Source organism: Stegostoma tigrinum, unplaced genomic scaffold (genome assembly GCF_030684315.1).
Source record: "Stegostoma tigrinum isolate sSteTig4 unplaced genomic scaffold, sSteTig4.hap1 scaffold_70, whole genome shotgun sequence".
In the NCBI taxonomy this organism is placed as follows: Eukaryota; Metazoa; Chordata; class Chondrichthyes; order Orectolobiformes; family Stegostomatidae; genus Stegostoma; species Stegostoma tigrinum.
The window spans coordinates 2006852-2078940 of NW_026728643.1; the positions used below are offsets into that span (position 1 = coordinate 2006852).

The window sequence follows — 72089 nt, forward strand, 5'->3', positions numbered from 1 at the left end:
TTCAAAGACGGGAAAACTGGAAAAATGATGTGAATTTGGGGTAACCCGATTGAATTAATGTGTGTATGTTGTGGGTCGCAATGGTTCCAGTACTTGCCAAAACCAAAATTATATTGGCCACATTTTTGTGTCCGCTCTTTGATGGAGCAAAATGTTTCTTCTGGTCTTTGCTGAAGGTGATATTAGCAGGAAAAATGTTCATCTCGATGACCACAAGATCCCATTATCACAACAATTCGCAAAAAAAAACAAGAATGGAATTCTCCCGTATAAATCATCTACTACTTATCCCTCAGTGAATGTTGTTTCAATGGAAAAGCTAATCATTACCAATTGTTATTGATGAAAACGTGCTTTCTGCACATTAACCAGTGCCTTTCCGACATTACAGCAGCCAAAAAATAGTATTTAGATGAAAAAGGCCCTTTGGGAAATCATTCCAGATGTTCAAGGTGTTGGATTAGAGCAAAGCTTTGTTGAGTTTCATTTTGAACTGAAGTATCTGAAGGGTGATGTCCTGGCTGCTCAGCAGACAAGTTAAAATGTTAAATTGTTGAAGGAAGACCAAGTAGACAGTGAAGGCGCAAATGAATATTTGACATATGTAATGAGGCTGAAGTCAGCATATTTTTTGGTCTAGTATTTAAGTGTGATCGTACTCTTTCTCTTTTCATGTTGAATTTGGTTTTTACTTTTATGGTGTTTTCATTTGTCTTTTAGGTTTGACGATACTTCACCTTTCTCATTCCTCAGACTCCAACCCACTTTGATTCTGAAAGGTATGAGTTATCATTAATTTTTCACAAAGCACAAGCTTCAATCCAGTTCCTTGTCTCCCTGTGTTCAGTCAGGCATCGACTCACTTATTCCAGACCTCACATGGAAATTTGCCTTTCGAGACAATGGGAACTGCAGATGCTGGAGAATCCAAGATAACAAAGTGTGGAGCTGGATGAACACAGCAGGGAACTGCAGCTGCTTGGCCTGCTGTGTTCATCCAGCCCCACACTTTGTTTTCTTGGAAATATTCCTGCTCCTTTGTTCCATTTTCTCATACTCATCTGTGACATATTAAATTAGATTAGATTCCCTGCGGTGTGGAAACAGGCCCTTCAGCCCAACAAGTCCAAACCGCCCCTTGAAGCATCCCACCCAGACCCATCTTCCTTTCACCCACACACCCCTCAACACTACGGGCAAATTAGCATGGCCAATCCACCTAGCCGACACATCTTTGGACTGTGGGAGCACCCAGGGGAAACCCATGCAGACACGGGGAGAATATGCAAACTCCACACAGTCAGCCTGAGCCTGGAATCGAGCCCGGGTTCCTGGCACTGTGAGGCTGCAGTGCTAATCACTGAGCCACCGTGCCTCCCGTATCCGACGAGATTAAAACAGCAGCGGTCCATGACACCTGTGAAAAGTAGTAGTTGTCAGCCTTGCATCAATGACAGCAGCCTGACCCTGGAGTCAGACAGTTCTCAGTGTAATATCACTGAGCACAATGAGGACTGATGTGGCAGCCCCCTTTTGCGACCTTGACAGACTGAGCAATAGGTGACCCGACATCTAACTGATGTCTCTACAGTTTCCCAGCTGTTTTCTCCCCACTCCCCACACCGGGTTCGGTCTCCCACTGGGCTGACTGTGTCCCACTCACTGGACTGCAGAAGTGTGGACTCTGAGAAGCTGACTGCCTTGGGTGTCCATCTGGCAGAGCCCATTACCCTGTATTAATGCCAGAGACTGCTCTTGGTGAACCTATCCTGCATGAAGGCAGCCTCCCTTGCTTTGACTCTGGGTTACTCCCTTTAGATTCTGAGACAGTGCTTCCAGGGTGTGTAGAGTGATTTTTATTCATATATTGATGTGAAAGCTTTGTTGATTTTTATTTTGAGTGGCCGAAAAAGTCTGAATCCTGACGTCCATGTTGGCTCAGTTAGGATTTTAAAGTTGTGTTTTCTGAGCAAGAGCAACATGATATCAGAAGATCAAACAGATCATGGACACATGTAACTACACTGAAGTCAGCATTTTATCTTTTTTGGTCCAGTATTTAATTTTTTTATGGCAGTCTTTCTCTTTACATGTTGAATTTGGTTTTGTCTCTCATGATGTTTTCATTTATCTTATAGATTTGATTGTTGTTTCCGGTCAGTCAGCTTGCCGAAGCAGTCAGATTTCCGTCATACTACTCAGAATAAAAATGGTATGTACTGCCCTTGCTTTTTCACACACAACAAATTCCAATCCCCTGATTACTTATTCTTCATATTCCTATATACCATCCAACACTCACTCACTCGCACATTCTTCCACGATGTGCAAGATGTTTTATATATTTGGTCACAGATTTGTCCCGTTTCATTTTGAGGGAGCTGAAATGTTTGAAGGCTGATGCTCTCATCTGCTCACTTGGCCTTTTAAAGTTTCAGTTGTTCTAAGGAAGAGCAAGGTGATATTGAAAGAGTAAATAAACATTTGTGTTCACCATGAGGGTTTGCCCTTATCAACTTCTCCCCGTGCCTGACATGCTGGTTAAACAATCACCAGCTGTCTGTCTCTCTCTTGCTCATGTGAGCACAGCCCAATGATGTGGTGTGGTAATGGTGACTTTTTTTTCGAAGGTGGGTCACTTTGGAACAGACAAGCTGGGTTTTTTTGTGATAATCACTGACTGTTTATGTCAGGAAATATCTATTGCTGCACTTTTCAAATCCGAGCTACGTCCGATGGGTGTGAAATCTGGCGACAGACGTTTTTCCAAAAAATGTTGTCCATTGGAGGTTCTGAAGTTGGAGTCTGTTGGGTTCATTCAGAACTTCAAGACTGCCATTTATGTTATGCTAGTGTATTCACAGTAAATGGATAAATGGAGTTAAGAGAGAAATACATCATGATGTGATACAATGGAGCAAGCTCAAGAGACCTTATTCCTATGAATTCAAAAAATATAGTTTAAGTTCTGAGATATTCAGCAAGCAAACTGTAAGACAAATGGAGTAACAAAAGTCCGCTATGTACTAGGATAGAGATCTGTTCAAACTTTTCTAATTGGCATTAATTAAGTAAGCGACATGTGCAAATTCTTCTTTTCAATTTTAGACTGAGATAGAATAGTCACCCAATTTACATTCATGATGAACATAGAGCAACGATATAATCATGAAGAGGAATTGTGTCCCTTGATGTAGTGTAGTGGGGGTGGTGAAAATAACTGTCATGTTTTTCATAAATTTTTGACAATCATCATGACTAGAACTAACTTAAGCCACAAACTGGAGTGTGTTAATAGGGGTTAAGAGTGGGCATTAGATGGTGTTTCAATCACTGGCCACTTTCCACTGCTCTGCCACATGCTGTGCCTGGCAACCTTCAGTGAACAAAGTCCAAATTTGAACCAGATTTGCAAACCAATTCCTGAATTCGAAACAAGAAAAGAACATGTCATCTGTCAGGCAAGCTAGTGTGTTGTGGCATTTTGACTACGAGAGGAAAATAAAACAATGTTCATGTGGAACTCCACTTAATATTTGAAACCTGAATGTGCACATTTCAGTTGATTCTCTCCGCTGCATAATTAACTTCAACTCTTCCATCCTGCTTTTATTGACATATTAATATCTGCTTGAGAGATTTCCTCCATGCCTGTTGATTGCTTGCTGACTGCATGTGTACAATATACTGAGAAAACACACCAGTTTTGATTTATCGCCGCAAAAACTGTGCGTTGAGGGACCGTGATTTACTGCGCTCGATAGTATTTTTGTTTCCTTTTTGCTGGCATTGTGAAAACTTAGAACACTGGAGGGCACATCCTTCCATAGATATCCTGCCCTTTCTTCTGTTACACCGTGCAATGAATGGGAAGGAAAGGAGCGGGATGAATGATTATGAAGTAAATTTGAGTAGGGGAGCTGATAGCCTCTTACCACAACAGCAGAACAGATGGAAGGAATGAGTAGTCGGGTGAGAGAAAGGAACAGAAATTTCACCATTAAAAATGTTGAAGGCAATGTATTGACAGCTGGTAGCCTTTATTTTAGTAATGTATTGCAAACATTCAATAGTTTTGCTCTTTTAATATTTAAAGATGGACATTACATAATTTCTCTTACTGAGATTGTCATCATGGTCATAAAACATCAATTTATTTTTAATGTTATTTGTCTAACTGGATCAAAATATGATGACACATAAACAATTTGAGCTTCAAAATCTCCCCTTCCCCTACCGCATATCAATACCAGCCCACCTGGTCCCCGCCTCCCTAACCTGTTCTTCCTCTCACCTATCCCCTCCTCCCACCCCAAGCAACACACCCATTTTCTTCTGTCTAACCTCATCCCACCCCCTTGACCTATTCGACCTCCCCAGCCTGACCTATCCCCTCCCTACCTCCCCACCTACAATCACCTCTACTGGCTCCATTCCTGCCTCGAAACTTGTCTGTCTCCTCTCCACCTATATTCTCCTCTACCCATCTTCGATCCGCCTCCCCCTCTCTCCCCATTTATTTCAGAACCCTCTCCCCCTCCCCCTTTTCTGATGGAGGGTCTAGGCCCGAAACGTCGGCTTTTGTGCTCCAAAGATGCTGCCTGGCCTGCTGTGTTCATCCAGCTCCACACTTTGTTATCTTTGTTTGAAGGTTATGCTTTTCTGCAGTCATGCATTTTTATACTTGTGTGGGGTAAAGTTCTTAAAACGGCAACTTCATTTAATTGAAACACATTTTGTACAATTTTCTATGACTTGGAACAAGTCTTGGAAATACATTTCCTGTGAATACAGACGATTCATAATTCTGACAGAACCGGCCAGCTACTCTGGCAAAGTTGAGAGGTTCACATTGGATTTCAAATTTCAAATCAGGCTTCTTCAAGAGTGCTCCAATTCCCTCCTTTGCTGACATGCTCCACCCTGACCCCTGCCCAATCCCAAAGGTATATTCATCTGCTGACATGAAGGAAACTGAATTTGATATAGGGGTGCTTGATGTGATTTGAACTATGAAGTTCTTTGTGAGAGTTCTTAATTTCTTTTGCACACTCCACAGCATCAAGTATGATAACCCTTAGGCAGCACATTGGAAGAAACCTTGCATGGCATGAGTTGTGGAACAAAAAAAAACAGAGGTTTCCTTTTTCTTCAGTTTCTCCCTCCTTCTATTTTCCGCCAAGTCAGCAAACATTTTACGCCTCTCTGCTTTCCTTCCAGTTATGTAAGCTTGCTTTCAAGAGTAATTAGATTCCTCAAAACAATATTGTTCAGAAATGTGAAGTCAGTGATATTGTTAGCAGAGAATTCAAACAGGATTGAAGCCAGACTGTCATGTTTCCTGTTGCTTGCTGTGGCCTCGAGCTGTAGACAGAAGTTGCTGCACATAATTCCACATTTTCTCTGTTGTGGAAACTTTCTGGCCCGTCTGATGACTGGATTAAAGTAGAAATTGAGAAATAGTGGGTAGTCAGCTGGAGGGATTTAATATTAAATGTTTATTTACTTAAAATGATGGTTTAATATTCTTGAGATCGATACAAAATAACTCCAAGGCTCAAATTTCTGTTTTGCATGAATCTAGCTGGCCATGTTTCTGTGATGTTTTGACTTTAACTTTGTGTTTTTTTTGAATGGTTCAAGCAATACATGAAGTGACCAGCTGCTTTATCATTGGATTGAACATATTGTATCTCCTCATCAATGGTATTCCCCTCCAACCCTTCAATGCTCATATCTTTGCACTTCTAATTCCGGCCACTTTGATCTTGCCTGCATGCTTGATCTTCTTTATTCTGTCATTGGTGTGTTCAGCTACCCAGTTCTGGGACACTGTTCCAAAACATCTCCTCTTTGTCCTCAAAACCAATCTTTCTGACCAAGCTTTTGGTGACCTGCCCTAGTTTTAGCTTCATGAATCTTGGAGCGATTTTTAAATGATTATGTAAATGTGAAGCATTTTGAAATATTTCTACCATGTCAGAGATCTATACAAATAAACATTGTTCCTGCATCACATTTACTTTTTAAATTTGTATTCTCTGTAGGCATCAGGAGATGAGCTTCCATCCCATCTCACTGTCGATACCCCCAACGTTCAAATTCTTAACTCTGAGACCTCAAAAAGACTCGTCGAAAATTTTGTAATCGCTCTCATGAACAAGGAGCGTTTCTACATCCGCACATTCTTTTCGACATACAAAGCATATACCACTGCTGAAAGTGTGTTGTACATCCTCCTGGACAAGTGAGCATAAATCTTATGAGCATCTCCTTTGTTTAATGGTAATGATAGAAAAGTATGTTCTGTCGAGTAATTTTTGTTATTAATCCTTCTGGCAATGAATCGCTGAAACTAGCCGGATGGAAACAAACTCTCAGTAAACTGAGAATCTCCATCCAACCCTCAGTAAGGGAGACGATTTTTTGTTCATTGAAGACACGAACTTACCTGCACCCCAATCCCTTGGACGTTAAGCTCTGCAAATTTGGGCTTTAACTTTCATCCAGTTTCATCAGAAAAGTCCACATTTTTTAAAGTATTCTGGAGGATTTTATCCTCCACACAGATGGTTTTATCCTCCACCTTCTGCCTAAAAGGTCCAGATTCAAATTCTATCTCCTATGTCATGTGTCATAATAAGTTTGAATAACTTGATTAAAAGTAATTAGACTTGAAGTCCTTCATAAAGAGAGACTGCAGTGGGACTGATGAGCTTGTTTGTTTGCAACAAGGCAAAGCAGTCCTTCAGCTCTCCTGTTTTGTGCCCCCATCGCTTTCCAATATCCCTGATCCCAAATGGTGGCACAAATCATGTTTAAGCAACCCGCTAGTGATTTGGGACAGAAGTGAATAAAACATACTCACAAAACATAATGCTGAGACAGGTGGCAATGTATTTTTGATTATTTTTTCGCAATAATGAAGCGATCGAGAACCAGTACAATACAACGATTAAAAAGTGTGGTGAATGTATTAGGACAATGTCTAGACCTTGGTATTAAAGATAAACAGTGACGTTGACTTCCTTCAATGCTTTTTATGTAGTTTGGAGCTTCCTACAACTATGTTTGGAATGTTTAAGTTTCTGCATGTAGTGAATGGAAAAATGTTATTTTAATTGAAAGAAGCCTATCAATTGTCTGTAGTAACAAAGTGTGGAGCTGGATGAACACAGCAGGCTAAGCAGCATCTTAGGAGCACACACACTGACGTGTCAGGCCTAGACCCAGCTTTTGTGCTCTGACGATGCTGCTTGGCCTGCTGTGTTCATCCAGCTCCACACTTTGTTAATTCGATTCTCCAGCATCTGCAGTTCCCATTATCTCTGATCAATTGTCTGTAAGTCTGTGTTGGGCATAACAATCAAAGTTTGGAAGCTGAGTTCAGGGTGAGGAACCTTCATTGCAAAACTGAAATGTTGGTCAAATGAATGTCTGCTTCCAACTGAAATATGCAGGAATACCACAATTTTGTAATAATGGGTGAAATGTTTTTCAAATGACATCAGTGATGGTTTCTCTTGTCACCTCAGTTTTTATACATTAGTTTTTTGCATGTTGGGTGAGGATTGAACAGTTTATGTACTTCACAAATGATGTTTTGGGGTAATTTATCAAAACTCAGTTCGGGAACAAAGCGATTCTCACCACTGCTGACCTTCAATTGATGTATCTCTGACATTAGAGGGATATCCCTGGGTAGGAAAATTTTCCCAAATGTGCTATGGTTATAAAATTTGAGAAAATCAGCAAATAACCAGAGATGATTAGATTTTTCTTCAAAGCAGTAAGCTGATGAGCTGGCTTTCATGAACCCAATGGGTTGCAGAAATCGATCCAGCTGGACCTTTCAAAAGTGAATTTGGGTTTTTCTTTATGCCTGTTGCCAAAATATTCTCTTTCTTTGCCCAACTAAATAAATGTTCCAGCAGAATAATTCCAGCAATAAGCTTCTGAGTTTTTAAAAAAAGATGACCCATACTTGCCGTAGAATTTGAAACATCACAGCTCACTCATGTGTCTCATGTTATCTCTCAGAGGTGAGATAGTGGACAACGATTCTTCGCAGGTTATTACTTTCTTATTTGCTTTTGTGTTAGGCTGGTGGTCATCTTAGATGATGGTATTCTTTTAAAGGTAAAGCGAAAATTTCGTAAAACCAAGGAATCTCAGCAAACTGTGGTTTGTTGAAATTTGAGGAGTTTGGTTCTCATTAAACTCTAAGGTAGCTATGGTTAAGACAATCATCTGTTATATTTACTGTCTCCTCCTTTCACAATGTAGCTGTTTATTACTTTGGCTGCTTAGATCTCTAACTTGTCCATTGTCTTTTGGTGAAAGTCTCCATCTGCAGGGAGATTCTTGGAGTTTTTAAAAAGTCACCAACAAAATGGCTTCCATGCCATTCAAAAGTTCAAACCCATTTTACCAATTGGACAGATTTTGTGTTTAAGATTAGTGTTTGAGCCAACCATTTTAATTCGGCTAAAAGATCATCATAATTCAACGGATGTTTATAGCATCCGTTCACCTTACACGCACCCTACATTTCAAAATTTTCCTTTATCCGTGGTGAAAGGGAGAAACCGTCTGACTAGATGCTACAGTTATTTTGGTGTTCTGTAATTAGATCCAGGGAATTCATCTCTTTTTACTTGAGTGTTCTCATTTACTGAGGTTTTTATTTGAGACAGAGAATTAACTTGAGTTCAAAATGGTTAGGATCGTATAGTATGAGTATAATTTTAAAAATCTGTTCCTGCCCAAGTTTTCCAAGTGTTGACGATCAGTCCATGACTTCTGAAGGAATGAATTTATGACTGACAGATTTGGTGACGTGACAAAGATGCGCTCAAAAATTAACCTTAGAGGACTTCAGAATACTGCAGAGAAATATAGGTTTAGCAAGTCGTCAATGATCTGACAAATAGAGTTGTATATGGTAAATTTGAAGTCCATTTTGGCAGAAAGAATAGCAGTTTTGTTTTTATTGAGGGAGATTGCATTGCTCTGAGATACAGTGGAATCTGGGTATCCTCGTGCATGAATCACAAAATGATCGTGTACAGACATGTTAAGTAATTTGGAAAGCAATTAAATGCAGAGCAGAGCTCTGGAATATTGTAAATGCAAAGATAAACAGATACTTGTTGAGGGAGAGGAGGTGAAAGGTCATTAGGAGAGGCAGGAATGTAGATTTGAAGTTACGATCAGATGAGACAGAACCACATTGAATGCTTTACTCTTCCCTCCTTGTATGGGAAGTGGCAGGTATGCTGTAAAATGCCAAATTGGAGTTTCAATGCAAAGTATTAACAAACTCGGTAATCAAGGCTTCAAATGCCGAAATCCTGAACCTTCAGATGTTTTTCAGTGGCTGAATGCAAATTGTAGATTCAAGCTTGTTTAAAATCACTTAGTTTGTGCTGTCTGACCAATTGCAGATATGGAAGCTTTGACACCTCAGAGGCAGAAGAGATTCCAGTAATCGATTCAGTGAGCACAAAGTAAGCTTCAGTCTAATGTGTGACTTAATTAAGTTTCATCCAAAATACAACAATGTTAAAAAACCTGCTGGCACTTCCTGTAAGATCTATGGAGGGCCTTCCTCCCACAGCAATGCAGCAAACACTGGACAGCAGCAGTCACATTAACAAAGTTGCTTGATTGTATCAAAAATCTACACAGATTTTGTTTGTTTAAAAAGAAAAGTTGTATCAACAGAAAAGATCCAAAAGTGTTCAGTGAAAAATTGCTCATCCATTCACTATTCAGATCTCCATTTGTCACCAAACATTTAGATAGCTGAGCTCTGAATTAAGGATACAACATGTTGAAGAATTGAGGTTCCTACCTTCTCCCCTCCCCTCAGTCTGCCTGTGGTGTCTTTCAAATCTCCTGTGAAGGTTTTGAAGAAAAACCTACTCGCAGTACATCTGGAGGGTGATCTATTTTATAAAAACAGTTGACCAAGAATGAAATCGAGGCAGAGCTGCAATCTTTTCTTTGCTGTCATTACGGTTGGTATTGCTGAGCTGAGACAAAAGAGATCTGCAGGCCAATGTCCACTGTAGGAGTTGAGGAGCTCCAATATTTGCCAGAGAGACAGACATGTGCAGCTCTGAGCTGGTGACTTAATTCATGCCCAGTGCGTCGTTAAGCCGGCTACTTTGCCCACCGCTGACAATACAGTATAATGGTGCAGAAGAGAGTTCAGCTTTCCTCCTGAACTCCCCTCCACTTTACCAGGAATGTCATGTCTCAGGCCAAGGCCAGTTGACTTGGGACATTCAGCCCTGTATGTACAGACAGTATCTGAAGTTCTTCATTGGAAAGTTGGTTGCCCTTCTATATTTGGGCCAGGAGCTCTTTGTTTGAGATATTTTTAGACTTTACAACAAATATAAAATGTTGAAGATATGAATCTGTTACATCCTTCTGTCCCTCTCTCTGTCTTTACAACCACACTCCAGTCTCACGGTCTTATCCTGTAAACTATCGTTCAGGGTTTTGGGGAGACCAATGACCATATTCTGTAGTTGCGTCTTGACCCGTTGTTAGAAAATTAGCTCTCAATGGCATGAAATGCCGACTCAATGTCTTTCAGGTGTATGGAGATAATTTTCTTGTGGATGTGGATGTTTCCTCAAATTTACTTGATAACACTTTTAGGACCATTTGCAGATCACCTGACGGTGCAAACTACAAGGTAGATGGGAAACCATGCTCTCTAAAATCTGTCATGAAAGAGTAAATTTGAATACAATATGTGGTTAAGGTTTGCTTTATTCAGAGCACAAGGAATACAAAGGAAACTACCGATGAGCTAAGAATTACTGGGTACAAGTGTTTGTTTAAAATGACATTCTTCACAACTAATTTCAGCAGCGGAAACAATGCTAACATTCCGAGCTGTGAGGAGCTTGAAAATCCAATTCCTCTAGAGACAGTTGCTGAGATCAGAAAGTAAGTATTGATCCAATGCGTGAGGAAATGATGCTTGAATCAGAATACAACTATGTGAAGGGCAAACTCTGGAGGCCGCCATTTTCAGGAACATTATTTAGAGACTTTCTCCTGAAACTTAGCAGCATCTGTGGTGAGAAAGCAGAGTGGGCATTTTGAGTTGAGGTTCCCATGTTCAGAACTTCGCATCTCTGAAGACGTGTCGCTTGGCTCAACTTGAACTCTGTTTTCTGTCTGTAGATGCTGCAAAACCTGTTGAGTTTCTCCAGCAATGTCTGCTTTTCTTTCAGCTTGTCGGCTTCTGTAGTTTGTTCTTTTACATTAAAGAAACAGTTGGCTGTTGTTCTAATATTTGCTCTGTTCTTAGTGTTGTAAAAAGAAATTTTAGATGGAAGATTGTGGTTCATGCTGCAGGCCTCCTGCTGGAACTGCAACCTGGAGGCCTTGGCCGATTCCAGCGGTGACCAACAAAGAGATCATTGCCGGGTTACTCACCAGTTGACGGTTTGGCTCAGTTTTGACAGCTGCTAGTCCAGTGAAAGGGATGGCAGATCAGCACCTTTCTCAGCCCTACTGTTAATGCTGATTGTCACTGAGGTTGTGTAAGTGGGCGCCATCAGGAAAGTGAGGGAGGCAGTCCTTAGATGTCAGGGAGAGCCCAGGTGAAAAAGAGAACTGGCCCATGTCACATAGCTTTGCAATGTGTAGGTGGTAAACTCCCTCCCTGCCATTTTCCTAATACTCCAACCTCCAATTTAATTGTCAGCGAATGATTGGCCATGCATTAACACACAGTCTTTAATGGAATATTTCTTTTCCAAACATTGGACTGTGCACTGCCGGTAAATATATTGAAAAACTTGACTCTCTAACTCTGTTTGCAGTGTTATTGCATGTCCCACCTCCCCGCATCGCCCAAAAAAATCCAGACCATTGTGCTTTGAGAACTTGTGTGAAAGTTGAAATCCCTTCTTCCTTGCAACTCCCCCAGCTCCTCTTCCAGACTCAACTCCTGTCACTTGCAAACCACCTGTTAGAGCTTGGAAGGGAAAAACAAATCTCGATCTATTGTAGTTACATACATCAGAAATGTTGCCTGTTTAACAAATCCAGTTGAATAGGACTTGAAAACTTGAGAGGGCTTGTCATCTGAAGAGTGGTTGAGGGTTTTGGTTCAGTTTAGGATGGAGTTTAGAAGGATGGGAGGGAATTTTATTGGCACTTACAGAATACTGAGAGGCCTGGAAGGATTGTACATGGAACAGAGAAGATGTTTCCACTAGGAGGAGAGATTAGGACATGCGGGCACAGTCGCGGAGTGAAGAGGCCAACCTTTAGAACTAAGGTAAGAAAGAATTTCTTCAGACAGGGAGTGGTTAATCTGAGGAAAACATTGCAGGAAGCCGACGTCATTCGGACTATTTAAGATAGAGAGAGAAATGGGTTCTTGATTAATAAGGGGATCAAGGGTTTCAGAAGAAGGCTGGCGATTGGGCTTCAGAAACATCACAGCCAGAATTGAATGGCAAAGCAGACTGAGGAGGTCGAATGAGCTAATTCTGCCCCTATATCTTATGGTCTTATGGATTTGACACTAAATATTTCAATGGTCCTTTTGTGATGAAGCCACTTCTGGGTGCAAGTGCTTGTTTGAAATGTCTTTAATTTTTGCCTTATATAGTCAGGAAGGCAAATGCAATGTTGGCATTTATTGTGAAAAGATATGAATCTAAAAACAGGGCTGTACCTCTGAGGCTTTATAAGGCTCTGGTCTGGCCGTACTTGGAGTACTGCGTGCAGACTTGGGCCCATATCTCAGGAAGGATGTCCTGTCCCTGGAACATGTTCAGAGGAGGTTCACGAGAATGGTCCAGGGAATGGAAACCTTAAAATATGAGGAACGGTTGATGACTCTGAGACTATACTCATTTGGAGTTTAGAAGGATGAGGGGTGATCGAATTGAAACTTTCAGAACACTGAATGGCCTCGACAGAATGGTTGTTGGGAAGATGCTTCCATTGGTAGGAGAGACGAGGCCCCGAGGGCACAGCCTTAGAATGAAGACAAGACCTTTTAAATTGGAGATTTGCAGAAACTTCTTCAGCCAGAGAGTTTTAAATCTGTGAAATTCACTGCCACAGAATGCTGTGGAGGCCAGGAAATTTAAAACTGAGACAGATAGGTGCCTGATTATCAAGGGGATCAAGGGCTATGGGGAGAAAGCAGGAGAATGGGGTTGAGGAACTTATCAGCCATGACTAAATGGCAGAACAGACTCAATGGGCCGAATAGCCTAATTTCTGCACCTATGTCTTACGGTTTTGTGGTCTTAAATAATTGCAGGTCTAAAACCTTTGACAGCCCAAACTCTGAGAAAGATGAAGAACCAGGTTCACCAAAAGAGACAGCAACAATTTCAAAGTAAGTTTCATCCTTCTGTGCTTCATTCATAATACATACCATGAAAAGAAATTGCTGTGAATATAGTAGCTCTTGAAAGATTATATCGCCATTCGAGACAATAAAAATCACATTAAAGAAACAGCTTTAATCCCTCCGAGGCCATTGCCAGTAATTAAATCAATGACACATTTCAGCCTTTGATCGATAGAAAACATTCAAAAATGTTCAGTGAAAATTTGATTGGCCCTCAACATCCAGACCTTGTGATCTAACTTGCAACAATGCTAAACTGCGAAACCTCCCACCCCCCCTCAAATGCACCAGCCGATGTAACTGGAGTGTCCTACATATTTTCTCTGAAAATTTGGAAAGCAAACCATCTAGTGTAGTCATTCATCTGGACTTTGACCAAATGAGGACTTGAAATACAGAGCATTTTGGGATTCAAAATTTATTTTCAATGTTTACAAGTCATTTGTAGATGCAAATCCTTTCCTTAATTTGTGCTTCATGAGCACTTGCAGCTGCAGATATTTTGGCCGGAGAGATTGTCGGGTGGGTGGGAATCAAAGTTTGCCAGGCATCTGTGTAACCATGAGGAAGCAAGTTTGATCAGAAGTACTTTTGATGTGTTTTAATTCTGCAATTTGGAATGCAGCAGTGTGAAAAGGGAATGATGGAGTATCATTGATTTCAAAACTTTTTGTGCAATGTAATGAATGCCACTCCAGACTATGGCAGTCACATTAAAGTGTCTGCTGGACTGCTTTCCTAGAAAATTCATGGTAGAGATATTTACCTTAAATGATAGCATCACCATTGAAGCATCCAAAACACTGAGATGGGAAATTGTTTTCAGATCAATATTGAGGTTATATTTCTGGACAATGTGGCTCTGGTAAAAATACTAAAGCAATGGGTTAATCTCCTCTACCCCACCTCAGCACTTCTCTGTGTTCCTCCTTCCTACTTCAGCTGCACCCTCCCCACAAACTTCCTCCAAGTTCATTGAAGTGTCCTCCAAACGTCTGTGACATTTGAAGAAATATGTTATCAATTAAGAATGTGACCTGCTCCCCGTGTCCGAGCCTTGGTATTTCTCCCATACAATATTGCCATTGAATAATTTGCATTTTGAATTATCTAAATTGGCCATTTGCCATGTGTATCCATGGAGTCAGGCAGAGACCTGGAATTAATCCTGAGCTTATTCTGTCCAGGTCTTTAAGGAAACTCAGAACTGTTAAAAGAGCAGGAAAGAAAAATGATTTTTTTTCAGCAAAACAGCCACTGGTGACTAATCTGACCTTAAGCTTCAGTGAATTTGAGCAATGACAAATTCCTACATCAGTGCTCCGAATCAAACTTTGAGTTACAAGCTGTGCTTGTGAGGGTTGAATTGTCAATAGTCTGTAAAGAGCTTGAGTTTCTTTGCCAGAGATGAGGAAGTTAAACTTAAATCCTCTCTTTTGGGATGTTTGTTGTCTGTCCCAGTGTAGAGGTTCTTTATTTGACCTCTTTACTCCTCATCTACCCACTGGCTCCCCCTCACAGCCAAAATAAGATAAGAGTGCCAGAAATTAAAAATGTGATCATGTGCACAAGTAAAATGATTTATTTGGTGTTTTGTGACCAGTTGCAGCTGTGAAAATGTTGACATGTCACACTGTGTAGTGGGTGGAAACCTAAGTTTGTCAGAAACTGAAGGAGTAATTGACAAGTAAATTTGATGTGACGACAGATTAAACCTGTTGTATGGTATTTGGGATCTAATACTGTGAAAGGAAACTGTTGGGATTTGCTGTAGGATTATGTCAGGGTTGCCTCAGGAAGATACCCCAATTGGCAGTGCAGTGAGCACCAATCCAGACAACAGCAATCACATGAAGCAACTGCTTCACTGCTTCTGCAATGTTTGGCTTATTTTAAGAGATGGAATAATGTTGAATTAGCATAAAGCATTCAAAGCTTTTCAATGGTAGACTGAAATTTGCTTGTCTTTCAGTATCAAGTTCTTGCACAGCGCAGGAACGGCTTTCAACAAGGGTGAAATACTGAAGAAATGGTTTTCTCTCCTTATTGCCCTGCTCTGTCTCTTCCAACCCACACCCCAGCACTGCCTCAGTATGAAGGCCTGTGGGCATCCTGTGGAAGTCAAAAGGACCCCTCTCTCAACACTGTGATTTTTTGTTGTTGAATTGGGTTGGATTTAATTCTGGACGTGTTTGCCTGTTCTAAATGACTTAATTTGTTCTCTTCGATCAATTGCAGTTCTGGAAATGTTGACAGTGCAAATGGTGAGGAAAATGGAAGTTGTGTTTCTTCAGGATCCAGCGAAATAATTGCTGAGTCAGTTTAATTGCATGCATGACAAAGTGAATCATTATTCAGAATATGACAAAGCGGTAGGAAATAGCTGGGGAGCTAGCAGTTTGTGCAATGTTATACAGCCATCAAATGGTAATAGCCCAGAGACAATGATTTGATGTTTGTACCAGCTCTCAAAGAGGGACTTGCCTACGTTCGCTCCTAAGTCCTTTTACTGTGTAATACTGCGAAACCTCTCCTTTCGAAAATTGTAGTTCACTTTTGAAGACCGCAATTGAAGCTGCATCCACCACACTATTCGGCAGAGCTTTCCAGTTCCTGAATAGGCTATTGAAAAAAAAAATTCCTTGTCACCATTGGTTCTTTTTGCTGATCATCTCAAATCAGTGTCCTTTTCTCCTTAAGCCTTCTGTCACAAGGCACCGATTGTTCTTATCCATTCTAACCAAATCCCTTATGATTTTGAACACTTTTAAAATCACTTCTTAGTTTTCTCCAAGAGCAGCCTGAGCTTCTTCAGGCTCTCCACAGGGCTGTCTAGTTTGTCATCTCTGGTAATATTTTTTGGGAATGTTTTGTGCACCCTCTCAAATCCCTTCCTGAAGTGTGGTTGGTAAATACCAGAGTTGAGGGCATATCAGGAGTTTTTTTTTATAATGATTTGTCAGAACATATTTGTTTTTCATACAATGCTCCAATTTTTAAAGTTCAGAATCCTGATGATATCTTCAACCTGCACTACCACTTCTATAATTATTGTGCACACACACACACACACACTATATATCGAATATCAGACATGGATCATTTCAGGAAGCACCATATCATAAGATATTTATTTTGGCTCCAGAAGAGAAGAAGGAACAATCCAGAATAATTTTGATTTGGAGGAGGTCCAACTTCAAAAGGAGCAAGAAGGCGTTTGCAGCAAGTAAATTTCAACACAAGTTTAGGCAAAACTGCAATGAAACAGCAGTCTGTCTTACAGCAGGAGGTTGTTTAGTGACAATCTCAGAGTGTTCCCACAAGCAGGAGAGAGTGGCACATGGTACAAATGATGAGGATTATTGATGACCCCAATATGTACAGAGTGAAATATAGGTACTTCAGAAGGGAAGTGTAGAAGGAAAGGAGACTGGCAAACATTTTCAGGTGCCTTGCAGCATTCAGTAATCTCTTGCTAAATGTGGATTTGCATGCACAAGAGATTTAAAGGACCCACAAAATATTGTGCCATATTAATGCAGTCAGAATGATTTCACGGGCAATACACACATGTTCTAATTTTCAAAATGAAAAGAAAAGAGATGTGGAAATCCAGTGTGTGACGTTCATTCTGCTTCCCCGACATTTACATTAGATTTTCTTTTCTCAAAGATGAACTTGTAACTATTTTGGGCTCTCCTATTTCCTGCAGGAATCCTTGACAACATCCTGTGATGAACTTGTTTGTTTACAACAAGGCAAAGCAGTCCTTCAGTTCTCCTGTTCTGTGCCCCTATCCCCTTCCAATATCCCTGATCCCAAATGGTGGCACAAATCATGATTAAGCACCCCGCTAGTGGTTTGGGACAAAAGTGAATAAAACATACTCACAAAACATAATACAGAGACAGGTGGCAAAGTATTTTTGATTAATTTTTCGCAATAATGAAGTGATTTTGACCCAGTACAACACAAAGTTTAATAAGTGCGGTGAATGTGTTAGGACAATGACTAGACCTTGAGATTAAGGATAAAATGTAACATTGACTTCCTTCAATGCTTTTTATGTAGTTTGGAGCTTCCTGAAACAATGTTTGGGATGTCTAAGTTTCTGCATGTAGTGAATGGAAGAGTGCTATTTTAATTGAACAAAATCTATCAATTTCTGTAAGTCTGTGTTGGGCATAACAATAAAAGTTTGGAAGCTGAATGCAGTATGAGGAGCCTTTTTGCAAAACTGAAATGTTGGTCAAATGAATGTCTGTTTACCACTGAAATATGCAGGAGTACCGCAATTCTGTCATAATGGGTTGCATATTTTTCAAATGACATCAGTGATGGTTTCTCTTGTCACCTCAGTTTTTTTTAATACATTAGTTTTCTGAATGTCGGTGAGTATTTAACAGTTTATGCAATTCACAAATGGTTTTTTGGGGTAACTGATCAAAACTCAGTTCAGAGACAAAGCGATTCTCACCACTGCTGACCTTCAATTGATGTGCCTCTGACATTATAGGGACACCCCGGGGATGAAAAGTTTCACAAATGTGCTATGCTTATAAAATTTGAGAAGATCAGCAAATAACCAGAGGTGATTAGATTTTTCTTCAAAGCAGTAAGCTAATGAGCTGGCTTTCATGAACCCAATGGATTGCAGAAATGATCCAGCTGGTCCTTTCAAAAGGGAATTTGGGTTTCTCTTTTTTCCTGTGGCCAAAATATTCTCTTTCTTTGCCCAAGTAAATAAATGTTCCAGCAGAATAATTCCAGCAATAAGCTTTTGAGTTTTAAAGAAAAAGATGACCTATACTTGCCCTCGAATTTTAAACATGACAGCTCACTCATGTGTCTCACATTATCTCTCAGAGGTTCAATAGTGCATAAAGATTCTTCGCAGGTTATTACTTTCTTATTTGCTTTTGTATTGTGCCTGTAGTCATCTTAGATGACGGTATTCTTTTAAAGGTCAAGCGAAAAATTTGTAAAACGAAGGAATCTCAGCAAAATGTGGTTTGTTGAAATTTGAGGAGGTTGGTTCTCATTAAGCTCTGAGATCGTTCTGGTTAAGACAATCATCTGTTATATTTACTATCTCCTCCTTTCACAGTGTAACTGTTTATTACATTGGCTGCTTAGATCACTGACTTGTCTAATGTCTTTTGGTGAATGTTTCCATTTGCAGGGAGATCCTTGCGAGATTTTAAAAAGTCAACAACAAAATGGCTTCCATGCCATTCGAAAGTTCAAATCCATTTTACTAATTGGACAGATGTTGTGTTTAAGATTCGTGTTTGAGTCAACCATTTGAATTCAGCTAAAAGATCATCATAATTCAATGGATGCTAATAGTATCCATTCACCTTACACACATCCTACATTTCAAGATTTTCCTATATCCATAGTGAAAGGGAGAAACAGGCTGACTAGATGCTACAGTTATTTTGGTCTTCTGTAATTAGATCCAAGGAATTCATCCCTTTTTGCATGAGTGTTCTCATTTACTTAGGTGTTTATTTGAGACAGAGAATTAACTGGAGCTCAAAATTGTTTGGATCACATAATTCCAATATAATTTTAATAATCTGTTTCTGGCCAAGTTTTCGAAGTATTGACGAACAGTCGATGACTTACGAAGGAATGAATTTATGGCTGACAGATGTGCTGAAGAGACAAAAATGCATTAAAAATTAACCTCAGAGGACATTGGAATACTGCAGAGAAAGAGAGGTTGAGCAAGTCGTCAAAGATCTGACAAAGACAGTTGAACATGGGTAAATTTGAAGTCCATTTTGGCAGGAAGCATAGCAGTTTTTTTTGTTGAAGGAGATTGCATAGCTCTGAGATACAGTGGATTCTGGGTATCCTCGTGCATGAATCACAAATTGCTTATGTACAGATACATTAAGTAATTAGGAAAGCAAATAAATGTTTTCATTTTATCATGAAGGAACTTAAACACAAAATTAGGGATCACTGGTGAGCCCATATCTTGAATGTTTTTCTTTGTGGTGGTCAGCCTTATTTAAAGATGGAAGTAAATATATGAGAGGCAGTTCAGAACAGGTTTACCAGAATAATACCGAGCCTAAGTGACTTGCCTCACAAGGAAAATTTGTACAGACAAGGCTTGCATCAGTCGGTGTTTAGGGCGGAAGGCGCAATGTGATTGAAAGAAAAAAACCTGAGCATTTGTACAGGGTAGATATGCAGACGGTGTTTCCTCTTACAGAAGAGACTAGAATGAAGGGCGAGTGTCTAAAATTCAGTGGTTGTCAACTTAAAACAGTGGTTTTTTAAATATCTCAAAATGTGGGTATTCTTTTAAGTTTTCTTCCTGAAAAGATGGTAAAAGCAGAGCACTGGAATACTGTAAATGGAAAGATAAATAGATACTTGTTGAGAGCAAGGGAGTGAAAGGTCACTCAGATAGGCAGGAATGTAGATTTGAAGTTACGATCAGATGAGACAGAACCACATTGAATGTTTTACTCTTCTCTGTTGTATGGGATGTGGCAGGTATGCTGTAAAATGCCAAATTGGAGTTTCAATGCAAAGTATTAACAAACTCGATAATCAAGGCTTCAAATGCCGAAATCCCGAACCTTCAGATGTTTTTCAGTGGCTGAATGCAAATTGTAGATTCAAGCTTGTTTAAAATCACTTAGTTTGTGCTGTCTGACCAATTGCAGATATGGAAGCTTTGACACCTCAGAGGCAGAAGAGATTCCAGTAATCGATTCAGTGAACACAAAGTAAGCTTCAGTCTAATGTGTGACTTAATTAAGTTTCATCCAAAATACAACAATGTTAAAAAACCTGCTGGCACTTCCTGTAAGATCTGTGGAGGGCCTTCCTCCCACAGCAATGCAGCAAACACTAGACAGCAGCAGTCACATTAACGAAGTTGCTTGATTGTATCAAAAATCTACACAGATTTTGTTTGTTTAAAAAGAAAAGCTGTATTAACAGAAAAGATCCAAAAGTGTTCAGTGAAAAAAATTGCTCATCCATTCACTATGCAGATCTTCATTTGTCGCCAAACATTTAGATAGCTGAGCTCTGAATTAAGGATACCACATGTCGAAGAATTGAGGTTCCTACCTCATCCCCTACCCTCAGTCTGCCTGTGGTGTCTTTCAAATCTCCTGTGAAGGTTTTGAAGAAAAACCTGCTGCTGTCCATGAACACACTAAATCTGGAGGGTGATCTTTTTTCATAAAAACAGTTGACAAAAGGATGAAATAGGGGCAGAGCTGCAATCTTTACAATTGTCATTGCCGAGCTTATAGAAAAGAGATTTGCAGGCCAATGTCCACTGCGGGAGTTGAGGAACTCTAATATTTACCAGAGAGACAGACAGACACAAGTGGCTGTCAGCTGGTGACGTGATTCATGCCCAGTGAGTCATTAAACCACCTACTTTGCCCACCTCTGACAATACAGTATAATGGTGCAGAAGAGAGTTCAGCTTTCCTCCTGAACTCCCCTCTACTTTGCCAAGAATGTCATGTCTCAGGCCAAGGCCAGTTGACTTGGGACATTCAGCCCTGAATGTAGAGACGCTATCTGAAGTTCTTCACTGGAAAGTTGGTTGCCTTTCTATATTTGGGCCTGGAGCTCTTTGTTTGAGATATTTTTAGACTCTGCAACAAATATAAAATGTTGAAGAAATGGATTTGTTGCATCCTTCTCCCTCTCTCTCTCTCTCTCTCTCTCTTTACTTCCACACTCCAGTCTCATGGTCTTATCTTGCAAACTACCGTTGGGGGTTTCGGGGAGACCAATGACCATATTCTGTAGTTGCGTCTTGACCCGTTGTTAGAAAATTAGCTGTCAATGGCACAAAATGCCGACTCAATGTCTTTCAGGTGTATGGAGATAATTTTCTTGTGGATGTGGATGTTTGCTCAAATTTACTTGATAACACTTTTAGGACCATTTGCAGATCACCTGAAAGTGCAAACTACAAGGTAGATGGGAAACCTTGCACTCTAAAATCTGTCATGAAAGAGTAAGTTTGAATACAATAAGTGGTTAAGGTTTTGCTTTATTCAGAGTACAAGGAATACAAAGGAAACTGCCGATGAGCTAAGAATTACTGGGTGCAAGTATTTGTTTAAAATGACATTCTTCACAACTAATTTCAGCATCGGGAACAATGATAACATTCTGAGCTGTGAGGAGCTTGAAAATCCAATTCCTCCAAAGACAGTTGCTGAGATCAGAAAGTAAGTATTGATCCAATATGTGAGGAAATGATGCTTTAATCGGAATACAAAAATATGAAGGGCAGCTGCTGGAGGTCTGGCATTTTCAGGAGCATTACATAGAGGCTATCTCCCGAAACTTAGCAGCATCTGTGGAGAGAAAGCAGAGTGGGCGCTTTGAGTTAAGGTTCCCCTGTTTAGAACTTCACACCTCTGAAGAAATGTCACCTGGCTTCACTTGAACTCTGTTTTCTGTCTGCAGATGCTGCAAAACCTGTAGAGTTTCTCCAGAAACATCTGCCTTTCTTTCAGATTGCCGGTGTCCATAGTTTGTTTGTTTTCACATTAAAGAAACAGTTGGCTGTTGTTCTAATATTTGCTCTGTTCTTAGTGTTGTAAAAAGAAATTTTAGATGGAAGCTTGTGGTTCATGCTGCAGGCCTTCTGCTGGATCTGAAACCTGGAGGCCTTGGCCGATTCCAGCGGTGACCAATACAGAGATTGCTGCCGGCGTTACTCACCAGCTGACGGTTTGGATCAGTTTTGACAGCTGCTGGTCCAGTGAAAGGGATGGCAGATCAGCATCCTTCTCAGCCCAACTGTTAATGCTGATTGTCACTGAGGTTGTGTATGCACTGTCCCTGGAACGGGTTCAGAGGAGGTTCATGAGAATGGTCCAGGGAATGGAAAGCTTAAAATATGAGGAACGTTTGAGGACTCTGAGACTATACTCATTGGAGATTAGATGGATGAGGGGTGATCTAATTGAAACTTTTAGAATACTGAATGGCCTGGACAGAGTGGATGTTGGGAAGATGCTTTCATTGGTAGGAGAGACTAGGACCCGAGGGCCCACTTTTAGAATAAAGAGGAGATCTTTTCAATTGGAGATTTGGAGAAACCTCTTCAGCCAGAGAGTGTTGAATCTGTGAAATTCACTGCCACAGAAGGCTGTAGGGGCCAGGTCATTGAGTACATTTAAAACTGAGACAGATTATCAAGGGGATTAAGGGTTATGGGGAGAAAGCAGGAGAATGGTGTTGAGGAACTTATCATCCTGACTGAATGGCAGAACTGACTCAATGGGCCGAATGGCCTAATTTCTGCTCCTCTGTCTTATGGTCTTATGGTCTGAATGAATTGCAGGTCTAAAACCTTTGACAGCCCAAACTCTGAGAAAGATGAAGAACGAAGTTCACCAAAAGCGACTGCAGACATTTCAAAGTAAGTTTCATCCTTCTGTGCTTCATTCATAATACATAACATGAAAAGAAATTGCTGTGAATATAGTAGCTCTTGAAAGATTATGTCACCATTCGAGACGATAAAAATCACATTAAAGAAACAGCTTTACTCCCTCCGAGGCCATTGCCCGTAATTAAATCAATGACACATTTCAGCCTTTGATCCATAGAAAACATTTTAAAATGTTCAGTGAAAATTTGATTGGCCCTCAACATCCAGACCTTGGTGGTCTAACTTGCAACAATGCTAAACTGCGAAACCTCCCACCTCCCCTCAAATGCACCAGCCAATGTAACTGGAGTGTCCTACATATTTTCTCTGAAAATTTGGAAAGCAAACCATCTAGTGTAGTCATTCATGTGGACTTTGACCTAATGGGGACTTGAAATACAGAGCATTTTGGGATTCAGTATTTATTTTCAATGTTTACAAGTCAGTTGTAGATGCAAATCCTTTTCTTAATTTGTGCTTCATGTGCACTTACAGCTGCAGATATTTTGGCTGTATAGATTGTCGGGTGGGTAGGAATCAAAGTTTGCCAGGCATCTGTGTAACCATGAGGAAGCAAGGTTGATCGGAAATAATTTTGATATGTTTTAATTCTGCTTCATTTGGAATGCAGCATTGTGAAAAGGGAATGATGGGGAACCATTGATTTCTTCAAAATTTTTGTTGCAATGTAATGAATGCCACTCCAGACTATAGCAGTCACATTAAAGTGTCTGCTGGGCTGCCTCCCTCAAAAATTTATAACAGAGACAGTTGTCTGAAATAATAGCATCACCATTGAAGCATCCAAAACACTTAGATGGGAAATTGTTCTCAGATCAATATTGAGGTTATATTTCTGGACAATGTGGCTCTGGTAAAATTGCTAAAGAAATGAGTTAATCTCCTCTACCCCACCTCAGCACTTCTCTGTGTTCCTCCTTCCTGCTCAGCTGCACCCTCCCTACAAACTTACTCCAAGTTCATTGAAGTGTCCTCCAAATGTCCGTAACATTTGAAGAAATATGTCTTCAATTAAGAATGTGACCTGCTCCCCATGTCCGAGCCTTGGTATTTCTCCCATACAATATTGCCATTGAATAATTTGCATTTTGAATTATCTAATTTGGTCATTTGCCATGTGTATTCATGGAGTCAGGCACTTTCACAAGTCAGAGACCTTGAATTAATCCTGAGCTTATTCTGTCCAGATCTTTAACGAAACTCAGAACTGTTAAAGGAGCAGGATAGAAAAATGATTTTTTTTCAGCAAAACAGCCAATGGTGACTAATCTGACCTTAAGCTTCAGTGAATTTGAGCAAAGACAAATTCCTACATCAGTGCTCTGAATCAAACTTTGAGTTACAAGCTGTGCTTGTGAGGGTTGAATTGTCAATAGTCTGTAAAGAGCTTGAGTTTCTTTTTCAGATATGAGGAAGTTAAACTTAAATCCTCTCTTTTGGGATGTTTGTTGTCTGTCCCAGTGCAGAGGTTCTTTATTTGACATCTTTACACCTCATCTACCCACTGGCTCCCCCTCACAGCCACAAATCCCAAGTTGATAAGAGTGCCAGAAATTAAAAATGTGATCATATGCACAAGTAAAATGATTTATTTGGTGTTTTGTGACCAGTTGCAGCTGTGAAAATATTGACATGTCACACTGTGTGGTGGGTGGAAACCTAAGTTTGTCAGAAACTGAAGGAGTAATTGACAAGTAAATTTGATGTGACGACAGATTAAACCTGTTGTATGGTATTTGGGATCTAATACTGTGAAAGGAAACTGTTGGGATTTGCTGTAGGATTATGTCAGGGTTGCCTCAGGAAGATACCCCAATTGGCAGTGCAGTGAGCACCAATCCAGACAATAGCAATCACATGAAGCAACTGCTTCACTGCTTCTGCAATGTTTGGCTTATTTTGAGAGATGGGATAATGTTGAATTAGCATAAAGCTTTCAAAGCTTTTCAGTGGTAGATTAAATTTTGCTTGTCTTTCAGTATCAAGTTCTTGCATAGCCCAGAAACGGCTTTCAACAAGGGTGAAATACTGAAGAAATGGTTTTCTCTCCTTATTGCCCTGCTCTGTCTCTTCCAACCCACACCCCAGCACTGCCTCAATATGAAGGCCTGTGGGCATCCTGTGGAAGTCAAAACAATCCATCTCTCAAGGCTGTGATTTTTTGTTGTTGAATTGGGTTGGATTTAATTCTGGACGAGTTTGCCTGTTCTAAATGACTTAATTTGTCCTCTTTGATCAATTGCAGTTCTGGAAATGTTGACAGTGCAAATGGTGAGGAAAATGGAAGTTGTGTTTCTTCAGGATCCAGCGAAATAATTGCTGAGTAAGTTTAATTGCATGCATGACAAAATGAATCATTATTCAGAATATGACAAAGCGGTAGGATATAGCTGGGGAGCTAGCAGTTTGTGCAATGTTGTATAGCCATCGAATGGTAATAGCCCAGAGACAATGATTTAATAATGTTTGTACCAGCTCTCAAAGAGGGACTTGCCTACGTTCACTCCGAAGTCCTTTTACTGTGTAATACTGCGAAACCTCTCCTTTAGAAAATTGTAGCTCACTTTTGAAGACCTCAATTGAAGCTGCATCCACCACACAATGAGGCAGAGCTTTCCAGTTTCCAATGATGCTATTTAAAAAAAAAATCCTTGTCACCATTGGTTCTTTTTGCTGATCATCTTAAATCAGTGTCCTTTTCTTCTTAAGCCTTCTGTCACAAGGAACCGATTGTTCTTATCCATTCCAACCAAATCCCTTATAATTTTGAACACTTTTAAAATCACTTCTTAGTCTTCTCCAAGAGCAGCCCAAGCTCCTTCAGCCTCTCCACAGGGCTGTCTAGTTTGTCATCTCTGGTAATATTTTTTGTGAATGTTTTGTGCACCCTCTCAAATCCCTTCCTGAAGTGTGGTTGGTAAATACCAGAGTTGAGGGGAAATCAGGAGGTTTTTGTTTAATCATGATTAGTCAGAACATATTTGTTTTTCATACAATGCTCCAATTTTTAAAGTTCAGAATCCTGATGATATCTTCAACCTGCACTACCACTTCTATAATTATTGTGCACACACATACACACACACTATCGATCAAATATCAGACATGGATCATTTCAGGAAGCACCATATCATAAGATATTTATTTTGGCTACAGAAAAGAGGAAGGAACAATCCAGAATAATTTTGATTTGGAGGAGGTCCAACTTCAAAAGGAGCAAGAAGGCGTTTGCAGCAAGTAAGTTTGAACACAAGTTCAGGCAAAACTGTCATGAAACAATAGTCTGTCTTACAGCAGGAGGTTGTTTAGTGACAGTCTCAGAGTGTTCCCACAAGCAGGAAAGTGTGGCAAATGGTACAAATGATGAGGATTATTGATGACCCCAGTGTGTACCGAGTTAATTATGAGTAGTTCAGAAGGGAAGTGTTGAACTAAATGATGCTGGCAGCTAATGTTAAAAGGGAATCCGAATGTCATCCTCCTTTGTGAGCAGTGAAAGGGTAGCGAAAGTGGGGCTAATGGTCATAAATCACTGTTTAATCTTCACAGAGGTAAGGGCCTGGCTGCGATACTATTCAGAAGAAGTTGATGTCCAATTCACGATGAAAAGTAAATAGTTGAGACAAGGATGAGCTGAGGTTGGACAGCATTTTAGAAATGTGAACATTAAACAACTGCAGATGCTGGAAAACTGAAACGAAAATGGAAATTGCTGGAAAAGCTAAGCAGGCCTGGCAGCATCTGTGGCGAGAAAGCAGAGTTAATATTTTTGAGTAATTTGAGCCACTGAGCTTTTACAGCAATTTCTGCTTTGATTAGAACGGCTGGTTGTCCCTGGTGTTGGTAACTCAGAAGGAAGTGAATTGTAGACAACTGAGGATACTGAGAAAGAAAAAAATAGCTTGAGGCTGCAGTGGCACTTTGCACAACAACCTAATGCTGTTTGAATACAGGGGGTGGTATCAGAGGACTGGAGGATTACAACATGTACTATGTTTATGTTCAAAAGTGTGTGGATAAATCCAGCAACTAGATTCATCTTATTGGCGGGACAGCATCACAGGAACTGTAATCCCAGTCTCAAGCAAGAATACTTGGGGAGCATATGGGCTCACATTTTATGCTGACTCAGAAATCTTCACCATCTGGTGTGTAACCTGTTTAATAAAACCATCTGATGGAGGCTTGTCATTCTGAATCTTCAATTTTCATGGGTATTTTAATGGATTTAACTGAAGATGAAAGGGTTTGCTTGAGGTGTTTTAAATTGTTCTTGATGTTCAATTGCAGCTGTGAAAGTGTTAAGTCCAAACACTGTCCGAATTCTGATGAAATTCAGAATTTAAGTTCACCGGAGAAGGGAGCGACAGTCAAGAAGTGAGTTTGATCCAAAATGTGACCATATTATGCTTCATTTGCAATACAGTAGTGTGTAAAGGGAATGGCTGGAGAGCTGGTGGCCATAGGTTGGATAATCAGAAATCTCTTCATGAAGGCAGAGATGTTTCCATGCTGTATGACTCTGTCAGACATACCACAGAAACAAAAACACGGATATCATTCCAGATCATGGCACATTGATGAAGAAACAGCTTCTGAGTTCTTTGCATATTCTCTCCCTAATTCTGAGGAACAAGCAATACAAAGCACAAGCAGCAGTTGCATGTGAAGGTGTTGAGTTTATCTCAGACTAAAATTTCTGGACTAATAGCAAATGTAAGCTATTGAAGAAGTGGCTTCACTCCTTGCACCTGCTCCTTTCCCCTGTTACCACCAGCCGCCACCACTGCTGGTGAGCTGCTTTGGCCCTCAAGGGCATTTCTGGTAAACTTCCTGAGGAAATTTAAAGAACGTATTCACTATTTTATGCAGTTTTACATTTAGAGTGTGACCTTGTTTCATAAAGTTAGCTGATCACGGCTTAGGATGCTGAATTTTGAGACTTCATTTCTTATTTTACGGCTGGCAAGCAATTGTAGACCCAAACACCATTTTAATTTGCTTTTTCTTTTGTGGTTTATGATCAATTGCAGAAGCATAGACTTCAACAGATCAAGCTTTCTAGAAGAATATAATTTCAGTCCTGCAGAAAAGGAAACACTAATGAAAATGTAAGTTTGATTTGACATGCAGTGAAATTGTATTTTCAATGTGAAATTTAAGAATGTGAGAAGAATTGCTGGAGAGCCAGAAAGACCTGTAAAATAATGTAGAGCCTTTGTCATGAATATATAAGGCACCCAAAACAGGATGGCAAACAGCACTCCAACCCATAACAATCACATTCAAGAAGCTAAATAATAACTGAAAGAATCACGGACACTGCAATTCAGGGACAAAAATAAAGTTGTTGGAAAAGCTCAGCATTTCTGGCAACATCTGTGAAGGTCAGAATGGAGTTAATGTTTCAGGTCCGGGTGACCCTTCCAGTTCTGAGGGAGGGTCGCTGGACCCAAAATGTTAACTCTGTTTTTGCATTAAAGAAGCTGCTTGCCTTGCATGTCCAATGATTGCATTATTCCTAGAGATTGGCTTGTTTATATTTTTCAGTGTAAATCATCCAAAATTCTTTGTCTTTTGGAATTGTTTGTCCTACATTATCACGCTTTTGGGGTTGTTTATCTCAGATTGTCATTAGTCTAGTTTGTGATAATGATGCATTATTGCAGGAATGGTTTTCCTCTTCACACCACTTTATTAGAAGTTATCCTGCAAACTTCCTGTGAATAGTTGAAACCGAATGATACCGCTATCTAGAGCAGTCAGATACTTGGCAAGCGGTTTGTTTGTGGTGTCCTGACTTTGGTAGCCCTCCCACTCCGTGCTGCTGTTGTACATTTTGCACATAATCGATCTTGAATTAATACTTCCTGAATCTATGAAATCCAAATGATCTTGTGAAATGATTTTTCATGTTTGAAGTTTGTAAACTAAGTGCTTTCAAAGATATTTGACTGTAGAAAGCATCGCACAAATGCATCTCTAGCTGGAATTCTAGTTATTTTTGAGCTGTACCAGATTGCTGAGGTTGTTTTACTGCTCTGAATAAGATTAGATTACCTACAGTGTGTAAACAGGCCCTTCGGCCCAACAGGTCCACACTGTCCCTTGAAGCATCCCACTCAGATCCATTCCCCGAACACGAAGGGCAATTTAGCACACGGCTGATCCGCCCAGCCTGCACATCTTTGGACTGTGGGAGGAAACTGGATCACTTGGAGGAAACTCACTCAGACATGGGGAGAATGTGCAAACTCCTCACAGACAGTCACCCAAGGCTGGAATCAAACCTGGGACCCTGGAGCTGTGAGGTGGCAGTGCTAACCGCTGAGCCACCATGCTGCCCTGCATGACACTTTGGCTGCATGGGGTTAAAGATGGGATTATTCTTCTTTGTCTGGCCATTCGATTAAACTCTGTGCTTTTTGATTAAGACAAAAGAACATTTATCCAATAGATTTGAGTGCTGGACTGGACTTGGGGACTTTAAAATTTGAGATTCTTGCCTTTATATATACAGTGATTTATTTTCTTTTGTACATGGTTTGCTTACTCATTTATTTTGTTTTCTTGAGTTGATATTGTTTGTCGTTTTTACAATCAAGAAAGCCAATGCCTGAAGGGCCAAGCACAGAAAAATTACTTGTGAGCAAATACAAAGGCAAATTTTTGCAGTATTGCATTGAGAAAAATGGTCAATTTGAGGGAGTGAGGATTTTCATGGAATATTTTTACTTCAGATGCAATAGCAAGCGTTCACAACTGGGCTGCACTGAAGTTCGAAATAAAGCTCAAACAATTTATGAAAAATGCAGCAAAGGAAAAATCCCTCTCGTTAATCAAACAAATAGGACACAGTTGGCCAGGCAGCATCAGAGGAGCAGAAAAACTGATATTTCGGGTCTGGGCCCTCCACCAGAAATTTTCTGAAGATCGGTCCAGACCTGAAATGCCAGCTTTCCTGAGCCCCTAGTCTGCTAGCCTGCTGTGTTCATCCAGTTCCACACCTTGTTATCTCAGACTCCAGCATCAGCAGTACCTACTAACTCAGAACACAGTTGGGATGCCTTGTGCATTGCTATTCACTCTAACCCACCCAGTTGTCTTTTTGGGTAAATGAAACAAAGTTTTAGAAATCTAAGCCACAGGGCATGGTGGTTATCTGGAAATTTTTCTCCAACACCTAGCTATTCATGTCTGGATGAACACAGCTAATTGTGGATACCAAATTGGTCCTGATTAATTTCACAATATTCCTGTACTAATGTCTCAAGAGACATATAGGGATGAAGTGTATAAAGGAACCTAAATTATCCTGATTCCCGATTGAGGACAGTGTAATCCTCATGAAAGTAATGTGCTCGTTTGGTATGTTTTTTGGTATGTTAATCTCCTTTTAAATTCAAGTTTTTTGGGTTGAGTTCTTTTTCTACAGAATAGTAGCTTACAACCTGTCAGTTTGACATTGAAGAAAACACAGATATTTAGGGGTTGAGTAAAAGCATGGTTTTAAAGGAACAGCTTGAGTGAGGGCAGAAGAGGCAGGAATCTATCCAGTGAAGTTGTCATCGGTGAAACAATTAATCTCAGATGCGCAAGTGGCCAGAATTGAAAAGAAAGACAAAAGTGCACCCGTACATAATTATTTCAATTCTGGAACGCTCTAATACTTTAAGAATACGCTTCTCTCCAGTGCCATTGCAATCTAAGATTATGTTGTGCTCGCTTTAGGAAATGATCCTTTTAGATGGTGGAAGGATGATAATGAGTAATTAAATGAAATGATGTTGTACACTGCAGCTGATTAAAGGTTTCAGATTACTCGGTGGGGATGTAGTAACTTGTTAATGAATCTATTGGAAACAGAGACTTTAATTCTAGTGGGACGACAGAAAAGTGTTTTGGGTCAAATTTTGGACTCAGCACAGTACTAATTAAGTTCTACCATATTGTCAGCAGGGTAGAGGCTCTTTAGCTCAGCAACTTATTTCCCAGCCATGAAGGCTTTCAGTAGGAAATGGAATTTTTTGGTTTTGTGATCTTTTGAATTGATTTTTCTTTATATATATTTTTGGAGGGTTACTGTTCGAGTGTTTGTAATGTGACCTAGGCATTTCTGAATGATTCAGGACCAAATGAGCCCAGGCAACTTCCTTAGGTCATGTTTCCAGTGTGTTTCAGTTAGTCACTGTTTCCGAGAGGTAACATAACAAATAACATTTCCACAGCCTTGTCCCTCCATCTCTGCAATTTCCTTGTGTCCACTTCGGACGTTTCTCTTTTTTCCTGTCCAGTTTCACTTTTTTGCCTATCCCAGATTATGTTTGTCCTGTTGTTACCAGCCATGGTTTCAGCTGTTGAGACTCGAAAATCTGAAATGCACAGTATGCTTTTCTCCATTTTGTAAAAAGCTGATTAAAAACTTCACCTTTTATCAAGCTTTTCATGATTCTTCTGACCTCACTGAAAAACAATCTCTTGACATTTCCAAAATGAGTCACTTCATTTCATAATTTGCCATGTTCACTAGTTAATATCATACAGCACCTTACCAGTATGGGCCAGCTGTGTTTTTGAATCATTGCAAAAGAGTACAACCTATGCCAACTGATCTGAAAGCAGATGAAGTCAAAATAGCCCCTCCAGTGTGAACTATTTCTAAGTCGTATATCTTTCTCAAACAACAAGAGGCTATTGCTGCATATGGCACTGTGGCTGCCTAGCACTTCCTACACCAACCACTGTTTAACAGGAATGGAGCTGATGAAGTCTGAATCAAGCCCCAATGTCTGTGTGTAATGTTTCACACCATGTAATTTCTGTGCTGTCATGATCTATTATGAACGGGCTCAAATAGGTGATCATCGGTTTCAGTGTAGGGCTGCAGATAAAGAAATTCCAAATTAAAAACTAGAACAGCACTTTCAGCGTAAAATGTTCCATGTAAATTGGCGATGCTAATCAAACAAATGTTTACTTTTTGGAGTCTTTGGAAAGTCAAAGGTTTCTCCGACCTACTGCATCATAGACCATAGCTGCAACTCAGTCCATCTCCCAATTCACAACAAGACTCATCATTCTGATGTTTGCTGGCCCACGTTGTCTCTTGGTTGACCAATGTCTGAACTTTAGATTTTTTTTCGAAAAAACTTTCAATTCTTGTGTTCACATCCTTTCATGTTCTTATTTTGCTTTAGTCTGGAATTATTTTAGGTCCCAAACTTTGCCTGGAACTTTTCTGTTCTGCCACGTCCAGTGTGGTGTGTACTACTTGATTTTTTTCATCAGCCCACCACCGTTAGTGCTACTTCCTGCAGATGTGTAGTTCCTTCCTCGAGACATCACCATCTCTCGCCTTTAAGAAACTCATGAAGAGTCACTATGACCAAATGTTTGGACATCTGTTTGAATATCTCCTCCTTTGTCAGTTTTTGAATGGTTAATCTGCTGTGAAGTGCCCTGGGGAGTTTTTCTGTGCAAAGCGTTCGATTTCAGTGGTGTGATGACTTCTCTGTGCAGCTGATGTCTTGTTGCAAAAAAGTAACCATTGATTTACCTGTGAAATAATGCTACGTGGCCTCTCAGTATTAGCCAGGCAGTTAAAATAAGTGAATTGAAAGCTGACTATGTTGGAGTATTTCATTATTCACCTGCAACTAGACCCAATTTATCCATGTTACCGAGGTATCCAAGTACTGGCAATGCAACTCCCAGAACAAACGCAAACAAATCATCATTATCCTTGTGTTTTTCTTTGTTCATCTGATTTGTCCCATTTGACTTTTATAAAGAAGATTTTTTGTTAAAGCTCACTTTCTCTTTACTAGTAAACTCTAAACACGAAGAGGTCCTGCTGGTGTAATAAGTAACCTCAGACACATGTGAAATCACTTTATACGTGAGCCTTAAGCTTACCTGTGCAATCTACAAAGAAGAAAACTTGGAAACATGGCCAACTTGCAGTTTCCATCCATGGCCAGCGTAATTCTAACTTGGACAGTCATTTCTTCATCATTGGGTCAAAGTGCCACACAGCCCCCCTCTGATGGCACAGCAGGATCACCATTGCCATGTACACTGCAGCAGTTCAAGATGGCAGCTCATCTCCTGTGTGAGCACGATGACCCCATATTCCAACTTTAATCTATTGCATTGACATTTGTAGAATTAGAAGCTTTTTTTTCCCCACATGTTTTGCTTCCCCGATGAACAGTTGTTAACTCTGACTTTATTTCCAGTGCTATTCCTGAAATTCTCGAAATCTGGCTGGAGGAGTCTGCCGAAGACTTTCGTCAAGTTCCAACTTACTCTTGTCTCCGGAAGGTACTTTCCTACTTGAACCAAACAGTGCCAGGGTCAGATGCTGAACATCGGGCCCAGAAACTCCTGAGTCGGTTTTTGGCGGAGGAAACAGCGGAGAAAGAGATGTTCAGTAAGATTTACAATTATGTTGCAAAAATGTGGTTTTAATTCAGGGTGCCTCCCTACAAGTTTGTGTGCGGCTTGCCCCTCTGTCTCAGGATTTAGTTCATTTTGGTTTCCTTTGACAAGCTTCAAAATTACTTCCAAATTTTTGGATAAACGAAGTTAATTAAAATTATTGCTGAGTGCTTACCCCTGTACTAATTGCATGATGTACAAGACCAAATTCTGCATAGAATTGATACTCTCATATGGTCCGATAAGACCCAGCAGCATGTAATGCGACTTTCTGGACAATTTCCTTTTGAAATGTTTTCATCAATGACATTTTATTTTATAATCTGATGTAATAATTTTGCAAGGTATTGTGAAACAATAGATTGTGATTCAGAATATTTCCTAAAGCCAGAAATTGGGATGGGAATCTGTCATTAAATACAAGTTCTTTTGCAATTGAGATGCTCCCAACAAGAGGATTTCAGTGCAATATCATATTACTTTCACCAAATCTAGATTTAGAAGTATGAATATTAGATAACTATTGGAAACCAATGCACAATTTCTAGTCACAAGTTCGTGAGATATTTTAGAGCAATGTGAACTTTGGGCACAAAATACATGTCTTTCTTCACTTGCACAGAAGGCTACCGTAGAAGAGTCAGATTCTATGTGGGAGAAGAACACGACCAAACCATCGAACAAGTTGACGAAAAGCTCCTGTCCTACCCATCACGCTTCATTGCAGAGCAGCTGACTTTTATGGATGCTGTGAGTAAACAGGAGTCTGGCGGCCAGTCATTCTGAATAAGATGTTTCAGTCAGCAGTAGGCATCTGAATCTCTCTGTATTGTTTAATGCTATTACTGCTCCACCAGTCATTATAACTGAATTCCCTTCAAAATGCAGTCTTCCAAGATGTTAAAATGTGTTGTTTGACGTGTGACTTCAGTATCTCGCTTGAAATACCTGCCAACTAAAACTTCAGCACTTGTCATTTGTTTTGAATGAACGCCATGTGAAATAAGTGACCCGAGAGAGCACTGAAAATCCTTTGTAACTTAGTGTTGAAACTTTACAAAATGAATAGTATTTCAGGGTAAAAGTTTAATTGTTTCATCATAACAGTCACTGTTTCTTCAAGAGTCCACTGATTTTGTTTGTAGTATCCAGGATGGCAATTTTGTTGTTTTCCCAGAATCTTCTGGAGTGGGATCAGCCACGGGGTATTCCAGTCTAGTCTCCAAGGTGGCTTGATGCCTACCTCTACAAAATGAGACTCGTGGTTGCTGAATCAAAATTTGAGTTATGTCAAAGTCTGGTCATAGGCTTAGGCTTGAAGTGGAAGTTCAGTGGTCTGTATGACAGCATTGGGTGTGACTCTAGAATGTAAGTAGTCCTCTAGGTCTCAAAAATCCTAAGCAGATGTTCATGTTCAGAACAGGGGTGCAGCAATCTCATCTGGAAGTGACCAGTTTGTCAAAAGTAGGTTTTGGTTATGGGATAAGAGATAATGGGAACTGCAGATGCAGAAGAACCCGAGCTAACAAAGTGCAGAGCTGGGTGAGCACAGTTGCTCCGAAGATGCTGCTTGGCCTGCTGTGTTCCTCCAGCTCCACACTTTGTTATCTCAGTTTGTTAAGGGGCAGCTGCTTTTCTGCACAGAGTTCCAAAGGTAACTGTCTGTTTTGACTGCAGTCTCTGTTGCATATGTGTATGTATATACCGACTGGCACTTAGAGTCTAATCATGTGACATAATGATGACAACAGCCATTTTTGGTGGGAAGCAACCTAGCTGGGTGTCTGTTGAGGAATGTAGCTGCTTTTCTTTTGTTGAACCATCGAGATCTGCAGTGAGGGTTGTGAGTCTTTGTCAAATCAGTGGTTTGACCTGGTGAATATTAAAGCGGTTTTTTTGATCCTCATCGCTAGTTTTTTTCTTTACAATGCAGAGCCAGGGGGCTGAAGCATTAAACAGCAGGAGTTTTATTATGTAGTTTGCTGTCGAGGCAGCAGGGTTACCCGAAGCTATTCCTTGCCGGAAATGATCGCTGACATCATTGTGGCGTGATCAGACTGTTAAAAGTGAGAGCCCACCATGCTTGCATAAACATGCAACAGTTTCCCACTCGATGGTTTCTGAGCATTCCATTCTATTCCAACCTGTCACAGCCAACTCTGGCTTTGAAAGTGACGAGACTGACAAATTTCTCCATTCTGAATGAGTTTACGGGGATCTGAAGGAGCTATTTGCCGGTTGTGTTAACTTTCACTGTTGGGGCATAATTGTTGATGGGAGTTGCTCATCTTGAAGAGGGACACAGAAGGACATTATGCAATCTGAATGGCCAGTTGACAAGCTTGGACGTTTGGCAATATTCGTGTTCAGCATGAAACCAACAGTGGGGAAGTGTTGACATTGAGATCTGTTGAACCAACAGAGGGCCGGGCTGCCATTGTGTTCTGTCAACCTGCCTTGGTGCGAGAAGTAGACATGATGCAGGGCCGCTATACTGATGCCCAGCCTGTCTAGCCTGTGGGCCACCAGGGCTGAGCATCTGTAGCAGTGACTATTGCCAGCAGAGCCGTGCATTGATGGTGTGCGTGGAGCCAACAGTCGGAGTTGGGTGGAGATAACCGGTGATTTTAAATCTAACCTACAAATAGGAAGCAGATGACTGAAAATTCGAGGGTTTTGATCTGTCTGAATAGCCAATGTGCCCTTGTGCATCAATGTGAGTATTATATAGCCAGTCGTTGACAATATAGCATGCAGTTTTAATGTACAATTGCAAACTAGCAGGACGAATGTACCCATGGATGGACAAATCTTGTTTGTCGTTCATTGCTTAAAACATGGCACGACTGACACCTTTAACCTTTGTTTCCTTTTTATTTTTGATTAGGATCTTTTTCGGAAACTTGTGCCCAGCCAATGTTTAGGGTCCATCTGGTCTCAACGAGGGAAGGAAGAAAAACAGCATCTGGTATCAACCGTCCAGGCCACCATGACACAGTTCAATAATGTTACAAAATGTGTCACCAGCACCATATTAAGACCTCAACAGTTGAAACCATGGCAGACGGCTAAAATCATTGAGAAATGGATTGATGTTGCCCAGGTACACTATTCTTTATTGGTTTTTAGCCTTTGTGACATGTTAAAGTCCACAGTGCATGAAACAACCATGGTGGAAGAGAGCAAGCCGTTAACACTATGTGTTGATATGTCCAAGGTTTGAAAGCCTCTTGAATTGGTGAGCAGAATACTTTTCTGAATAAGAGTTGAATGCTTCATGGAAAATCCTAGCATTCATAATTTCTGTAGTGCTGGCTGCTAATAGTTCTTGCCTCAGTTTACAGTTGCATTGAAATATTAATGTACTTTTTTCTAATCAAAAATATTTATGTGGATAAAAAAGGCAAACTGATTTCAGATTTTTACTGGCCCTTCAAAAATGAAGTTAGTTATTGGGCATTACATAGTGTTATTTGCCTCCCTTCCAAGCCGTAATCAGTTTATGAAACAGTGTACATTTTATTCCAAATGTTCTGCATTCTGTGTGCCTACATGACGGCCCTTCAGTAACTTGCCTGGTTGTCTGTTTCCTATGTGTTTGCCAAAGGAATTTGTCTCAGCATGTTAGTCAGCAATCGGGAAAAGAGTGAGGAAGGGCTGTCAGATCTGATACCAGGTTTGTACTTGTCGCCAACATGTGGCATTCCCACTCGTACATTTGGAAAGGATCAGGATAGGAACCGAGTAATTAACTAATTAAGTAAAGGAAGTAATTGATTCTTACTGATTTTGTAATCCTAAATTGCACTGGATTTTGCAACAAAACTGTACTTTCAATGTATTTTCCCGTATACACGTGACAACAAAATATTCATTGATTACTAAGGTTTGGAATGAAAGTTCACAATAATTCTGTTGCCAGCTAATTTAGAGAAGTCTGGTTTGGGTCTTGGCAACACTGCCTGCATCAGTTTTGACTCGTTAAGAGTCTTGAGGCATTAATGGGACCTTGATGGGGATTTGAAAGTCTGTCTCCAGTTTTACAATATGGAGCAGTTCACCCGAATGTAGGCTGACTCCCAGTCGTAGACATGGATGAAGGAGTTGCTGACATATACACTGGTGCTATCAAAGGCTATTCTGAAGAGGAATCACTTGATCACTTGGCTGACTTTTCTAGTTCTGATTTTGACTTTTTACAATAGTTGGCAAGGAGTGGCTTCCATGTTGAAGTGCCCTCCGTTACTTCCATTTTACTGCAGCAGCTTTATTTCCCTGAAGCCAGAAGACTCTGGGCTTGAGAACCTACCTGCTGGCCCTAATCAGATAAGGCACTTATGATTATGCCAATTGACGCACCTCCAAAGAAATCCCAAATGGTGTGATCACCCTGCCCCTCCCTGGCCTTCCTCCCCAAGCAGAAGTGGCTTTGAGACCTGATAACAAACACTCGCAGGCTTCCTCCTCGTCTCCACCACAACCCAAAGTACACATTTGGGAGGTTTGATTTGATCCAGTTTTCTCCCTACCTCCAACAGGTTGGGGGGGTGGTGGCAAACAGATGAAGGACATTCAGCTGCTAATCTAGGTAAGATTAGTTAACTCAGTATCAATAACGTAGTGACTCATAAAAGTAGACCCAATTTCCTGATTTGTCTGTTTTCCCTCGAATGAGTATCTCACGTGACTGGTCCTGCCCTCCTATTCTGTCAGATAATACAACCTATCATTCATTTATGAGCAAAATGTGATGGATATAACAAAGATGATTACCCCGCCTCCACCCCCTACCTTTGCCACTTCTACCACTCAGATGCCCATGTCTCAATCCTACTCATTTTAAGCTCTCCTTTGGTGTCAGTACTCATATCTAACCAGTCACAGGCTGGCAGCAAGGGAACTGAAAAGGTTGTCTCAGAGGGATACAAAATGAATATCAAGGTTTGAGTTGCCAAGAATCATGGAATTCTTTCCCTCAAAAAGTTTGTTTGTTAATGCTGTTATTTTCTCAGCTAACATTTTACTGATAGAACCTTTTTAAAAAGTCTGAGGTGTTGGGTAATGGGGAGTCACTGCTTTTTCCACAGAACTCACAGCTTTTTTTCTCTGACAGGAATGTAGGACTTTGCAGAATTTCTCGTCAGCGCATGCAATTACCACGGCATTGCAATCGAATAGTGTGTTCAATTTGAAGAAGACTTGGGCAGCCGTGTCAAAGTAAGTCATTGTTCAGAAAGAGCCTTGTAATATTTATTTAATAAATATGAGGGAGGAAATTGCAGGTTTGACCTCCAGGTTTACTTGCACAAGTGATCTTCACACGCTCGGTGCATTAACAGGATTACCAGAGGCACTACAGTGCAATCCTAACAATTGGCTAATTGGCAGAATCTTTCATTTTTTCACAAAGGAGCGAAGAGTTAATTTGTTTAAGTGGAAAAAGAAAACTGTTTGGCAACTTGAAATATTTAACTATCGTGTTCCAAAACTGATCTGCTGTTGGATGTAACGTAACACAGTTTCCTGTGGATATGCTGTGATGGGGTGATATAAGCCAGAGGTTTATGTGGGATACTAAAATACAAAGACAACAATTATTTTAATCTCCCAAGAAAGCACTCTATAACACTTTGAAGTGCACACCTGTAGTTTATGTTCGTGTGCCTCAGACCATTTGATCATGGTTGTGTTTTTGTAGGCAGCTTGGGAATGAAATCTCTCTTGCTGCAATGACATTCACCAAAACGACTGCACACAAGAGCTTTTGCGGCACAATGGCAGTATCCCCATCCCTGGGTTTCAACAATCAGGGTTCAAGTTCTACCTGCCCCAGAGATTGCCAAAACATTTCTGAACAATTGGGTTAAAATAACTATACTTATTGTAAAAATGCTTCACTGCCATTCACTGTCTGTATTACTTGCTTATTTGTCAGGTTCCGTATCAGCTGTTTGTTATCTTGACTCTATTCTGTCAAGAGTAATTTGTCTCATTCTCTTGACTAGGAGCAGTAAGACAACATTTGAAGACCTTTCAAACAATGAAGAAGATAACTTTATAGCAAGTAGAGAGCTGCTAATGGAGGTAAGGTGTTGCACTTGGCCCAGTGTGACTATATTCAGGGCATGATCAATAGTTTCTAGTAAAATATCTGCAATGAACTCAGTTGGTGACTGAATGCGTACAGATTCTGTCAATCAATACTGCAACAGGAGTATATGTATTGCAGTCCAGGTGGTCTGGCTTGGCTCAAGTCTTCCAAGATTGTTTTGTCATGATTCTTATAATTGCTGATGATATTGCAGTTAACATTTTAATCGACATCTAATTTGGTTATACTGCAGTGATGCAGCCTTCATAGATTATCTTTCTCAGTGTTCATTATCTTGGAAATTTGAACTGAAGCAATGTCTATGATGCAGTAATGCAGCCTTCATAGATTATCTTTCTCAGTGTTCATTATCTTGGAAATTTGAACTGAAGCAATGTATATGATGCAGTGATGCAGCCTTCATAGATTACCTTTCTCAGTGTTCATGATCTTGGAAATTTGAACTGAAGCAATGTCTATGATGCAGTGATGCAGCCTTCATAGATTATCTTTCTCAGTGTTCATTATCTTGGAAATTTGAACTGAAGCAATGTCTAAAGTGCGATATGTGCCAATTTCTTTTTCTTTTGCTTTGTACACCTCAAGGGCCTTGTAATTAATAAAAGCCAAGGCAAAACATTAAGAGATTTAACTGGTTCTCATAAGTGTTTTTACTCAATTACCATGTCTTCCTTTTCTTGTTCTCTGCAGTCAGAACTATTTGCTGCGTAGGAATGGAGAGATATTCATATCTCTTTGTTCAGTATTTCAGACATCAACTATCTAGTTTCAACTAGCTTGGATGAAAACTGACAAGTTTCTAGCCATTCCTCCTCACTCCTTTTATCATGCTCTTTGTCCACTCATTTTGCTCCTGAATTTGACAAAATAACAGAATAATTGGTCAGATATAAATATTTTGGTGCCACTTTACCAAACTAGTTGTCCAGCTCAGAAAATAGTCAACGTTTTCTTATTCTCTAAATCATTCTTAGATGGAATTGAAACACTTTTAAGCTGGTATTTGAAGAGGGAGAAATGCAGTAATCATGCTAGCATGTTGTCAGTTTGACAGACACTCCATTTTTCAAACTGCTCAATGTTCTAGTTGCAGTGAACTATCTTTTTACATTGCTTTCCAGATGTTTGCCCCAGAATTTCTACTGCCCTGCTGTCACACTTTGTTTATTGTGTGTTGTGATTGGTGCACTGTACAGAATTTCAACATATTTTTCTGATCTAGATTGAATCTAAAAGTAGGTTTGCTTTTATAATCAAAAATGTGTGCTCTGCATGATGATTGTTTTTGTGGTGCAAAATTCTGTAAGTATACAGGGGAAAATGTGAGTTCATGATTGGACAGTTGTATAACTTCCATAAAGCTTTCTCCCAGATTATGCAGTGAATTACAGTGCATGGTTTGCTAATCTTTCAGCATCTTACACAAATGTGCTTTGGCAGTGGTGCAGGGCACCGCAATAGTTCTTGCTGTGTGTACATTAATGTTCAAGACACAAAAGCTCCAAGTGTGAACAGCAGGTTCACAGATGACACAAGAATTGGAGCGGTAGTAAGTAGCAAAATGCCTTAGTTTTGAGGCACACATTGTTCCAGCTGTGGCTCAACTAATGTTATTTACAGTTCCATCATTACCCCTTTGCTGTTATATTCAGGCAAGTATCCAATATTTTACCAACTTATCCACAGGTCCTCCTGCCTTCAAGAATATGTTTATGCACACACCAAAGTCCTTCTGATCCTCTGTCATCCAGACCCAAAACATCAACTTTCCTGCTCCTCTGAAGCAGCCTGGCCTGCTGTGTTCATCCAGCTCCACACCTTATTATCTCATTGAACATATATTCTCCTGACCTATTCGACCGCCAAAATGCTTCACCTCACACTTTTCTGGATTGAATTCTATTTGCCTCTGTTCAGGCCTTCTAACCAGCCCATATGCGTAACCCGAGAGACTAAGGCTTTTTGCTGTTCACAACCGTCCAATTCTTGTGTCATCTGTGAATCGGCTGTTCATACTTGGAGCTTTCGTGTCTTCAACATTAACGTACGCACAGTAAGAACTATTACTGTACCCTGTGGTATGCTGCTGGATGAAAGCATCAAGTTGCTGAAAAGCCCTTCAAAAATCACATTTACTTCCTGCCGCAAACCCAATTTTGGCTCCAATTTGCCAATTCGATGTATCTCCTAGGCTCTTCGGTTCTGAACCAACCCACCATCTGAGACCATTAAATTATTTCTTCGGGTAAGAGAGGTGTCTAATGAAAAGACCTTGAGAAGAATTATATTCTTGAGTTTAGAAAAAAATGACGTTTAAACTTGTTGAGACAAAGTTTTGGAGATCTGGTGAGGTAAATTGTTTTTATCTTCAAGCGAAATTGCACGTTACGTAGAAAATTTCCAATCTCCAAATGATGAGGTTACACAAATATTGAGTTTGGTTTCCAGTTCACAGATGAGGGATCAAACGTTGAACTTGCCTGGCCTTTATAGATCTAACGTTGCATTCCACTGTATAACTGTCTGAAATTTTGAGTCCTAAATTTTGATTCTAAATAGATTTAGTTGTATGATCAAGGGAATAAATAAGACATGGAGTAGTAATTTTGAGAAATAGGACAATGAGTTCACAATGGATTAAACAAATTCACCTCTCTTTTTCTAGGATATCGTTCAGGGAATTGTGCCGTACCTGGGAACTTTCTTAACAGAATTTTCAGCGCTGGATTCGGCTTTCCCGAATTACCATTCAGTAAGTCTCTCTTACAAGATTTGGATTCCTTATTTGCTGATGAGCGCTATTATTATGGTTTCATTGCAAGCTGCTTGTAGATGAGAATCAAAGCAATAAAAAAAATGAATGAGTTTGATTAATAATCCCAATCAGAATAATTTGATGCTTTGTGCTGTGAATCAAACAATTTGTAAACAAAGGAACATGCAAATCACTTTGCAGTTAATTGAATATGGGTTTAGTTTTTCAAAAGGTTGGATAAATTGCACATCATTTTTATTCTGTACAGGTAAATTGGTTACCTGGATGTCACTACCTTTTGAGCAGTTGAACAGCTGAGAATGTCTTCAGCTTGGTACTGACCTACTTGACTGGAGCAAAGGGCTCTATGTAGTGTCCAAGATATGACCTGGTGGTATGACAGATCATTTGTGATTGGCCTTTGACGATATACTAAAATGGAACCAAGTTTACAGAACTTGTATTTCACTTCTGATCTTTTAAATTTCATGATCTTGTTGTACTGTTTGACCTTTGTACATTTGAATTAATTTTCTTTGTCCTTGTCTATCTCTTACAGAATGGCTTGATCAACTTTGACAAGAGACAAAAAGTGAGTACTGAAAATTGCACTGTACAAAATGTTTGGAATTGTATGAAAGGGGAAAAGCATGCTTTTCAATCTTGTGCTGCTTTATTTGCTTGATGGGGGTGTAGGGGGAGTCCCCAACAGCATCCTAAATGTATATGGTCACTAATAAATCCAATAAAGAATTAAGGAGATGCTTTGTTACTCAGAGCAGCCAGAATGCAGAAGCTGCTGCTACCAGGACTCGTTGAGAGGATGAGCACAGATGTATTTGAGAGAAAGTTAGATGTCAGAAAGGACACAGCGGCATATTTAGAGTTTGAAGCAAGGTGGGAGAGGTGTATAGATCAGCATGGAGCAGTTCAGTCAAATAGCCTGCTTTTGCGCTGCTAATGTGCTGCAATTTACCTTTGAACAGTCACAGCCACGCACAGGATATGCTAGGCGTTATGTGTATGAAGATGTTGTTCAATTAATCTCAGTGTCATGGAAGCTATTTCATTATTGAAGACACTGGATAAACAATCTCTCCATATTAGTATTTTCCTTTAGATGAGAGACATCATTTCGTCATGGGATGTCAGAAATTGAGGGAGTGCACCTGTTTGGATTCTCACTGACTGGGCAGTATGTTTTACTCCATATTTCTGAATTTGGTAATACCAAATTCTCAAACATCCCTGTTGTCATGGCTACTGTTGAGGGTATCATCAAATCCCTATAGTGTGGAAACAGGCCATGCGGCCCAACAAGTTCATAGGGCCACTCTGAAGAGGGTCCCACCCAGACCCATTCCCCATGTGTAATTCACTGAAGCTAAATATCCCTGGGCACTACGGGCAATTTAGCGTGGGCAATCCACCTAACATGCACATCTTTGGACCTTGGGAGGAAACCAGAGCACCCAGAGATAACCCACTCAGATTGTATTTTCATCTTGTACTGCAACATTCAGCAGGCAACCTGAGAATATGAATTTGAGAGGAATTTGACCTTATGGCAAACAATGAATTCTTGCTTACAGAGCTGTAACTTGAGGTCCCTATGAATAGAATAGGTTCCGATCAGAAGCAGCTGATGCTGAATTTGCCAAACTGGGCCATGTGATGTAAAATCAGCTGGGTGGCAAAATAGGCATCCAACGCTGTGTGACTCCAATTCACCAGCTCGGAATGTAATCTGTCAAATGGCCCGCCATTTGTCGTGGCTGATGTGGATGTAGTGAAGTGTTTCTTTTCACTGACCTGTTGAAAACTGGCTGGCACTTTACAACTTGGCAGTAACATGTTGTCAGAGTTTGACTTAGAAAGGTCTGCCCCTTTTTACATGTCAAATTGTGACAAGATTCAACCAAGAAGCCACTGTGGTTGAAAGAAAATAGTCCAGTAACTTCGAGCTGCTCATGGTCCATTCAATTTCATGGTGGTGCAACCTTGAAAAATTAACTCAACATTTTCACCGTCTGTCTTGGCATCAGTTACTATAGATCAGCCACTTATTTTGTACTTGGCAGACTTCCTTTTGCTTGGATGAATGATCTTTCATAACATTTCTTGTCTTCACCCTAAATCAGCTTATGGTTCTTAAGTGAATCATTTTTTAAAATAATCCATCTTTGAAGCACTGTTTTGGGAATTAGTGTCCTGAAACCATCCTGGATAATCTGTACAGAAATTTATCCTTGAAAAGTCACATTTGTGTCATTTATTTCCAAAGCAGAAATATTTTTGTGACATGATGTACTGTGCACTTTGAATAAAGTTATCGATGCTGTTCAAAATACCACAGACTAGGATTTAGCAGGAGCAATTATAGCAGTTTAAACTTGCCTTAACAGCTCATTATTTATTTGTGTTCTTTCAGGAATATGAAATAATTTTGGGTATCAAATCCCTGCAGTTTGCTTGCTCATCTTACACCCTTCGTCCAAACGAGAATTTTCTAGACTTGTTCTTTATGCAACAATACTTAAGTGAGGATAGCGAGTACGTAACTGGTATTGTAGGAGTGTGCAGGTAAAACAGTTAAGGGTTGTGTGTGAAATCTTCTCTCGTTATAATTGCTGTTTAATGCTAGTGAGCTGCCAGATTGTTTACTGTCTTCCTTTTCCTTGGTTTCAAAGTTTTGACAATGAATTCTGACCTATGAGGATAAAGCCAGTTGCTCAATGAATCAATTCTGTTGTGTTGCATCAAAATGCGTTTCATTGGTATATAATAGTGCAGAGTATACTATCACGAAGCCAATGATTGCAGGAAAATGCAAAAAACTTGATGAGTGACCAATTTTAGCAACATGTCCAAGAGCTCCTATTGTGGGTGCACCTACAAATCCAGATGTAAATTGTACCAGTTTTGAGAAATGTTTCTTTTCCTTCCAATTTCTTTTCAAACACATAATCCTATTACTAACATAAAATTAACAATAACCCTACACAATTGGTCAGCATTTTAAAGTATCTTTCAATGGTTGCCTAAAAACATCATTCCCTCATCTCGAAATAGCCACAGTATATTTTTAATAATGCAACCAAAAATAATCTCCAACTGAAAAACAAAACACTTTGCCATTCCTGGACCAGAGTTGATAAAGGAACCAGATTATAGATCACTGAAACTATTTTTTAGTTTTGACAGAGCAGGCTTTGTAATAATTACATTGTTTGAAAACAGTTTGCTTCTTCATAAATTGATGGGCAGAAGTTCTTATTTAAAATGTACCTGATGTAGCAATTTACATTCCTGCTTTGAAAATCAAAGCTCACTATTAAGCCCATCCTCAGGCTATGGATGACCATGTGCAGCAAGTACCTGGCATTATCGTCAGTTCCATCAGTGGCACAGTCAGTATTGGGCCAACTTCAAACATGGTATTTATTTATAACAGTAATTACAAAATGTTACCGAAATTCACTTTGCATGGATCATAAGTTATATTTAAAGTTCTTTTGGACCTCTCGGATAGTTTGGTTGATTTTCGGACGGTTTGTCTGAAAATATCAGCAACAGAAAGTCTGGTCAAGAGATATACTCCTCATTTTACTACCTCCGAGATGTGGCATGTGGTGTTTTAGTCACCTGAAGTGACTGATTCATGACTACCTTTCATTGCTTGACATTGTCTGTACATTCACATGACAGTGTGGATGAGGCCCAGAGAAACTCCTGTATAACTTTACAACCTATTGTATCACCTTTGGCACTGGAAGTTTGATTCTCATGTTTTCCAGTTAACTTTTTTCAAGCCCAGTCCTTGTTAATTTTTTCTGTACCTGCTGTAGAAGTTCGAGCATTTTGTTCAATTCCACGTGTTCTGCAAAAAGACTGAGGGGGTTATCGTCTTGGTAAAAAATTAAGCAAAGGAACCGCAGATGCTGGGAATCAAAAACACAAAGAGAAATTGCTGAAAACATTCAGCAGGTCTGGCAGCATCTGTGGAAAGAAAGCAGAGTTATCCTTCGGGTCTGGTGACATTTCTTCAGAACTCTTATTGTCTTGATCTGCTGTTCATAAAGCAGAAAAGATCGATGTGCCTACAGTGAGAACTTTTGTCGCTCACTACTCAAAGTAATGTTCAGTGTTCTCCTGCCTGAAAACACGTGCCTTTTGCAAACAAAATTATCATTCTGCAATTTCAAATCTATGTAAATGATTGATTTTGCCATAAATAATAAGAATATTGAACAAAAGCGTCTGATTCTTTTTAAATGAATCTTGTCTGAAAATGTTTATTTGCCACCCTGCAGCTCCTCTGAACTCGAGAAACCGCCAAAGCTCAAAAAGAGTGTGTTTAAACGCCTCAGCTGGTAAGTATCCCATGTTAAGCAGCGCAAATATCTCATTATTTCCTTTATTATTGGGATGAATGGACAGAAAGGTAATTACATCTGTTCCTTGACACATAGAGACATTTGATGTATGGTCATTATTGCTTCATTGGAGTGAGATTTTTTAGTAACTGTTCGAGTAATTTGAAATGATGCAAGGAGTGGTGCTGTTATTCTCACCTCATGCATGTGTCTCGTGTAGACTGATTGATAGAGATTCTTTGCTATGACCATGAGTGTAGAATGTGGACCTGTGATGAGCTTGGTATTGCCTAGCGATTCTCATTTGTCCAGAGAAGTTTCTGCACCATGGCTAAATTTCACCGGAATAAATTTGTTTATGAGAGACAAGTAAGCAAAAAAGGTGTTACAGTGAATTAAATTTGCATATTTGTGGGCCTGTATAATGAAAACTAGCAATGTTTAACGATTTTGAGTGAAAAATCAGATTTGTGTTCTACTTTGTGGGTCAGCAGGCAGCAGAAATATCTTCTGTTGAAAAATTATCAGCCATGCTTCTCACATCTGAAGCTCCACCTCAAAATTACTGTCTCAATGGAGTCAAGTTAGGTAAAGGAGAAGCACACGAGATCTAGGCGTTCTTGTACATCAGTCAATGAAAGCAAGCGTGCAGGTACAGCAGGTAGTGAAGAAAGCTAATAGCATGCTGGCCTTCATAACAAGAGGAATTGAGTATAGGAGCAAAGAGGTCCTTCTGCAGCTGTACAGGGTCCTAGTGAGACTGCATCTGGAGTATTGTGTGCAGTTTTGGTCTCCCAATTTGAGGAAGGACATTCTTGCTATTGAGGGAGTGCAGCGTAGGTTCTCAAGGTCAATTCCCAGAATGGCGGGACTATCATATGTTGAAAGATTGGAGCGACTGGACTTGGAGACTTGAGTTTAGAAGGATGAGAGGGGATCTGATTGAGACGTATAAGATTATTAAGGGATTGGACACTGTGGAGGCAGGAAGCATGTTTCCGCTGATGGGTGAGTCCAGGACCAGAAGACACAGTTTAAAAATGAGGGGAAGGCCATTTAGAACAGAGTTGAGGAAAAACGTCTTCACCCAGAGAGTGGTGGATATATGGAATGCTCTTCCCCAGAAGGCAGTGGAGGCCAACTCTCTGGATGCTTTCAAGAAAGAGATAAACAGAGCTCTTAAAGATAGTGGAATCAAGGGTTATGGGGATAAGGCAGGAACAGGATACTGATTGTGGATGATCAGCCATGATCATAATGAATGGTGGTGCTGGCTCGAAGGGCCGAATGGCCTACTCCAGCACCTATTGTCTATTGTCTATAAAACTCAAATCTCTTTCCATGTAGGTGACATGAAAGTATGTGTTTGTGTTGTTGTGCATACATGTGTAAAGACTCCAAAGTTATTGTTTTTGATAATTTTCCTGAGTTGGGGATATTATCTTATATTTCTGTTCAATAGCACTGACCAGAACTCAGCAAAGTCAGATTTTCCACCACCTACCCGTGTAGAGTTTCAGAGCAGCAAAACCATGCCTTGTTGCTGTGTTGTGCCTTGCAGTGATCTGGACTGTGACATGTGACTATTGTTATATAGAAACCAAGAAAGAGAAGGGAAACACTTATTCACTTCCTAGGATATCTTCTCTTTACATGAGTGTGGATGTTACATGGATGTGATTTAGGCTTCCATGGCTTAATTGTGATTCTCGAAGTGCAGGCAATCAACGTTGCAGCATTAGTGTGCAATCTCACATTTCAGCAGCCACCTGCTCTTGCTCCCTGCACTATTTAATGCCTAATATACCAACAATCGGGATTTTCAGTGTAGGAATTTTTTTGTCATGCCATCTGCTGTACTTCTTTTGGGAGTTTTGGAAAATTTTCGATGTTAATTATGCAATATAAATGCAAATTGCTGAATAGAAATCCTAACGTTTGCAGTACCAATATACTGAAGGCCAAATTCAGAGCTCACTGTCCTACCTTACAAAGTGTTGTATACAGTTTTCTATCAATTATCAATGGTGTTACTTTGTTTTACGTTTTATTTTTAATAAACTGCAGCTTTCAGGATGAAATTACATACACATTAGCATGTGGCCAGGTTGGGGGAAATTTTCCACCCTGTGGGTATTCAAATCCACATTTTGCCTTTCATGAGATTGAAGTTGATAGCAGGTTGAACAAACACTGCAAAAAGCCCAGATTCTTGTGCCATTGGAATATGCAAACATTGTAACCTATTCATATACTCCCTAACGATGAGACAATGTAACGGTGTTCAATACTAGTAATGCGAGCTCTTGGTATGAGTGTGCCACTATTAATTTCTCACAGGTCAAATGTGGCGCGCATCAAACTCCTGGTACTCTCATCATCAATATACCTTCATTCTAGTTTAATTTTTTTTAAACAGTTTCTCTAGAATGCAATGACATTTTCATGTTTGTTGTGTCCCCTTTCCCTTGTGCAGCCTGTTTTCAAAGAGAGGTGTTAAAATACACAACACTCAAACTAAAAGCTCTGAGCAGCGAGCATCCCTTCAGAATGAGGATTCAGACGACAGCATTACCGCAGCCAGCATTTTATCCGATTCCAGCCACTTGGAAATGGAAGAGCCGAGCACTTCGCAAAAAGCGCCGGAAAAGGTGAGACAGTGAGGCACTCATCACGTAAAATATGTTGTTCTTGGAGACTCTGGTTTGTCTAATAATGTCCAGACACTTTTTTTCTTCTTTCTTTCCTTCCTTTCTTCTGCCTTCCTGCCGTCTTATTATCCTGACTACACTTTGGCAGTCAAGAGGATACAAGGGTACTCAGTGATACCGTCCCAGCCATTGGAGCTGGATGGCTGCCTAGCCAATCTCCTTCGCCTTTCTTTTAAGAGCTATTAGCCGAATAGCCATTTTGATGTTTCAGCCAGACTGAAATCCTTAATGTGAATGCCATTCCACCAAGCATCTTCATAACTGGCTGCTGCCAGCAATTTTCCATCCCAGGTCCCACTTGCCAAAGTTGGGTTACTTGCTTTCAGAACGAAGGCAAGACAGCTGTGCAATTCCCAGCCAAATTCAACCTTTGTGCTGGTTACTGAAGCATTTGATTCCAGAAAAGGTATTATTCGCTCACGAAGTGAGAGCTGATTTTATTTGTTTTTTTTTGAGTTGTGCTGTTGGCTTTGTTTTGCTTAGATATTTTATATGATTTTATACTAATAGCCAAAATATTTCATCTTTAATTATTCACAGCATGTTTAATTTCTACACAGTAAATTTTAGTGCATGGGGTACATCTGTCGCAGCTTGAAGCGCACTGCCCACAAAAACAGTATTTAGAGTATGTTGGATAAGTCTTGATCCAGCAATTGCAACAAAGTAATGCAGCTCTCTGCATGGAGTCCTCGTGACTGCACGTTTTGTTTTTCATCAATATTTGGGCTTTGAGCTGTTGATTAGTGCGTTCTCTGCTGAAGACCATTGTATCTTGGGAGATTATCAAAGTTGTGTTATGGTTATTGTTTACAGAATATGTCGAGGACTTGTCCCAGGGATATTTTCATAATGTATTCCCCTAAGAATTGGGCTAAGTATTATTAGGTCCCATTTAGGTGTTTTGGAGTGGTATTTCTTTGTTTCAAAATACCCTCTTCCTTTTTATGGATTCTCCTGTTTAGTGTTGTGACTCCCTGTATGTTAATCATAAACTGAGAGCTGCAGTGACTTGGATGATTTCACTTCTGGTTTCTTTAGTTCTCTGCTGTATGTGGTTTGCTGCTGCTGTCTGTCTTTCTTTCTGCCAGTGGTGCTGTGCCGCACACATTCTGACCTGCACAATGCACTGGTTGGCCCATTCGCAGTCACCTGCAATTCATAAATGTGTTTTAACTTCAAACAGTGTAGTTGTATTCAAGATTTCTGTGCGTAGCAGGGTGAAGTGGGCAAATAAATATTTATGTAAGCATGTTCACATACTGAGTGCAAACTGAAACCCCAAAGGGTTTATCTGACAAACTTAGAATTGAAGCACCAGTTTACATGGTCAAGTGAAATGACCACAATGTTATTGTGCCGAAGGAAACTAATTAGTAATTTATGGGCATGCTAAGTACTGAATTGTTGATGTTGACTGAACAGCTAGTAAACACAAGCGGGAGTATAATTCCTCAGAAGTGATCTTTACGGGTAGAGGAAAGAACTGCAAGTTAAATATTTCACAAGACAGCAACGACCAAGAATTCATGTGCAACTTCATGTTCTTGCAATTAAGCTGTCCTGCGCAGAATGCCTTCACCTTTGTGGGCAGCAGGAGAGCATATTTTGTGTCATAATAAATATAACTGGAAAGGGGGAAGTATCTAATATGCAACAATTGACAAACGTTTTCTTAAACAAAATAATTATTCCACAGCCATTAAAATCCGTGGATCCTGCCTCCTCTGGAGGTTTATCCAACAGTGGTGCATCAGCAAAACCAAATTATGACACAGCCAAGTCTGGGAGGCGTGCAGGTTTGGGCAGCTGCTGGTGTGCAACACGTCGGAGGGACAACCGCCAGAATGAGAAAAGCTGCCTCATCCGAGTCAGATTAGAGGAGGACAGAGCACAAGAATTCAAAACTATTTTGGTAAGTCCCTGGACTGTTTGCTGTCGTCATGCTCGGTCCAAATAATTGCCATTGCTCTCTGCCAGTATCGCAAGAGGAATTTTTATCCCAATTATTTGTTGCCATGCAGTCATATTCAGTGTGTATTTTCCACATTGCTGAAGCCTTTTTTGCTCTATGAGAGTGCTTTGACCATCATTTTGATCCTGTTTTGTAATGCAGTAGCAATGTTTAGGTTTTAGGCCTGAACACATTTTCCTTGCATTTCTCCTTTAAGTGTACATGGCAAGGTGCAGCACTCTGTTGCCCCATTTTGGGGACTGGCTGATAACTATTGAAGAGGAAATATCACAAATTAACACGCACCATTAACTGTACAATAAATCAGCAAGGAGGTACCAGATCTTCAGTTAGCTGACCACAGGCACTTTGGTCCATCTGTAAGCCAATCGAGTAATACTAACAGAGATATTGAATATTTCTTTCCTGGCTTTGGCTCATGTGAAATTTAAAAGGCTGGTGCATGGAAGAAAGCACATCAAAAATGGGTTGGAGAAAAACATAGAACATTACAGCACAGTACAGGCCCTTCGGCCTTCGATGTTGTGCCGACCTGTCATACCAATCTGAAGCCAATCTAACCTACACTATTCCATGTACATCCATATGCTTGTTCAATGATGACTTAAATGTACCTAAAGTTGGTGAATCTACTACCGTTGCAGGCAAAGCGTTCCAATAGCAAGAGTGCAATCCAAAACAGAATAATTGCCTACTGGCTAGTTCAGGGAAGCCGAAGGAATATTGGCCAAATTAGAAGGCACATAGATTGTTATGTTTGGTCATGCATTTTCCTTGACAGGATCAGTCGTACTCTGATTGTGCCTCCACAGAGGTCAGTGTGATGTGTGGAAATTGCTTCTAGTGTTTAAATATTGTTAACAAACAGCGCCTCTTTACTCTGGTGAAGAGAACATTTGTTAGCTTGTCAGTGAGTTGGAGATGGGGCAGAACCAGCCGAAGATCTGAGGCAGAATTTGGATAAGCAAATGGCAAACAGCTTGTTTAAATTGAACATCTATGAAACACAGAAAACAAAATTCTCAGCCAAAATGATGAAAATGTCTCCTGATGAATGTGCAACAAATTGTTGCCAACTAATACAGTCATGAGAGGCCAACTAGAGAATCGTGGAATGTTATCACAAAGCAAAAAAAAGCTTGACTTATTGTGTCTGTGTTAAATCTCAGTAAGAAGTAGCCTAATTCGCCACCCATCTCCCCCACCACAACCACCATTGCCCTTTTTAGCCCTGCCCTGCAAATTTTGCTCCATGTAATTATTCAGTCGTCTTATGAAAGTAATTTAATCTGCTTTAACCACCTATTCGTACATTGCGGTTTGGAAAAAGCAGGATTCTTTTTTGTTTTTGCTTTGTCTCCCCACCAATTACCTTAGATTTTGACCTTGGTACATAGTGTCAGAAGGACCAGTGAACAGTTTCCCTCATTTACTTTAGTTAGCCTGAGCAAATGACTGTTCTTCATGATTCTATGTTCTAATCCTCACCCAATTTTGAGTCTATACTGCCACTGCCCATTTCATTCCACAGGCTTCAATTTTGCTTGCACACTTGTGTGGCACTTCTTCGAACATAATTTAGAAAATCCAATTTATCACCAATGAATCACTAAAATTAGTGATTAATCATTTAAAGTCTGAGCATACAGAGTGGAAAAGGTATTGGTTATTCAAAAAAGATCACTTTTGGGGATGTTAGTTAATGTAAAATAACAAGGTGTCGCGCTGGATGAACAGTGCAGGCCAAGCAGCATCAGAGGAGCAGGAAGGCTGACATTTCAGGCCTAGACCCTTCTTTAGAAAGATAATGTAGTTCATCTAATCTCTAGTTGTGTAATATTTGACTCTACCACTTATAGAATTGTCGAGACGTACCGAACAAAATATCCCCCCAAACCTTTCCTATTTATGTACTTATTCAAATGTCTTTTAAACATTGTAATTGTGTCTGCATCTGCCACTTCCTCAGGAATTTAATTCCACTACATTTTTTGGATTTTTCAGATTTGCTATCCATTAATATATTTAATATGATCTTTGCTTTAGACTGGGTGGCAAAAGTAATTTTTTTAGCCATGAACTATAGCAAAATTAAAGTAGAATTAAGTGTGAGTTTACTCAACCAGAAAACATTGCAGTTCTCCAGAAGAAACAGAAAATTTGCTGGTGCATTTCATCTTCCAGGTCATTGCTCAAATTTGAGCTGAGAAAAGCAATCTCCAAATATAACACAGAATTAAACAAAAGCAGACAATTGCCCAAAAAACTGGTCTTCTCAATATCATAAGGTGAGCAGTGGAAATTGCTTCAATTTAAGTTAAATCTATTTCTGAACAGCATAACCACTGCAAGGGAATTGATATTTTCTTTTGATTTCACCAAAAAGCTGCAGATATCTAAATTTGTATCATTGAACATATCCAAGCATGTTCAGCAGGATTCAAGTCTGAGGAATGTAAAGCCAATAAACAACTAATATCTGCACCTAATAAAAGCAAATTATTTCATCAGATTGCCCTAAAGCCAAATCAGAACAAAGAATCACAAATGCTGGAAATCAGAAACTGCTGGAAAAGCACAGCAGCAGTAGCAGCACTTGTAGAGAGAAGTCAGGGTTAGTGTTTGGAGTCCAGTAGCCCTTTTGTAAAACTACCTAAAGCCATATTGAGCGAAGGATGTACATCAGGATTTGGGTGTGGCATTAAATCCTGAATTATTTGCATTGTTAGCACATTGTTCTGCTTTGTTCATTCTTATTTTAACTGGTTATTCCAAAATAAATGTTTCCTGTTGCTGAAATTAATCTGTTCTTCCCCTCTTTTTGGCCCGTGGCTGAGAGACCAGAAACATGGATGGGGTCACTGCTGTCAAGTTGCTAATCTGTCGCAACCCTCCCCCAACCATTTCCTGGTGAAAAGTAGAAACGAGGTCTCATGGGTTTAATTCTGCTGTGGTTTAAAACTTGCCATCCAGGCTGTGTTAAGCAGAATGCCTTATGAAAATGAAGTGTCCCAATGCCTTTGCAGCATGCTATCCCTGTCAGATTTCACAGAAAAGAAAAATCAGTTCCCTGGATGTAAGTCTCACTGACAAAGCTGGAATTTATTCTGCATCCATCATAGCCCTCAGAAAATGGCCATTCACTGGATCACTAACTCGTGTTTGATTTAGGTGCCCTCAGTGGTGTTAGTTTCAAGATTCCAACACAATGCTGAAGGAGCGGATAGCTTTTCTCAGTGTTTTCACGTTGAACACACTGCACCTTTTTGTGTTTGATGCTGGTATCAGCAGAAGTGACCTTGTAGCTGCTGGGTCATTCGTGAATCAGTTGGGGTTTTGCATTGTTCTGTAGTAAGGAAAATCTGACATCTTTACCTGGGCTACTGTATGCTGACTCTTCACAGCCTCATATCTGGCCCAATAAAGCCACTGAATTGTACAAACTGTCATGAAGAAGGCATGTGCCATCGGACAGTGAGAGGTTTGAAATGGATTTTAGTCTTGACCAACAATGCTCATCCTGAGAATGGGTCTCAGATATAATGGTTTTCAGTTATTGAGTTTACCTAATTTGGTATAACTCCAAGATTTTCTCTTGTGTTTTGTAATACGTTCTGAATCCTTGCAGTACATTTGTTCTGTTCCTCCCAGCCATTGATATTTCCGTATCCAGGAAGCAGTTGGATCTGTGCACAATCAATATGATGAAAACACGTGTGAATAATAATGTGCTTTCCCTCTGCTTTTTCAGTGCTCATACTTCCGGCCGATGCCATCCTGTATTACGCAATGAACAAGGAAGTGAGTCACGACTTCATCCTGAGATTCACCGAAAGAAGATCTTCATGTCTATGCAAGTTTTAGCTGTAAGGAACATAATGTTTCATGGGACTCTGTTGGATCTAAAATCTCTGCTCAGTATCAAAAACCCTGCAATATATGAATAAATTACTTTGGCAGTGTTCTACTTTAAATTATTGGACAATTTGGAGAGAGTGACTTGACTTCAGACAATTGCTTAACATTAACTTTTGAGTCCAGTGCTTGTTTGTGCTTTTCAAACATCTTGCACATCAGCTATTTTTTCTGGAAGGCTGGAGAATTGAACCCTGCCACCGGTCTTCTATGAACATCACAGTCATGTATCAATTGGTTGGATGAGAAAAAGAATCGTTTACGTATCAATCTTGTTGACCAATTGTGATTGAATTTGCTTGGGTTCCTCAATGGTTGTTTGGTTAAAAAGCAAACCAGCCATTTGTTCAGCCAATGGCAGGATGATGAATACTTCAACTGAAGTGTTTGGTTTGGCCTTTAAACTCTTCAGCACTCCATTCCTGCCTTCAATATTTTTATTTCTCCAGTGGTTTAAACTAATTTGGACAGAATGCCATTGACATGCCTTCAACAAAGGGTAACTACAAGAAATAATAGAGTTGTTTATTACTGCCAGTCATATTGCACTTGTTTCAGACCTTAACTGTTTTTACTTAATGTTCAATTTTACAACAATTTAACATAAAATTATTGTGCCATAGTGGGACATATGAGTGAGACTGTGTGAGTGAGAGTCAGAGTAAGCGATGTGTGAGTGAGACTGTGAGTGTGTGTAAGAGTGAGACTGTGAAGTTAGAGTAAGACTGTATATGTGAGTGAGACTGAATGACAGTCAGTGTGAGACTGTGTGAGTGATGCTGAGAGTTTGTGTGAGTGGGTGTGAGAGAGTGGGACTGTACGAAGTCAGAGTGAGACTGTGAGTGAGACCATATGTGTGAGTGAGACTGTGAGAGAGAGAGTCAGAGTTAGATTGAGAGAGAGAGACCAGGGATTTGTATGTGAATGAAACTGTGCATTTGTGAGAGTGAGACCATATGTATGACTAAGAACATGTGTGAGTGAGAGAGTCTGAGTGGGACTGTGTGTGAGTGGGTCTGTGGGTGAGTGAGTGAGTCTGTGTGTCAGTGAGTCAGAGTGAGACTGAGAGAGAGAGAGAGTAGGAATTTGTATGTGAATGAGACCATGCATTTGTGAGAGTGAAAACGTGTGTGACTAAGAACATGTGTGTGAGTGAGAGAGTCTGAGTGGGCCCGTGTGTGAGTGGGCCTGTGTGTGAGTGAGTCAGAGTGAGACTGAGAGAGAAAGAGTAGGAATTTGTATGTGAATGAGACCGTGCATTTGTGAGAGTGAGGCCATGTGTGTGAATAAGAATGTGTGTGTGTGAGAGAGACTGAGGGAGACTGTGTGTGAGTGAGACTGTGTTAGTGAGACTGCGAGTGATCCGATGTGAGTGTGACTGTGAGTGAGAGTTTGAGTGACACAGTGAGATTAATTGAGAATGTATGATTGAGTGTGAGACTGAATATTAGTCAGACTGAATAAGATTGTGTGAGAATGTATGAGTGAGAGAGCATGTGTAATTGAGTGAGTTTGAACAAGACCATGTGTGATTGAGACTGTGAACTCAGAGTGAGATTGTGTATGAGTGAGGCTATGTGAATGTGAGAGGCAAGGTGTGTGAGAGTGAAATCGTGGGAAGTCAGAGTGATACTGTGTGTTTGAACCTCCAAGTAAGACCGTGTGAGGGTGAGACTATGTACGGGTGAGACTGCATGCGAGTGAGACAGCGTTATGAGTGAGACTGTGTGCGAGTGAGATTATGTACAGGTGAGATTGCGTGCGAGTGAGACTGTGCGCAGGTGAGACTCTGTGTGAGTGAGTCTCTGTGTGGGTGAGACTGTGCACTCAAATGAGACTGGCTAAGGTATCAGAGACAGCCTGTGTGAGTGAGACTGAGTTGGTGCGTGAGAGTCAAAATTGGGCATGTGTGTTATTGAGCCTGAGTTTGTGCGTGTGACACAATGTGAGTGTCTGTGTGGGAGGGAGTCAAACTACGTGTATGAGACTGTGTGAAGTGAGAATGAGACTGTATGTGTGAGACTGACACCATGTGTGTGAGTGAAAAAGTCAGAGTGAGACTGTGTATGCGTGTGACTGAAGCTGCAAAGTCAGCGTGATACTGTATGAGTGAGAGTGTGTGAGATTAGGTTGGATTCCCTACATTGTGGAAACAGGACCTTTGACCCCACAAGTCCACACTGCCCCTTGAAGCATCCCACCCAGACCCATCCCCCTACAACCCACACACCCCCGAACACTACGGGCAATTTAGCGTGGCCGATGCACCTCGCCTGCACATCTTTGGACTGTGGGAGGAAACCGGAGCACCCAGAGGAAACCCACGCAGACATGGGGAGAATGTACAAACTCCACACAGACACTCACCGGAGGCTGGAATCGAACCCGGGTCCCTGGCGCTGTGAGGCTGCAGTGCTAACCACTAAGACACCGTGCCACCCTTGAGATTGTGCTTGTGATACTGTGTGAGACTGAGTGTGAATAAGACTGTTTGAGAGTGTGAGGGAAGGGAGTCAGTCCATGTGTGTGAATGAGTCCATATTTGTGAGTGAAACTGAGTGTGAGTGAGGCTGCGTGAAGTGTGAGTCAGACTGACTGAGTGTGTGTGAGTGACTATAACAGGCTGAGTGAGACTATGTGTGTAAGTGTGAGACTGAATGAAACTGTCAGAGTGTAAGAGTGAGAGAGTGTGTGTATGAGAGGATATATCTGTAAAGTGCAAGCCATCTCAGGGGGAAAAAAAACTAACAAACTAACCATTTATCCAGACCATTAGGTGGGATGATGAGTACTTCAGCTGGCCTGTTTGGCTCGGTCTTTAAAGTCTCCAGCCAACCTTTTGTTTCCAGAGGCTTTAACTAATTCTGCATTAAAAACCCATTGATATGTTTTTAACTGACTGCAACTGCAAGAAATAACAGCATTGTTTATTATTGCCAGTGGTATTGCACTTGTTTGAGACTTTAATTAGTGCTCAGCTTTATAATGAATTTATTTTGAATGGTTATGTTGTGAGATGCGCGCGTGTGTAAGAGAATATATATTTGTAAAGTGCAAACCATTTTGGGGATAAAAGGTATTTAAAAGATGCACAGGGGACCAGATCACCTCAGACATGAATACTGAAATACACTTGTGTTCCTAGTTTATCTGCTTATGTTCCATTACTCAGACCTGTCATTGTTTCAAGTGGGTCTCATTGGTTAACAGCCTAATCTGACACTCATTCATTGACCTTTTTATCTTCATGCAATCACATCTCACGTGCAGAACAGTGTTGGTTATGTATATTCACTTTTCAAATGGATCCAAAACAAAAATCCATTCAAAGTAGCAAAATATCAGGAATTTTTAACAGTATTTGAGTCTCTGTCAAATTCACATTTGCACGATGTATAAATTAACACCAGGAACAACAAGCACTTTAACATTTCTGGCATTCCTTTCTTCCACAGGCAATGTTCGAGCCTCCTTCCCAATGTGAATCAATGAGCTCTGGTGAGGAAGGGCGTTAGAGAGCTCACCGCCCTGATTTTTGAGAGGTCGTATGTATTTTATTTCCTTCTCCTCCTGTAAATCGCTTGGTGCTCGACATAGGATTCACTAATTAGACATTTACACATAACCACTTTAAAATTAAAATGGTTCAACATCGAGGCTATGCCAACAATACCAGCCACAGATAGAAGAGAAAATCATCTGAGTTCTTTGTCTAAGTTTGTTTCTAAAAATAGTGTTCAATAAATGTTTTCAATGTTCTTACATTTGTTTTAAATTAAAAAACTTAAATTGCAATCTTTTGTTTCATTCTTTTGAAGTAGAAGACAAATTCTGGGCTGAGGGAGTATACTTCATATCTAATTAGCGCTGCTTCACTAAATATAACCTCCTATCAGCAATTTGTGTTGAGAGCTCACCTCCACGAACCATGTATCAGGGGCAATTGACAGTCATAATCCTAGAGAGCAAGGCAGGTACCTTGGCACCACGCAGGAAATCTCTATTTGTGGGGTGGGGGGGGCAGCTGATGGAGAAACTGGTTGAACAAATAATGGCTCTGACAGGATTGGAAGAGTTTGTTTGCAATATGTGGGAAAGGTGCCTCCATTAAAAATGGCCTCTGATATCCGTCTACTCACTTGCATCACTGACCCCATGCCATTTGTAAAATGCAAGCTTTAGTGCAAAGGTCACATTGGCCTTGATGCACTTTCAAAGAATTTCTGTGCAAGACTGTTGAATAATGGTGTTTGCAGTGACTGTCACATCAGTGCTGTGGGGAAACTCGTGCTGGCACAAGCATTGGTGGGACAGATAAAAGAGTTAGCTCCAGGAATAGTGGGTGTACTGTTGTAGTTTTCCTCATCTTTGGATTCTGGGGAAGTATCTGGAAAACTGCCAATGTGACACCCCTATTCAAAAAGAGAGGGAGGCAAAAGGCAGGTAACTTTAGGCCAAACATTTAATGTTGAAAAGGTGTTGGGATCAATCATTAAGGAAATAATAACAGTGCATTTGGAAAGCAATAATCTAATTAAACAGAGTCATCATGACTCCATGAAAGAGAAATCATGTCTGACTGTTAGTTTTTTGAAGAATGCTGAACCAGAGCAGTTCGGGAGGAACCAGTACATGTGTTGTATTTGGACTTTGAGTATGTGTTCAACAAGGTGCCTCACAAAAGGTTCAGCCTTACGATAAAAACCATGGTGTTGGAGGTGGTAAGTTGACATGGACGGAGAATTGGCTAACAGCCAGGAAGCAGTGAGCAGGGATTAGAGGTTCTTTTCCAACTTGGTGACCAGTGGAGTTTCACAGGGATCAGTACTGGGACGGCAACTGTTTACAACAAATATAAATAACTTGGGTCAATAGAGTGTAAGCACCTGGGCCAAATTTGCAGAAAACATAAAAATAAGTAGAAAGGCGGGTTGTGAGAGAGATACAAACAGTTCACAATGAAATATTGCTATTTGAGTAGACGAAAAGCAAATGGATTATAATGTGGGAAAGTGCAAATTTGGTATATTTGGAAAGACGAATAAAGGAGTTGTTTTATTCAAATGAAAAAAAAAAGCAGAAATCTGCAACAAAGTTAATTGAGTTCCTTGTGCACAAAACACAGGAAGCTAGCACACAGATGCAGCAGGTAAACATGAAGACTAATCGAATATTGGCCCTTTAAGGGGTTGGAATGTAAGACGAGGGAGGTGTGCTGGTGGGACACATTTGAACTATGTCAGCAGTTTTTCCTCCCTTATTTAAAGGATATCATTTTACTGGAGGCAGCACTAAGAACGGTCACTAGATGATCTCCAATGTGTTGGGATGACCTTATGAGCAAAGGCTAAACAGATTGGGACACGACTGTCTGGAATTTAAAAAAAAACGAGGATGTGATTTTGTTAGAACATAGAACATAGAACAGTACAGCACAGAACAGGCCCTTCAGCCCACAATGTTGTGCCGACCATTGATCCTCATGTATGCACCCTCAAATTTCTGTGACCATATGCATGTCCAGCAGTCTCTTAAAAGACCCCAATGACCTTGCTTCCACAACCGCTGCTGGCAACGCATTCCATGCTCTCACAACTCTCTGTGTAAAGAACCTGCCTCTGACATCCCCTCTCTACTTTCCTCTAACCAGCTTAAAACTATGACCCCTCGTTTTAGCCATTTCTGCCCTGGGAAATAGTCTCTGGCTATCACCTCTATCTATGCCTCTCATTATCTTATATACCTCAATTAGGTCCCCTCTCCTCCTCCTTTTCTCCAATGAAAAGAGACCGAGCTGAGTCAACCTCTCTTCATAAGATAAGCCCTCCAGTCCAGGCAGCATCCTGGTACACCTCCTCTGCACCCTCTCCAAAGCATCCACATCTTTCCTATAATAGGGCGACCAGAACTGGACGCAGTATTCCAAGTGCGGTCTAACCAAAGTTTTATAGAGCTGCAACAAGATCTCACGACTCTTAAACTCAATCCCCCTGTTAATGAAAGCCAAAACACCATATGCTTTCTTAACAACCCTGTCCACTTGGGTGCCCATTTTAAGGGATCTATGTTTCTGCACACCAAGATCTCTCTGTTCCTCCACACTGCCAAGAATCCTATCCTTAATACTGTACTCAGCTTTCAAATTCGACCTTCCAAAATGCATCACCTCGCATTTATCCAGGTTGAACTCCATCTGCCACCTCTCAGCCCATCTCTGCATCCTGTCAATATCCCGCTGCAGCCTACAACAGCCCTCTATACTGTCAACGACACCTCTGACCTTTGTGTCATCTGCAAACTTGCTGACCCAGTTGAATTGTACAGGATTCTTAAGAGGCTTGACAGGGTGAATGTTGAAAGGATATTCCCTTCATGGGAGACTTTATGACCAGAGGGCGTAGTCCCCAAATATAAGGTGCCATGTTAGAACTGAATCTGAGAAGTAGCTTTATTGTCACATATACTCAAATGCCAAGTACTGGGCCATTTTAGGTCCAGAAGTACCCAGGTTAAGATTCTTAAGTACAAAGTCTTGGTCAGGAAGACAATTAGAAAAATAAAGAAAGAAAAGTTCCAGGATTATAGATCAGAGGAATAAGTGAGAACAGTAAATTTTAAAAAATCACCATGATAGATCATAGGAATAAATTTTAAAATATAAATGTAAAGTTCAGAATGTCAGTCGTTTTAACCCAGTTCGCGCTGGCACCGAGCCTCCAGTTTGAGTTTTGACACCTGACCATGCCAGGCTTCACTTTGAGCCTCTCGAGGCCGGGAGACTGCTCTGGAATCACATCAAGGCCAGAAGACCACGCTGAGGGCATGTCAGCCGACAGATCAGCTTGCCAGACCCACACTGAGGCCTGACATTCAGGACATTACTGAGAAGAAAGAAGCAAAAAAAGGAGGGAAGAAACAGAAAAGAAATGGACAGAGTGGACAGGTCCTACTCCTCAGCCTAAGACTGAGGTGAGGAGGACTTTGGTCTCTGGTACTCATGGAGTCATTGAGCTGTACAGCACTGAAACAGACCGTTTGGTCCAATTGTCCATGCCAACCAAATATCCTGAACTGATCGAGTCCGATTTGTCAACATTTGGCCCATATCCCTCTAAACCTCCCTATTTATATACCCATCCAGATTCCTTTTAACTGTCATTGTACCCACTTCCACCACTTCCTCTGGCAGCTTGTTCGATATATGCAACACCCTCTGCGTGAAAACATTACCCCTTAGGTCTTTTTCAAATCTTTTTCCTCTAACCCTAAACTTATGTGCTGTAGTTTTCAACTGCCCTCCCCTGGGAAAAAAGACCTTGGCTATTCACCCTCCCCATGTCTATCATGATTTTTAAAAAATCTCTCCCCTCAGTCTTTGACATTCCATGGAAAATAGCCCGAGCCCGTCCTCATAGCTCAAACCCTCCAAACCTGGCAATATCCTTGTAATGAATCCTCGTAATGACAGGAATATGAATTGTGTCAAGTTTCACATCTTTCCTATAGCAGAGAGACCAGAATTGGATGCAGTATTCCAAAAGTAGGCTAACCAATGTTCTGTACAGCTACAACATGACCTTGCAACTCCTCTGCTCAATGCACTGAGCAATAAAGGCAAGCACACCAAAAACCCTCTTCACTATCCTATCTACCTGCAACTGCACTTTCAAAGAACAATGCACCTGCACCCCAATGTCTCTTTGTTCTGCAACACTCCCCAGAATCTTACTGTTAAGTTTATAAGCCCTGCTGTAATTTGACTTTCCAAAATGCAGACCCTCACCTTTCTCTAAATTAAACTCCATTTGCCACTCCTTGGCCCACTGGCCCAGCTGATCAATGTCCTGTTGTACTCTCAGATAACCTTCTTCGCTGTCCACTACACCTCCAATTTCGGTGCCGTCCACATTTCTACTATCCATACTTCCTCTGTTCACATCCAAACCATTTACATAAATGACAGAAAGCAGTGGAGCCAGCATTCATCCTTGTAGCACACCACTGGTCACAGGCCTTCAGTCCGAAAAGGAACCTTCTATCACCCTCTGTCTCCTACTTTTGAGCCAATTTTGTGCCCAACTGGCTAGCTGTCCCCGTTTTCCATGTAATCAAACATTGCTTAGCAGTCTACCCATGCAGTACCTTGTTGAATGCCTGACAAGTTCATATAAACAACATCCACTGCTCCACCTTCAACAATCTTCTTCATTACTTCTTTAAAAAATACTCAAACAAGTTCGTGAGAGACAATTCTGCATGCACAAAGCCATGTTCACCATCTGTAGTCGGTGGCTGCCTTTCCAAATACCTGTAAATCCTGTGCCTCAGGATCCCTTCCAACAACTTATCCACCACTGGAGTCAGGCTCACTAGTCTATAGTTCCCTGGCTTTTTCTTACCACCTTTCTGAAATAATGGCACCGCGTTAGACACCCCCCAGTCTGCTGGCACCTTGCACATGGTTTTTAATGATACAAATACCTCAGCAAAGGGCCCAGTAATTTACCCGAGCTTCCCACAAAGCTCTGGGTTACACCTGATCAGGTCCCAGGGACTTATCCACCTTTATGTATTTTAAAACCTCCAGCACCTCCTCTGTAATATGGACTGTTTTCAGGACATCACTATTTATTTCCCCAGGTTCCCAAGCTTCCATGTCTTTCTCCAGGGGAAATACTGATGTGAAATATTCATTTAGTATCTCACCCATCTCCTGCAGTTTCACACACGGACGGCCTTTTTGATCTTTAAAGGGCTCTACTCTCTCCCTCATTACTGTTTTGCCCTTATTATTGTTATAGAATCTCTTTGGATGCTCCTTAACTGTACTTGCCAAAGCTATTTCATGTCCCTTTTATGCACGCTTGATTTCGCTCCTAAATATACACTTATTGTCCTTATGCTCGTCCAGGGATTCACTCAATCCCAGCTGTAACAACACAGCATATGCTTCGTTTTTCTTAACCAGACCCTCACTTTCTCTATTTTCAGCATTCCCGGCACCTACCAGCCCTGCCCTTCACATTACCGTCAACAAACTGTCTCTGGACTCTCCTTATCTCTTTTTGAAAGGAGTCCTGATTCCCAATCTTTACCTGCAAATAATCTCTCCTAGTCAGATTTTGAAAGTAATAATGTGGAAGAAACTGTGGATGCTCTAAATTGGAAACAAAAGCTGAAATTGCTGGAAAAGTCTGACATAATCTGTGGAGAGAAATCAGTGTTTGCGTTTCAGGTCGATTGACACTCCCTCAGAGCTTAGGAAGGGTCACTCGACCTGAAACATAGAACATAGAAAAGTACAGCACAGTGCAGGCCCTTCGGCCCACAATGTTGTGCCGTGGAGTAATCCTAATCCAAAAACAAAATAACCTAACCTGCCTTCCCCTCAATTCACTGCTGTCCATGTGCATGTCCAGCAGTTGCTTAAATGTCACTAATGAGCATCTGATTTCTCTCAACAGATGCAGTAACACCTGCTGAGCTTTACCAGCAATTGCTGTTTTCGTAACTTTTGGAAGTTCCTGCCTAATACCATGAAAATTATTTTTTTTTTCAATTTAACTTTTTGATCAGTCTGTCCTTTTCCATAACTATTTTAAAACTGGTAGAATTACGATCACTTGCCCCAAAGTACTCCCTTTCTGTCACCTCAATCGTTTGCCTGCCTTATTCCTAACAGGTCAAGTTTTGCTCCTTCTCTTGTACGTACATCCACAGACTGAATAAGAAAGTTTTCTTTCACACACTGAAAAAATTCCTTCCCATCCCACCTCTTAACACTATGCCAGGCCCAGTCTATGTTTGGAAAGTTAAAATCCCCAACCATTACAACCTTGTTATTCTCACAGACATCTGAGATCTCCTTACTTTTTCATCTCAATTTCCCATTGACTACTGGGGGTGCCTTTTGTACAATCCCAACAAGACGGTCATCCCTTTCTTATTTCATAGTTCAACGCAAATAATTTCCTTGGGCAAACTCCCAGGAATCCTCCCTAAGTACTCGCTAAGTACAGCCATAATGTTATCCCAAACAAAAATCACCACTCCCCCTCCTCTCTTTCCTCCCCTTAAGTCCCTCATATCATCCACAAACAAAGCTGTTTAATCCTGGTGTCAAATTTAAGTCCTTTAAGAAATTTCCAATAAGTGTTGATATTTAACCCCAATCCCGAGCTCTAATTTTGAGTAATAACCTATTTAATTATATTTTTCAAAATCTTACTGATGTTTTCTGAAGGCCCAAACACATTATTTGCATGAGGGAAGCAGCAGGGACCTGTGGGGCAATATTTTCACACAGAGGGTGGATCGCATGTGGAATGAACTGCCAGAGGAAGCGGCACATACATGTACAGTTGAATTCTGCTTATTACAAAGTTCAAAAGACATTTGGACAATTACCTAAAAGAGGAAAACTTTACAGGGATATAAAAGCAACTGGGATTAGTACAGTTTGGGAAACTTGGTCGGCACAGACAAGTTGGACAGAAGGGTCTATTTCTGTGCTGTATGACTCTGAGACTCTAATAAATGCTCATGTTTATATTACTACCCTTCATTATTGGAACTAATGGATATTCCTGCAATCCTTAAGTGGAAATATGAAATGCAAACTTGCTTTCAGTAATGTATGTTTCCCATGGCCTGATATAGATGTTTGCAAAAATCTGAGCTCAGACATCCCCACTGAAAGATTTAACTTGGCTGCAGTGACAAATCTGATGTGTCCTGTTCTGCAGGGAAACCAGCTAATTGCTTAAGTTGTGAAGGTGACCCATGGCAGCTGATATGGGGGATTTTCTCAATAATTCCAACATGGGTGTATTTGTATAATCTCCGCTGCATCACGTTTGGCAGTCATCAGCACAGTTTCAGAACACAAATGGCAGGTACATGAAGGCAAATTATGGTATTTATCAAATCAGATGATCGCAATATGTTTGATAAAGCTACCCACCCAGTTCCTGTTCATTACTGAATTCCCCAGCAAGGCTCCCTGTCCATACAACCTTAATATTTTCTGCAAAGTAGAAATTATTCTTCAAGGTTAGCAGTTGAATTCTGCTCTTTATAACTTCTGCACAATCAGCTCTGTTTAGAGCATTAGCTACCCCGTGGTGATGAAGCTTTGGTCACAAGGTCTTTATCAAAATGATGTTTGATGCTCATTGCTTACATCTTGTTCCCTTTTCTTAAAACAAAAGCTGCATGTTCATTTTTGCAGTGACTGAGCTCTGAGGTGGGTCAGCTGTTTTATTGGAAAATGCATCTGGGACCAAAGCAGGGTGAAGGATTGCATCCTGAAATGTTAGCTTTGTCTCTTCACAGATGTTGCTTGAATATTTCCAGCACTTTCTGTTTTCCCCAACTTCCCCACATTCTGATGTCCTGCATCTGTAGTATTTCGCTTAATTACATTTAGGTTGAGTTGGCCTGTGAAAGGCCTGAGTAATTTTTTTTTGCATATTACAAAAAAAAACTGTCCCAGCAATGTCAAACGGCTTGGAAAACATCAGCCTTTCAACCGCCGACCCTTAACTATTGAAACAGCCATTCCTCATCCCTGTTAAATTTCTGCTGGAATATGCGATTTGCAGCAAGCAGAATATTCAGTTCTTCATACGGGGTTGGTTTGGCCTCTATAGTGATTAGGTGTAGTGAATGAATGGAGAACTGAAAACCAAAAAATAATTTGGAAGAGGATCGCATTGTAGCAGCACATATTGTCCATTTCTGCAGAGGCAGCTGAAACAGTTGGAACAGCAAACAACATATTTTCTGAGAAAAGCTTGAAACATAAGTAAGATTCACTGCAGCTAAGGCAGGTTGCACATGGTTTGTATCTGTCCTGTCCACAGTTCGTTGCCATTGAAATACACTGCATGGAAAAAAAAACTAATAGTCCAGTATAATAAAGTGTGAAACTGGATGAACACAGAAGGCCAAGCAGCATCTCAGGAGCACGAAAGCTGATGTTTCGAGCCTTGACCCTTCATCAGAGAGCATCTTCATCTCTGATGAAGGGTCTAGGCCCGAAACGTCAGCTTTTGTGCTCCTGAGATGCTGCTTGGCCTGCTGTGTTCATCCAGCTTCACACTTTGTTATCTTGGATTCTCCAGTTCCCATTATCTCTGCAGCATGTTCTAAACAGTTTAGTTTCCTGGATGACCTCCTGACATTTACACCTCCTTGAGATTTCCCAAACTGATCATGTGGGAATTGTGGTAATGTTGGCTAGACTGAGAACTGGAAATTCATCTTTTCAGATGTTACCTAGAAATGGTGACGAAACGTCTGAAAACTAACCTTCCAGCTCAGCGAGCAAACTCACATCCAGAACCTCAACCTGAGCTACAAATCTTCTCAAAACTCACTGGCAACTATGGGCGCAATACGCTAAAACTGGCCCGAAGATGGGAAACCAGTGCCATCCGACAGAGTGCCACCCGCGAACAGCTGTACTTCCTGCATGAATGCCTAAGGAAACAGGTACTACCTAAATGTCTCAAATACAAACCTCCCCTTAACACCACATGAGACAGAAGAATAGCAGAGCAAAACGGCCGCAGAATGCTTAGAGAAATGATCAATGATGCCCACAACAGACTCCGTAAATACAAACGGGAAATTTCGCGCCAAAAAACTTTACTCACTAACGCGACAGACCATGAATGGACAGGCACAGTACCACAACCCAGGGGAGTGGACGACGGTCCGGAAAGCGAGGAGGAAGGTGCATCGGCGGGCCCAGGAACCGCAACCATCAGGCGGGAAGAGGCAGCTACAGGGGGGCTATAAGAGCTCCTCTGACAAGGGGGATTCGGAGAGGGCCCGCCCGAAGCAGAAGTTAAAGATCTCAAGGGAGAAGGAAAGCAGCACCACACTTCCAGGTGACGGGAGGCGTCCTGAGGCTCCCTCCGGCACCCAGCCACGCGCCGTTGGGGCGCTGGAGGGCCCCCCGGAACTTCCAGGCGGGAAGGAGGAAACAGCACATCCCCAGCCTGACCCGGAGCTGGACTCTCCTGCCTCCGTACCCCCGACGGGGGGATGCCACCCGGAAGGCAGCACGGACGGTTTCCTCAGCCTGGAGAGTGTCCAGCAGTTAGCCCGGGCAATGGGCATGAAGGGACAGATGGAGGGGCTGGACCTTGGACTTGGGGAGGGTATTGCGGTCACTGCCCACAATGGGGGTACGAGTTGCGAGCATTAATGTGCGCAGTGTCAAGACCAGCGCAGGATGTGTATCCACGTTGGCCTACCTGACCACCGTCAAGGCAGACCTCCTGTTTCAGCAGGAGTGCGGGATACCGCACCTCGGCAGGTACGGGAAATGGTCCGGCGCCTGGAACTGTGGGCCTTCGATCTGGTTGGGGGGTAACGAATGTCGGTCCTCGGGCCTGGCTATTCTGCTGCAGGGGCGCGACTTCACCATCTCTCAAGTTCAGGAGGTGGTGGGGTGGCGCCTCCTAGTGGCTGACATCACCTACAGGAACGCTCCCCTGAGGCTGATCAACGTGTACGCCCCAGTGGTACGGAGTGAGCGGTTGGCCGTCCTGCAGTGTCTTCCACCCCTGCTGGCTACGTCCAGGCTGGTCATCCTAGGCGGAGACTTCAACTGCATCATCGATGCAGATGGAAGATCCAGCGCGGGGACAGCGGGTGGGGGGTGTCAACTGGATGTCACGTCCAGATTCCTGATGGGCACGGTGAAGGACGCCAAGCTGCTCGACATTTTCAGCACAACTGCAGAAGCAGCGCAGCGGAGGTACACCTGGTCGCGGCCAGACAGGTCTATTCGCTCAAGAATAGACTTCCTGTTTGTGTCACAGGCATTCTCAGTCAGGTCCACCAGTCAGGTCGAGCCGGTGTTCTTCTCTGACCACTGCCTCCTGCTGGTGGACTGTCACTTACAGGATGACCAGCCGGCTGGCAAGGGGACGTGGAAGCTCAACACGACTCTGTTGACCCCAGAGAACGTCGAGGACCTTAAAAGGGAGTACGCCGGTTGGAGAACCGTGAAACCCCTCTTTGAGTTTCCGGGCGACTGGTGGGAGATGGTGAAGGAGAACATCAAGAGGTTCTTTGTCTTCAAGGGTGTTCGGAAGGCGAGAGAGAGGTGGGGAAAGCTGTCGCGACTCCAGAAAAGGGTGAAGAACCTGCTCCTTCTGCAGTTGATGGGGGCGATGTCACTGAGGAACTCCGCAAGGTGAGGGGCCAGCAAGCCTCGCTCTTCGCTGCGGAGGCTTCCAGGATAATCTTCCGGTCCAGGGTCCGCTCCGTGGAGCAGGACGAGACATGCTCGCGTTTCTTCTTTCAGAAGGTGCACAAAGAGAGCTCTGTGCTTAGCCAGCTGAAGGAGGACGACAGCTCGGTGACGTCGTCTCGGCCCGACATTTTGAGGATCAGCAGATCCTTCTATGCCGGACTGTACAACACGAAGCCCACGGACAGCATGGCCTCCGTCATCTATCACGGAGGTCTTAGACGACGGCACGAGGGAGTGGCTGGACCGGCCGATATCCCTGGACGAGCTGACCAGAGCCTTCAAGTCCTTGGAGAGGAATAGGACTCCCGGGAGTGACGGCTTACCGGTCGAGCTGTATTCTGCTCTGTGGGACCTGGTCGGCCAGGACCTGCTAGTGGTGTACGATAGTGCGCTTCGGGCAGGGGAAATGTGCAAGTCCATGAGGAAGGGCATTATCACCCTCATTTACAAGAGGAAGGGGGAGAGGGAAGAAATTAAGAATTGGCGTCCCATTTCACTATTAAACGGGGACGACAAAATCCTGGCCAAGGTCAGAGCCAACCGGGGCAGGTCTGTCCTGGAGTCAGTTATTCACCCTGACAAAACCTGTGCTGTGCCGGGCAGGAAGATCATTGGGAGCCTCACGCTCATCAGGGATACGATCGCCTACGTGCAGGACAGGCGGGTGGACACCTGCCTCGTCAGCCTGGACCAGGAGAAAGCCTTTGACAGGGTCTCTCATGCTTACATGAGGGACGTCCTCTCCAAATTGGGGTTTGGGGAGGGCATCTGCTATTGGATCCGGCTGCTCGACACCAACATCGTTAGTGCAGTCTCGAACAACGGGTGGGAATCGGACAGTTTTCCTGTCAGATCTGGAGTCAGGCAGGGCTGCCCGCTCTCTCCTGCCTTGTTCGTGTGCTGTGTGGAGCCCTTCGCCGCATCCATCAGGAAGGACGTGAGCCTGAAGGGCGTGACTATCCCAGGCAGGGGAGGCCTTCAGGTCAAGACCTCCCTATACATGGACGATGTCGCCGTCTTCTGCACTGATCGTCGGTCAGTGAGTAGACTATTGGACATCTGCGGCCAGTTTGAACTGGCCTCGGGTGCCACAGTCAATAGGGGTAAGAGCGAGGCCATGTTCTTCGGGAACTGGGACGACCGCTCCTTCATCCCCTTCACTGTCAGGACGGACTATCTGAAGGTGCTGGGTGTTTGGTTTGGTGGAGCTGGGGCGTGCACTAAGACTTGGGAGGAGCGTATCACCAAATTGAAGCAGAAGCTGGGCAGGTGGACGCTCCGGTCCCTCTCCATCGCGGGTAAGAACCTGGTTGTCAGGTGCGAGGGGCTTTCGGTACTGTTGTATGTGGCGCAGGCCTTGCCTATTCCCTGGACCTGCGCCGCTGCGGTCACCCGGGCCATCTTCCACTTCATTTGGGGGTCGAGGATGGACCGGGTCCGCAGGGACACCATGTACAAAGACCTGGATAATGGGGGAAAGGGCGTACCGAACGCCACCCTCGCCCTCACGGCTACCTTTGTGTGCGGCTGCATCAAGCTGTGCGGAGACCCTCAGTACGCAAACACCAAGTGTCACTGCTTACTGAGGTTCTATCTGTCCCCGGTGTTGCGAAGGATGGGCCTGGCCTCATTGCCACGGAACGCTCCAAGTAGTTGGACTGTCCCGTACCACCTGTCCTTCATGGAGAAATTTTTGAAAAGAAACACTTTTGGCCACAAGGCCGTCAGGCAGTGGTCAGCACGTAGTATCCTCGAGACCCTTCGGGAAAAGGAGAGGGTGGATCCCGTCGTGTGGTTCCCCACGCAGACTGCCAAAGTCGTTTGGCAGAATGCCTCATCACCAGAACTTTCAAACAAGCACAAGGACATTGCTTGGCTGGCAGTGAGAGGGGCTCTGCCAGTGAGATCCTTTATGCATGCCCGGAATCTCTGCGCCACCACACGCAGCCCTCGAGGCGGCTGCGGGCGGGACAAGACTGTCGATCACCTCCTTCTGGAGTGTGCCTATGTGCAGGAGGTCTGGAGGGGGATGCAGTGGTATTTGTCGAGGTTCGTCCTGAGCAGCTCCGTGATGCAGGACTCCGTGCTCTCCAGGCTGTTTCCTGAGACGCACACTGAGACCAACATCAGCTGCGCCTGGAGGACCATCAATGCGGTGAAAGATGCTCTTTGGTCTGCCCGCAACTTGCTGGTCTGCCAGCTGAAAGAACTGACCCCAACCGAATGGTGCAGACTGGCGCACTCCAAGGTCCAGGACTACATGCTGAGGGACGCGCTAAAGCTTGTGGCAGCCGCCGCCAAGGCACGGTGGGGAAAGACCACCGTATGAAACCCCTCATCCAGAATAGAAAAAAAGGCCCTATCTGGTTACTGGGCCCAGCTGGCGCCTTCCCCAACTGGTCAGGGGGCCAAAGGGGACTGCGTGGGGAGACGACTGCCGGGGTATTTTCTTTGCTTTGTTTTTTACTTCTTTGTTTTTTTTTTCCTTTAGTTGGTGTACGTACCCCCTGGGTAAGGCGGAGCGGCTTGCATGACTGGGTAGGTGTGTAAATATGTTTTTTTTTGTACATCTTATGAATAAAGTATATTTTTTCAAATGAAAAAAATGGTGACAAAACGTCTGAAAACTAACCTTCCAGCTCAGCGAGCAAACTCACATCCAGAG

The 72089-nt window shown here is 41.5% G+C and overlaps 1 protein-coding gene across 1 annotated transcript; it reads left to right on the plus strand.

Annotated features, from left to right (window-relative positions):
* The first annotated feature begins 2151 nt into the window (after positions 1–2151).
* LOC132209185 (ral guanine nucleotide dissociation stimulator-like 1) lies at positions 2152–58893 on the plus strand. Its single transcript, XM_059644329.1, has 23 exons — positions 2152–2212; positions 6048–6247; positions 13313–13390; positions 15644–15721; positions 20095–20157; positions 21553–21633; positions 22758–22835; positions 25114–25191; positions 27159–27245; positions 27902–27979; positions 33107–33300; positions 33931–34058; positions 36196–36411; positions 38422–38525; positions 39314–39392; positions 42086–42172; positions 42735–42767; positions 44607–44758; positions 46489–46548; positions 49028–49202; positions 50962–51177; positions 54989–55038; positions 58608–58893. Exons 1-22 carry the CDS (start codon positions 2210–2212, stop codon positions 55028–55030), a joined length of 2310 nt encoding a protein of 769 aa, XP_059500312.1. The 5' UTR covers positions 2152–2209; the 3' UTR covers positions 55031–55038; positions 58608–58893.
* Positions 58894–72089: the final 13196 nt, after the last annotated feature.

Excerpts from the sequence above, each read along its gene's own strand:
- LOC132209185 (XM_059644329.1), top strand. Across the intron at positions 22,836-25,113 it reads GCGACTGCAGACATTTCAAA|TTCTGGAAATGTTGACAGTG; the intron begins GTAAGTTTCATC and ends GATCAATTGCAG. Across the intron at positions 36,412-38,421 it reads AATGGATTGATGTTGCCCAG|GAATGTAGGACTTTGCAGAA; the intron begins GTACACTATTCT and ends TTTCTCTGACAG.